This window comes from Mus pahari, chromosome 15, assembly GCF_900095145.1.
Source record: "Mus pahari chromosome 15, PAHARI_EIJ_v1.1, whole genome shotgun sequence".
Lineage (NCBI taxonomy): Eukaryota > Metazoa > Chordata > Mammalia > Rodentia > Muridae > Mus > Mus pahari.
In genome coordinates this window covers 55,336,638-55,408,726 of record NC_034604.1, presented here as the reverse complement: position 1 = coordinate 55,408,726, position 72,089 = coordinate 55,336,638, and the positions used below count along the sequence as shown (strand labels likewise).

Below are 72,089 nucleotides of genomic sequence, written 5' to 3'. Positions count from 1 at the left end.
TGGCCTCGAACTCAGAAATCCGTCTGCCTCTGCCTCCCGAGTGCTGGGATTAAATGTTTGTGCCACCACCGCCCAACCAGGCTGCTGCTTTAACTCCACACATGTCATATTGGCAGTCAAGGATTGTTTAAGAAGGGACCCTATGAGCTCCCTTCTAGGCTCAAAGATACAAAATATAAGGCATGTAGGGCACCTGATTGCTCCAAATGTCCAGAGAAGGAGCGGATAATGTTCTAAGATCTCAGTCCCCTCGTAATCCAAGACCAGACCAGTCTTGAAAACAGATCAACCCAAGATGAGCTCACTCCCTGCCCTCGTAGCTTTGAAAGTTTTAAATTGGCATACACTAATTATAATGTTATTTATTTATATTATTATTTATATTATATAAATTATAATATATAATAATTTCATTGTAATGAAATCAGTCACCCCCATTACTCTTCCTTGTCCCTTTTACAGTTCTTCTGTTCCCTTCTTTCCAATTAGCCTTGCTCCTACTTTTATGCCTCCCTCCTACCCCCAATCTAATGACATTAGCGTTGCTTCTAATGGACGACTTGCCAGTGTCTATACCACTGCCGGGGGTGGGGGAGAGGAGTTCTTTGCAAGCATTAACTGCTTATGACCTTCAGGGAAGGGCGGGGCTCTATGAACGCCTGTTCATACTTTAAAATATACACATAAAAAGATCAATCCTGTACTAAGGTTGACAGTCTTAAATGTCTACCAATGACAATTTCAGATTCTTCCTATCTTAAAATAATTTGTGTTTGTGTATCCTTGAGAGTGCCATGCCTGGCATACCTGTGGAGGTCAGAGGACAACTCTGTGTGGCCATCAACTCTCTCTACCATGTAGGTCCAAAGATTGGACTCAGGCTGCCAAGCCCAGCGGCAACCTTCTCTACCCACTGAGCCACCTTGCTGGCCCATGTTATTGTTTAAGTCAAAAAATCTTGCATTCTCTGCCCTCTCTGGCCCACACCCCCAACCCCCCAAGAAGGATGAACACATCCTTGGGTGACAGATACACTCATTTTGAGACCCTATGGCCTATAGATTTTTACCTGTCCCAACATCATTGGCTGAGCGCATGCTCCTTGTGAGCCTATCACAGAATTACACATTGGCTCTAGTATGCGCTCCTTTGAACATTGAGGACGGGCTCAGACATGGAAGAGTCGTGACCGCCGAGGAGCTCTCAATCTGAACAGTTCCAGAAATGTGATTCCAAATATAGTTAGGACAGAAGAGCTACTGTGGGAGCAAGGGAGCATGGGGATGCTTCCCAGAGACGTGCACGTTGGTAAAGTGCAAAGTATTTCTCTCTCTCTCTTTTTCTTTTTTTTTGGTTTTATTTGTTTTTCCGAGACAGGGTTTCTCTGTATAGCCCTGGCTGTCCTGGAACTCACTCTGTAGACCATGCTGGCCTCGAACTCAGAAATCCACCTGCCTCTGCCTCCCGAGTGCTGGGATTAAAGGCGTGCGCCACTATGCCCGGCACAGAGCATTTCTGAGAGGGGCCAGACGCACGGTGAATCCTGTGAGAAGAAAAGTGCACGCACGTGTTGTGTGAGGTACCGGCATACAAACTGGAGCTGGGGTCGATAGAGGCCAAGATGCAGGGCTGGGGAGACTCGTAAGAAGGAGTCAGAACCAGGGAGCCATGTGAGCAGCACCTATAGGAATAGGGCATGATGGTCCTCACCTGCAATCCTGACAGGAGGTAGATCCAAGAGGATCAGAAATTCAAGGTTACCTCCATCTATATAGTGAGTTCAAGGGCAGCCTGGGCTTCATGAGCTACGTGAGCCCATCTCAAGGAAACTTCAGAAATGATAAAGGCTAAATTAAGGGACGCAGTGTGGATGGATGTGGTGGACGCGAAAATAATAGAGGCCATAACTAAAGAGGCAGACACCCATTCCCTTTGTAGACACGGTAAGTGCACAAATGCATAGCTGTGGAAAAACATGGGTTTTGACCTTCAGGCACAAAACCCTCAAAACTAAGCTCTCCAAAACTGAGGCACACAGTGACCAGTGTCACAAACCACCTGAAGCCAAGGGTGGGCTGGAGGACCAAGGAGGAAGCAAAGGGAGATTTCAAGTCACAGCCATGTCTTGTGGGAAGAGACACCAAGGCACTGAACAGCGGGTGTGTAAGACTGCCTACAGACCCAGCCTTGGAGAAAGAAAAGGTTCAAGCTGCCAAATTTAGGTCTGCAGCACTCGTCTTCTGAATGTACACTTTAAAAGCCAGACTCCCAGAATCTGGATAAATGTTGTTACAACTGCCTTCAACAACTGTGGCCCTGCCCTTAGCCCTGCACCTGGGAGGCTGAGGCAGGTAGATGTCTTCAAGTTCAAGGTCAGTCCATTCCAGGCCGAGCAGGGCCACACAGTGAGACCTTGTTTTAACCAAATAAAACAAACAAACACACAAACAAATGCCATTTACAGTTAGGGAGATAGCTCAGTGCAGTTCCTGACTCTAGAAAGAGGGTTTTGTTGATTAATGGTGGCGCCACTTCAGATTTTAAGATTATATACAGGGAAAAAAGCTTTTCTCTCATGCTTGGCAGAGTCCAAGTCCAGAGAGCCAATGGCACAAAGCTGCCGAAAAGCAAACTCTATTCTAAGTGGGTGTTCACTGGCATGCCTGTTCTAGAATTTTGAGTACAAGAAAGAGCTACAGCAGAAATTCTTTCCTTTCTCATTCCTACGCCACCAACAGAGAGACATGGCCGCTCACGCCCCCTGCCTCCCCAAACAGCTGTTTGTCATTTATGGGAAAACTGCAACACTAAACCCTCAGTAGATTTTTTTTTTCTGGCTGTGTTTGTACATCTCCTAGCAACGGAGGGAGTCACACAGCTTGTTTTCCTATGTGACAAGCCCTGAAAGAGAGGCAAAGAGCCAGTACAAAAGCCATGAGTTTACCAGGCCTGGGCTCTCTCCCTTCCTGGAAAGAAGACCTAACTCAGATCTTGAGGATACAGATAGAAACTGCCTCTCGAATGCTTCCAACTTTCTCTGCAAAGCCTATGACACGGAACGTTAGAACCAAACACCAAGGGCGGTCACTGTCAAAACAGGCTGGCTGTCATACCCCCTGAGCTGAAATAACTGTTTGCTAGTCTGTTTCTACTGGCTTTTCCTGCCTCATCCACTCAGGAGGCTCAACACATGGCTCGTGTTAAGGAGAAATCCACTTTGCCCTTGTCCACGGCAGTAATTCGCAATAGGTAGTGCTGCTAACCAAACAATAAAGTCTTCTCTTTGACCTCTCCGTATTGTCCTGTAAAACCCACTGGGTTTAACTTTCTCCAGTAAGTTCATTATCCTGTCCTTGTGTCCCTGGAACTCTGTTCAGCTGGTCAGTTCTAGATCCAAGTTTTCAGTGTAGCAAGTAACCTTGCTCTGCATGTTACCACCAAAGCCACATCTCTGCCCCACACTGTCCCCTCAGGTGTCACAGAATTCATGGAACTGTCACTTTCATAGAAACGATAGGTAATGGATAGACGGGGTGATGCTCAGTAGGTAAAGTTTTTGCTGTAAGTACGAGGACTTGAATTCTAATCCTTAGCATCCACGCAAGTCAGGGGGTGTGCACATGTAAGCCCAGAACTGGGGTTAGAAAAAGGTGGCTACCCAGAGCACACTGATTGGGCTAGCTCAGGTTGACCAAGCTAAATCTATAGGTAGGTTGACTACTTATTGATGGGCTGGCAAGTTCCAGCACAGTGGGTAAAGGTGCTTGCTGCCAAGCCTGAGCCTGAACACATATAGCAGAAGGAGAGAACCAGTTCACACAAATGTATGCATAAGCTGTCCTCATAAATGTGTATGTATGTATGAAATGATAGCTACGATGACCACAGTGGATTTTATTAACATTTGAGCAAGTCCTTAACCTGACTTCATTCCATTCACGACCAGCAAAATGGAGACCATATATATATATATATATATATATATATATATATATATATATATATACCTAGGTCTTGTCATCTCAGACATACTAGGCCATGCATCAGGTCCTAATTTGTCCTGTCTTTCTTTGTTTGTTTTTGAGACAGGGTGTAGCCCTGGCTGTCCTGGAATTGGCTCTGTAGACCAGGCTGGCCTTGAACCCAGAGATCAACCTGCCTCTGCATCCCAGTGCTGGGATTAAAGGCCTGCACCACCACACCTGGCTTACTCTGCTTTCTACTTAGCATCTCTTTTTGCCAGGATTTTCAAACTTGACTGAGCATGGTGTGTGTGAAATTGTTATGGGTCTAGGCCAAGGCTTGAGAATGTGCCTCTCTACAGGCAAATAGAGTTCAATCCCAGCCTGGGGATAAAAGAAGAAGACTGTAGAAGAAGAAGAGGAAGAAGAAGAGTGGGGAGGAGGAGGAGGAGGAGGAGGAGGAGGAGGAGGAGGAGGAGGAGGAGGAGGAGGAGGAGGAGGAGGAGGAGGAGGAGGAGGAGGAAGAGGAAGAGGAAGAGGAAGAGGAAGAGCTCTGTCTATAGTTCCCTTCTACCTCTTTCATAGTCAATGGTCCTGGGCTATGGATGTAGCATAGTAGTAGTAGTATTTGCATACTGATGAGACCCTGGTTTCAACCCCACCCCCCAGCAGCCTGGCATAAAGTGCATGCACATGTACATGTATAGGATGTATATACATATTCATATGCATTTGTATGTGTTCCACGTTTTGTTTACTCTTTTCTCAGCATTTTGATCTGTTTATTCATTCCATTACCATTTCAAACATAGTACTCAGAAACGAAACAACAGCAGCAGCAGCAGCAGCAGCAGCAGCAACAACAACAACAACAACAACGAAAAGCAAAAGAAAGGCAAGGAGTCCAATTTTTAAAAGAAGGAAAGATTTAGCTGTGTATGTCTGGATCTACATATGTGCACATGCCCACAGAGGCAGGAGGACATGAGATGTCCTGGAACTGGAGTCAAGGTGGTTGGTGTTCGCGCGCACGTGTGCACACACACACACACACACACACACACACACACACATAATGTGGGTTCTAGGAACTGAGCCCAAGACCCCAGGAAGGACAGCAAGTGCCCTTAACACTGGGCCATCTCTCCAGTGCTCAGAATCCAATGTCTTCATAGTAAGTTGAGTGTCTTCCCCGGTGGCAGTGTGCATCTACATGTGGCTTTACGAGACCCTTTGGCAGTAGTTTACCGTATGGGATTTCCTTCCCTGTGGATACAGTGCCTCTTCCTCACTGTAAGGGTTCGAAACAGTAGAAATGCCAAGGCTGAGCATCACAACGCTTCCCATAGCACGGATGAGTTCTGGGTTTGCATCCCAATACTGCTACAACAACCTAGGTGGACAGCGGCACCCAGAAGACATTTAGATGTATTTACCCCAGCAGGCCATTTTATCAGCCTAAAAATAGGAACCTTCCTTCAGAACAGCATGGTACTTTCCCAGTCATGACGAGTTTTTTCAGGTTTAAACAAGAGTTGACAGTACACATATGACTTGATTAGGGGGCCAGAGTGGCTCAAGCGTGAACGTGTTTTCCAGCTACCACTGATCACTCCTCTATCCATGTCCATCCGCCAGATGGCTTCTCCTACTGCCAGGTTCATGTCGCTGTGTCAGTCTCATCGTGCACCCACACCCCGATATTAACACAAACATTTATACACTGTTAGAAACTGAAGAAAAACAAACCAACCAACCCCACAACAAAACCAAAACCATGGCTATTGGCTTGGGAACATGACTAACTGAGGGTCTCTCCTACCATTTCACAGGTCTGTTTGAACTTCTGTCAAAATGTACATACTGTGTGCACCCAAGGGCACTTCCTTCATGTGACACACAGCAACCTCCAGCATCACCTCCTGGCTTTGCAGAGGGAATGGCTGTTAATGCTGGCTAAGATTACTCAAGAGGCTGTTTTTGTGCATGTAAAGAAGCATCCTCCTGTGGCCTCCACCTGCTTCAGCACTGTTATGTTTCACCATATATTCACTGAATATAGTCCCATAGGAAACATTGTGTCTGAATTTCTAGGGAAGACTAACAATGCTGGGCTCTGAAACTCTTCCTATTTAGTAAACAGTGAGAAAAAACCCACATAATTTGTTACTGTTTGTATAGTTTGGAGATTTTTCACTTTTGTAACCAGGTTAACAGACTAAACTAAGATGCAACCATGGTGTGCATACGAACTTGTGGTCTCAGCCACTCAGGAGGTTGAATCCAGGAGTTGAAAGGCAGTCTGGGCAGAGCAGCAAGGCAAAATTTGCATTCAGTCCTAAACCATACAAAGCAGCAGCTACTTTCATGGTCTCCATGTTGCAGATTAAAACTACCCAAGCCAGAGGACAAATCAGCCAGTTTTACTAAGTCCAGACTATATTTCCACTCTAAGTAGATGTGCATGTTAGCCAAGCAAATCAGCTTTGCAATGAAACCCCACCCGTCTCCTCCTGATTCTAACTAGCTTACAGAAAACAGTAACCCTGCTGTGTCATTATCAGGTGGTATACACTGGAGCCAATGGCTGGTGGGCTCACACCCACAGAGACTTTTTGTTTTTTTGTTTTTTGTTTTGTTTTGTTTTGTTTTTTCCTTGTTTTTTTGAGACAGGGTTTCTCTGTATAGCCCTGGCTGTCCTGGAACTCATTCTGTAGACCAGGCTGGCCTCAGAAATCCACCTGCCTCTGCCTCCCGAGTGCTGGGATTAAAGGTGTGGGCCACCATGCCTGGCCCTACAGAGACTGTTACAATTGTTTTCCTTCCCTGAGCCAGTAATGTTTCAGACTTGATATTGTAATGTAGGAAAAAGGCTACATTGTAGAGGAGGAGCTTTTGAGCCCCACTACCCATTTAGGATTGACAGTGAGTTAGCTACAGCAAAGATGGAGGGATCACACAGAATCTCTAAGCCAGTAGTTCTCAACCTTCCTAGTGCTGTGACACTTTAATAAAGTTCCTCATGTTGTGGTGACCCCCAAACCATAAAAATGTTTTCATTGCTACATCATAACTATAATTTTTGCTACTGTTATGAATCATAATGTATAATCTGATATGCAGGATGTGTTTTCATTGTTACAATTTGAAAATAACTAAAACAGGAATTAATCAGAAAATATTATGTAATTATTTATCAAATAATATTTATTTCTAATTACAAATAAATGAAATTTTGTCCTGAAGCATGGTGTAACATGGGTAAGAGTCTTAACAGGAAAATGGTAAACTACATAGACAACATTTCGTGACAGTATGCATAAAAATCCAATATTAGTGTGAAGGTTGAAATTTCTTCTTTCTCACCCAATCAGAAATTGCCGGGCAGTCATTGCAAGAGAGCACAATCAAGATCATTTCCTACAACAACTCTTGTTTCTGTATATAGACTTGATAACCAACAAGCTGGAAAACTGTTCCACAAAGATGCATTGTTAGAAATGGAAATAAAGGTACAACACTGTCTCAGACAAAACAGGGCATTGACTGCAAACACCTGATCCAGAGTTTTGTAACTGACATTGTAGAGAAATCAGTTCTCCCTGCACCTCTGTTAATAACTTCATTTAACTCTTTCTTTGCTGCCTCAGAAACATCTTCAACTTTGGCTGTGAATGAGCTTCTGGCAGTACAAGTGGGTGTCAGGTAGATCTGGACAATACAATGAACTTCTTCAAGCATGTGCAAATTCTTTCACAGAAATTATCATCATAACCCTTTTGTCTGGTTCAATGTCATGTTTCCGATCATAACTTAAACAGCGTTTCGGGCTCTGGCAACAGTAAACCCTCAGAAAGGTGTGAGGTTCCATAGCTCTGGTAATTCTGAGTGCCACTGAATATGAAGCTTCCACAGATGCTACCATTCATTTGTGGTACTTGTCACCAGTGTCAAGTCTGACTTTCTTTAGTCCATCAGCTTTGCTTCTAAAATATCCTTGGTAAAGTTTGGATGTTTGCTATCAAAATGGCATTTAGTTTCTTTCTTCCTTCCTCCCTCCCTCCCTCCCTCCCTCTCTCTTTCTTTCTTTCTGATTTTTTTTTTTATTTTTATTTTTTATTTTTTATTAGATATTTTCTTCATTTACATTTCAAATGCTATCCTCAAAGCTCCCCATACCTTCCCCCTGCCCTGCTCCCCAACCCACCCACTCCCACTTCCTGGCCCTGGCATTCCCCTGTACTGGGGCATATGATCTTCACAAGACCAAGGGCCTCTCCTCCCATTGATGGCCAACTAGGCCATCCTCTGCTACATATGCAACTAGAGAAACAGCTCTGGGAGCAGGAGTGGGGTGGAGTGGTTTACTGGCTAGTTAATATTGTTGTTCCTCCTATAGGGTTGCTGACCCCTTTAGCTCCTTGGGTACTTTCTCTAGCTCCTTCATTAGGGGCACTGTGTTCCATCCAATAGATGACTGTGAGCATCCACTTCTGTATTTGCCAGACAGGCAGTTTAGTTCTTCAGCTTCATAGATTTGGCTGATAGAACTGCACAACAAATAATATGTTGCAGTTTCCCAACTCCTGCTGTAATAATTGAGGTAAAACTGAGAGAACTTAAGTTAGTCAAAGGCAGGCTGACTCCATGACAGGCTGCAAACTGGCAGTTTGGGAGACTAGGCCTTAGTTTTTTTCTCAGAAATGAGGCCCCAGATCCAGGATCCAGAATGATAGAATCAGTCAGACCCCTAGAGATAGAGCTAATCAATGTAAAAGGGCACACACCCCTCCCTGGAATTTTCCTGACAATAAAAGCTGATTCTGTGCATCCAATCAGAGGTCTCCATTCCCAAACAGAGAGACCCGTGCAGGCAGGAAGCACCACTAAACAAACACTTTTTGCTTTAGCATACTATTTGAATCTAGGCTATCATTCTTTGGTAATTCTTGGATCCTAAAATTTGGGGGCTCGTCCGGGAATCTAGGGAGACTCAACTCCCACCCTTTAAATCCATTAAATCATGGATGATCTGAGTATTTTGGGGTAATTTCTTTCCCCACTGATTGGTAAGTTGGGAGAGCTCCATTGTGTCTGTATCTCTGTTTTTCTGTTGTCAATCTGGAGGCTAAGGGGGACAGAGCAGACATGTATTCTGTCACCAGGCCTGGGACCAAGGAAGATGCTCCTGAAAACCCATCTGGGAGAACTTGTTAATTCTAATCTGATTTTTGAATCTGCTATAGGTCTGTGAACCTCCTGTGTAAAGGAAGAAAGACAGTCTGCCTGTGAAAGACTACCTTTAACTATGGGTCTTTAATCCTACATTCACAGAGAGGAAGACCATCTGAGACAGCCTTTCTGCTTTACGTAAACTTTGCTGGAAACACTTTTCTATGTTTGTCTGTGATTTTTGTTCTCGTGTAGAAGTTATTTTTGGTTCCTTAGATGGGACAGGCAGAGAGCACTGCACTTGGCTTGGTCCCGAGTCATTTCAAGGACTTCTGCTGAGTTAGGTCTGGTTGTTCTTCCTGGCAAACTAACGATCTTTTGCAGGAATGAATGCAAAGTAGGATTGTCTGAGGAGGGAGCTTTCCATCGCCCCCCCATCCCCCAAACTCTATTGGTTGCCCTTGGGGCACTGGTCTGTTCATGTCTGATTGTTATATCTATAGTTTCATTTTGTTAATTAATTGTTGCTCTGTGTTTCATATTCAGGGGTGGAGGAGGGGATGGTTAAAGAAAAATAGCCTTCCTTCAATACATGAATTCACAAAATAAAGTTTGCAATGCAAGTCTGAGGCATACCCAGCCTATTGTCATGGCTCCAGCCTTTCCTAGCCGAGTGCTGTGTGCTTCCACATTTTCTGCTCCATTGCTCTGCCAGCTTGAATGGATAGACTTCTAAACTGGGTGTCTGAGGGCGCATTTAACCTGACTGAGATGTCTTCTTCAGACTCCCTGGGAATGCTTGTCTGCCGCAACCCCCGCACTCCGACCGACCGGCAGAGATGGGGAAAAATGCCAAGAAAGGTTTCAAACAGCTCCTGTCTTTATCTCTGGCTTATCCAGTTCCCCTTTTGGTTTCCCCTCCGTCCTCTGATCTCATCCCTCCCCCCTCTCCTGGATCCAATCAGCATTCAGCACGCTCTGAACACGAGCTGTGCACGCATGCAGGGCACACAGTGATAAGCTAGTGACTCATCAGGCAGACAGCACAGGATCGTTCAAGTATGTAGGCTCAGGTTCTTGGTAAGTAGGGATAATGGGGTTTGGCAATGAGCCAGGGTGCCACCCTCTTGGCTCTTGCGGCCACTCCCACTCCCCACACGCCTTAGTTTGGACTGATTGTTTCATACTAAAAAAGATGGGCCAAACTTACCTGCTCACTGTTTATCCTTAACTGAGTCTTTTTGGTTTATTTGAGACACGGTTTCTCTGTATAGCCCTGGATGTCCTGGAACTCACTCTGTAGACCAGGCTGGCCTCGAACTCAGAAATCGACCTGCCTCTGCCTCCCAAGTGATGGGATTAAAGGCTTGCGCTACCATTGCCCGGCTCCTTAACTGAGTCTTAACACAGGGATTTCTAAACTGGTGCTGCTTTCAAAAGCCTTCCACCTGCAGCTAGAAGCTGAACATTGCTGGACAAACCCCACCTCCTGAAATGAATCAAGTTGGCTCGAGGCAAGAGCCTGCTTGATCAAGTATAAGCTGCTCTTAAAGCTTATCAGTTTCTCTGGTAAGAAAGCGGATGGCTAATCCTGCTACAGAACTTCTGTGCCCATGAGAACTAGATCCAACACGTAGCAAGATGTTCCTACCTTGAAATTATAGCTAAAAGAAGGAAAAAGGTTTTGTCTGATTTAAATATATAAATATATATGGCCACTGCATGTTTATTTGACTGGTCTTAAAAATATATAAGCTTACTATGTTTTGTATGTCTTGTTTATAAACTATTAATTCATAATTTGTAATACATAGTAGTCTATAATATCAGTAACAGAAAGTTGGTTTAAAACAACTCAGGATTAAAGCTATACTGGGCAACAACACATGGCATGAGTCAACTAAGACTTTAAAGATATTTTTTTAAAGATTTATTATTATACATAAGTACACTGTAGCTGACTTCAGCCACACCAGAAGAGGGTGTCAGATCTCATAATGGGTGGTTATGAGCCACCATGTGGTTGCTGGGATTTGAACTCAGGACCTTCGGAAGAGCAGTTGGTGCTCTTACCCGCTGAGTCATCTCACCAGCCCTAAAGATATTTTTAAATTGGAATAATATGTTGTTCTAGAAACCAGACTTAATTAAAAAAGAGGATTTAAAATTTTTTCTTTAATGAGGTATTAAAACTGCACCTTCATTTGATGGTATACAAGAACTTTTCTCGTTGGCAGTCAAACTCTGTAACATGAAAATAATATACTTGATATTGATTTTACAAATACTGGATTGTTTAAACTGTTTAAAAATAAAATTGGTTTTGTCTTCTAAAATTATGACTACACTGTTAAAACTTGGTTTTGTCTTCTAAAAACTATGGTTATGCTCTATAACTTCATTCTTTTAAAAGGATACTTAGTCAGGCAGTGGTGGCGTACACCTTTAATCCTAGCACTTGGGAGGCAGAGGCAGGTAGATTTCTGAGTTCGAGGCCAGCCTGGTCTACAGAGTGAGTTCCAGGACAGCCAGGGCTACACAAAGAAACCCTGCCTTGAAAAACCAAAAAATAAAAATTAAAAAGTATACTTTATTTTGATATTGCAAAGGAAAATTTTAAAAGTTATACATATAAAACTATAGGACGTTCTAAATTTTATTAAGTAATCAAAATGTCTTTGTTGGTGTGATGGTTACAATTTTAAAAAGTTTTATTTATTGTACACAGGTTATAAACCTATGAGGGGAGGAAATTTTGATGAAAAAAGCTCAGGTAGTCCTTATAATGATAGCTAGAAATCTAATGACAAAAACTGCCACAGACTACCCCCTTTCTCTGGGGTCTCCTATCTGCATGTGAACGGGTCTCTTGGTTGCAGGCGAGCAAGGATTTGGCGAATGACACTCATCTTTAGAGTACTTCTGAGATTTGTAGCTACGAGGAAGCGGGACATTCTGGAACTTCTGCTGAAAAATAAAAATAGGAGGGGGGAGATGCCACGCCCACCTCAGTAGTGACTTGCATTCAAGGTTCGAAAACCTGAAAGCAGTCCCTAGGCACAAAGAGTTTCAAAAGAAGCTCAGCCTCCTGGAGTCTTGGCATATCATAACCCTATTCCCACGTTATTGTGGTGTATGCTCTCTTTGAGTATTATAAACAGAGCCAGTATCCCAGGGCAATCTTAGCACAGCATACTTTTAGAATCTTTATTTCATCCAAGTTACTTTCATATGCAAGTATTCACCAAGGCCTAGGAAATAGGGGGGTTGTATTGCATTATTCATGAGAGGGTCTGCTAGAGCAGAACCCCCTGGTGCTAGCTCTCACAAGACTCAAAGGAGTAGCACAAATTGTGACTAGGGTGTGAAATCCTTACCTGTCTTTAGCTGACCTTAGGCAGAACTGCTTTATCTTAACTGTAAACATTACCTGGCTCCTGTAAGTCCCTTTGAAGTCATTCCTCTGTTTTGTGTCAAGTAACTTCAATGTACTTTGCCTGCTGTGACATTCTACCCCTTTGTTTTCTGTACTATCTATATAACACTGGTGTTCACTTTATGAGAATACATCCAGATTTTACACACAGTCTGTTTGTCATTAGCCAAATCCTCGCTCGCCTGGAACCAAGAGACCCGTTCACGCGCAGATAGGAGACCCAAGAGAAAGGGGGTAGTCTGCGGCAAAGAACAGTGGATATGGCACAAAAGGTTTTAAAATAAAACAGAAGCAAATTATAGTTCTTGCAGGATTAAAAACAAAGAGCTGTCAGCAAATCTGGAGGTTATTTTAAGACATTTATTCCAAATGCAGTAGAAAACTGTAAAATTCTTCCACAGGAAAAACGATAATCCATAGTCAGAAACCTTATTGCAGCTTAAACAGGAAACCCTTCTTGTTCAGGGTGTCATAGTCACAGTTTGCAAAAAATACAGCTACTGATTAATGTAATATATATATATATATATATATATATATATATATATATATATATATATATATTTCCCCCGAGGCTTTTATTTGTTGTAGCTTTGTCTTTTTAATTAAACAATTTAATTTCAATTAATTTAATTAATTATCAAATTTTTTAAATTTGATCATTTAAAAACTATATTGAAAAGTTAAAACACTTAAAAGGTTAAAGAAAAAAATCACTGGTTCTTGGAATCTACCCCCCTTCCTCTCAATTTGCCTGGGCTCTTGCAAGGTTCCAACAACCCAAAGAGCTGATAAGAATTCTCTCAATCCTAACTTTTTAACCTTTTCCTGTCCGGACACTGGTTTCAGCCTAAACTAAATCAAACAGTAAACTGTTGTGTTATGTAAGCCTCCTTATGGAGTATGTTCTCAAGTTAAAAAGTTATATTTTAAAATACTAGAAGATCTTCAATTCAAAACTATAACTTTTAAGGCTCAAACCTAACAAGGATGGCCAGTAATGCTAAGTACTGATGCAGTTAATTATAAGTTAAAGCCTTATTTAGTCTTCCATTTTATGACTGCAAGATAGTTTAGAACTAAAACAGACAAAGATTGTTTAACTAAGATATACTAGGTAAATATTGGCCCTCAAACCTGTCAGAGATCTGAATATGGCATTTAATGTTTAAACTAGAGATGCAGGAGCATGGGGCATCTGGTAATGGAATATGAATTAGTCTCTGTCATTTTAATTTATTCAAGTTCTCTGCTTGCAACAGCGGCAACTTGTAGCTTAACAGCTAGACAGCAGGAACTAGCTCCTTATGTCTAGGTAATCCACTACTGTGCTAGTACATTGGCTAACTTATTAGTTAAAACTATTAGTTCTCTTGCTTAAAAAGGCAGACACGTTTGATTTACTAACAGGCTTCAAATTAAAATGCAAAAAGGTTTCAGATGTTGCTTTTTACTGTTTAAATTTGCTTTGTAATAACTGTCCTCAGTAGTCACTACTCATGGCTCTGATAAATGTTTGGATGGAAAGAAAAAGGCTCAAAGTTTATCCAATTTCTGAGTGTTCTATGGTGTATAAAGTTCTGGGGATTTAAAAGGTTAGGTAAGTTCTGAGTGTCAGAAAATTATCTAAGTGTGTGTAAATACAAGTTGTAGAGGTATAAGAAAGTCATTTATCTGAAATTAGAAAATATTGCAGATTTCTTTCCTTCATCTGTGCTATTATACTAAGATTTCAAAATCTCAAAATTTTAATATTGATCAATGTAGTTGTGATAAGGGAATGGAACCCTGGCAGTTTACAATTTAGTCACAAGCTCAAGATTTTAAATTCTCTTTGGCTGTCCTCTGAATATAGACTTAAAGATGCTTCTTATCCTGCTAAGAGTACCTCTGTTCAATCTGTATATCTAGCCCTCTAGACTGAGAAAAGAATGTTCTGTGCCTTTTGACCCAAACCTATAGTTTTACTAGGTCTTGAATCTATTTCTGTTGTCTTACAGATACCTGTTAACTTTTTCTAAAATATGAATTTGACACAATGGTAAATACTAATGTACATCCTTTTGTAAACTGAAGTTCACATAAGCTCCAGGGAATCAAGACTCCTAAAACTTGGATCTGCTTGCCACAGATCGAATGGACTCCAGATAAGTCCTTATCCATATCCTTAAAAATAGAAAATTTCCCTTGGCCTTGGGATTTCTTAACTTCCATCCCTAGTCTACAAAACAGATTTTCACTTGGCTGACATACAGGGACCACCTGAGGACTGCAAGCTACCAACATCTGTCTTGCTGAAAGCTGGTAACTAACCAGCCTAATCAATATGATGGCTCCTTGTCTTTCAGCTGGGCCATCTAATCAGATGCTTCTGATAAATGCCCTGTTGCCCAGCCTTTGACTAGCATTTCAGCCTTCCTGGGCTCCCAAAGACAACATCCTCATGTCAGCAGGAAGCACTTACAGAAGAAAAAGTTGGCATCCATTACCCCACCTTACAGACTGAAATGCTAAGTCAAAGAGGCCCACCTTTGGCAATAACTTATAGTTCTTAGGTTCCAATGGACTCCTTGGCCAATGGCTTGGACCTTGGGAAAAAAGAGCTGACAAACCAATGATTTGAGACTGAGAGGACCTAGTTAGTCAAACCCAGGCTGACTCCAGGACAGGCTGCCAACTGGCAATTTGGGATATTAGGCCCAAGTTTCCATTCTAGAAATGAGGACCTGGATTCAGGAACCCGTGGTCAGCCAACCATAGCTGTGGGCAACCAATCTGAGGACAACTTGTCATCTGGCCTGAAGTAAGAATAGGTAGCTAGAATGAGTAAGTAACCCCTGGCAAGTCTCCAGAGCTTAACCAATTGTAGAATCAGTCAGATCCCTAGAGATGGAGCTAAGCAATCAAGGTAAAAGGGCACACACCCATCCCTGGAATTCGACTGACAATAACTGGTCCTGTGAGTCCACTAGAGGTCTTTATCCCCAAATGGGGAGACGGACCGCTGCATGCAGGAAATTCAGATGAATAAACGTTCTCTCCTTTTGCATACTATTCCAAGTCCAGGGTTTCATTCTTTGGTGATTCTTGGATCAAAAAACAAAAAACATACTTAAAAAAAAAAATTCACTACTTTTTTCCTTCTTAATGTTCTCTATACAATCCATTGTCACGGAATGGTTTTCTAATGAAAATAATGTATAACAATAGCTCTAATAATACAAAAGATAGTTGGGTGCTGATGGCATATATAATCCCAGCACTTGGGAGGCAGATCTCTGTGAGTTCAAGCCTGGTCCATAGATCAAGTTCCAGGACAGACAAGGCTACATAGAGAAATTGTTTCTTGAAATACAAAAGGAAAAAAGAAAACCCAAAACAACAAAAACACAAAATAGATGGCATAATTCAGTCAAAACAGTTCATTAAAAGTTTCCTATGATTTACGACTTTTTTGTTTTTGAGACAGGGTTTCTCTGTGTAGCTCTGGCTGTACTGGAACTCTGTAGATCAGGCTGGCCTTGAATTCAGAAATCTGCCTGCACCACATGCCCATTTTTTGTTCTTAACATAATTGTTACTATCACAATGAGGTGGTATTCACATCAACCACAGCTGACTATAAAAAGACCGATTAGCATTCAGATTAAGTTCTCAGGGCACTCTTTTTGGAAATTATTAATTTTGCATTTACCCAGTAGTTATAATTCATTGTCATTTTTATCTCCAATATGGCTAAATATAGTAGCTGCTCTAAACATGGGTGACTGGTCTGCTTAAGTACATTATGGCACCAACCCTGCTACATACGCTCGTACTGATGCTCAAGGTGCATGTATAGGGTTGGCTGGAAGATGTCACTAAGCCCAGAACTCTTATGTAGGTGTATTTACATGTGGGCAGACCCACCTGGAGAGGGATGAGAGTGGGGTCTCACCTAAAACCATTAGAAATGTTTTTTGATGGTCTTAGGTGATTCCTGTGGACTCCTTTGGGGGGGGGGCGGCCAAAACCCACAGGCTGAGAATCACCATCACAGAGACCAGGTATGTGCCAAGGTGAGAATTCACAAAGCCCAGAGTTTGATATGGCCCTTCCCTGCTCTTTCACCTGCAGTTATGATGCAGCTGGGGCCCCTTTCAGACAACATACATACTTGGGTTACTATGAGGGGCCATGCATATCTTCTGGCCTTGAACATGTGGGTACGTGAGCGGCTGAGTTTGTGGGGACAAGAAAGCAAGGCCCCCAAGTCTACATTTAAGCTTCCTAATGGGACAGGCCTCTAATTCCAGCACTTGGGAGGCAGAACAGGCAGACCTGAGTTGGAGGCCAGCTTGGTCTACAGAGTTTCAGAACAGCCAGGGCTTCACAAAGAAATTCTGTTTTGGAAAATAAAATGTTAGTTTCCATTTTATTCCAGAGCTTCTATAGTGTATCCTCTATGTGGAGCCCCAGTTTAATTTCCAATCCCTCCACCAATTTCTGATTTGTGGGGTTGAGGTGAGGAAAAGCTAACTTGGGATGAGAGATTGAAGACAGGGCCATTCCTGTTTCTCTTTCCTTGTCTTTTAATGTTCTAGAACACCTGTCACCTGGTAATGTGTTTGGTGACCTGTTGACACGTGTGCGTGCACACATGTGTACATTAATCGCAGGTGCCCAAAAAGGCATCAAGAGCCTCCAAAGCTGAAGTTACACACTGCAGTGAGCCGCTTGCCATGGGTGCGGAGATCCTCTTGGGTCCTCTGCAAGAGCAGTACTTGCTCTTGGCTGCTGAGCCACCTCTCTAGCCCAACCAGGTCAGCTGGATTGATTGAGTTGCTCTTTCCAGTGACCTTGATCACCCTTTAAGACCCATTAAGGACACACTCCAAGGTCTTAGGGTCAGGACTTACACTCTAACAAAAGTAGAAAGACAAGTTCTCAATCACAAGCAGAACCCCTACTGCAGGCTTATAATTCTGTGCTGGGCAAGAGAGAAAAAAGAGTGGCTAGCTCTCTTTGCCACTGAGAAAGGAAATGGCAGCTACAGAGGGAGTAAGTGACAAGCTGGATCTTGAAAGGCTTGAAGCTGTTTCCAGGGTGGACCTGCCTGGAGTTAAATAAAGGAGTTATGTCTCACTTCCTAAGATAAGGTATATAGGTGACGCCCTTTCCAAGGGTCAAATTCATAGGTCGAGAACCACTGCTCTAGGCAATTATTGGCTGCTGGGAGTCTTTGTTCCAGCACTGCTTACACATTCTGGTAACTGGGACATACACACAGAGGGACATTAAAGGGGACTGACTGGGAATATGGGAAGAAAATGAGGGTAATAGGTTTTCCACAATTATATGTATTTGTATGAAATGTCAATGAAATCCGCTATCATGTAATATATGCTAATAGAAGGCTTGCACTTTTGTAACCAAGACATTCTGCTCCATGACAGGCTCTAAAAGTACTGTATTCTAAAGTAAAAGGGAAAAGAATCCTTTCAGTTTATACCCTACTTTGTATCAGACTAATATATACCTGGGAATACAGAATTGTTCTAATTGTATAAATTTTTATATTCACAAGCAAAGATTAACTCCACTTCATGTAACAGAATCCATAGTATTACATACGAACCACACGAACTGTATCTTAAATCTACCCAATACTAATTTATCAAAAGCAATGGGGATGGGGGACAAGAAACAACCATATATCCTAGGAGCTGGAAAGCTCACTCATCTGAAATTGCAAAGTCACAAAGCAGGCTGACCTTTTATTTTCTTTCACTACCAACAGCCAAGGGAGCTAGCTGATAACAAGGTGCAAACTGGAATGAAACCACCTTGGCTTAATGGTGCTACTAGGAAACACTGATTTAAGCGGCACCGTCCCAGGGTCAGAAGTGGTGCCTACCTTTAACCCAAAGGAGCTCTGTGAGCTCGAGGCTTGGGGCTAGGTTTGTAGTTGTGACACGTGATCCTGAGCACCTCTCTACTTCGGTTCATTTAGTGAATTACAAAATGAACAAGCAAGGGTCCGTCCTTTCATAAAGAAGATCAACTTGAAAGACGGGCGAGGTGTCGCACACCTTCAGTCCTAGGACTCCGCAGGCAGACAGCCAGAGTTCCAGGCTAACCTGGGCCACACAAAGAAACCTTTCCAGAAAACCAACCAAGCAACAAACAAAACAAAAATCTGAACCCTTGCCAACAGGTGACATAGTCCTATAATCCCAGCACAGGGATGGAAGCGCAGGAGTTCTTCAAGGTCACCCTCCACGACATGATGAATTTTAGGCCAGCCCAGGCTACAAGAGATTATTGCTTGAAAAACCTCAAAGCCAGTGTTGTAACTGGAGAACTTGCAAACATTTCACACTGCACACACACTGTCATAGTTCTTTGACCTCAAGGCCTTCCGCTTCAGTCCCACCCTCTCTACACTTCAGAGTGGCTTTCTGTGTTAAGAGACAGAGTCAACTCTTGACTCAAGAACAAGCAGGCAAACACTAACAGAGCACACTAACCCTACAAGCCCTTAGCTCAGAACCTACACCAAAACATCTCCCTGACATCCATGAAAGCAGATGGTGGTGGCTTCAGTGTTGGGAAAGCAGGCCCTGCCTGCACCAAAAACCAGATAGAAGAGTCAGATGTCAGTCTAATGCAGTTCATGTCTAGTATAGCAGGGGAGAATTCTCGGGCCAGGTGAGACCAGCCTGGAAAATCCAAATCAAATAGAAGCTAGGTGGTGGCGGCACTCCTTTCATCATTTGTCAGGAGACAAATGGAACTCAAAAGTTTGAGGCCAGCCTGGTTTACAGTAAGTTCCAGAACAACCAAGCCAGAATTTTGGAAAAAAACAAAACACCCCACACTTCTCCCAAAATCATGTGAGACTGAAGGTTGGGAAAGGCTGAGGGTTTGGAAAAACTCAACAGTTCAATGAACCATGGGTAGCCAGTCTCACTTATCTCATTGACTGTTGATTTACAAAGACTAAATACTACTTAAAAACACTAATATTTCGCAAGGTATCTGGAACTTCTAGCCTCTCCATTTAAGTCCCCTGAATTCTAGGATTGCAGGCGTACATAAAAGGATCTTCCTGGGTGGGATAAAGGTATATGCTGTGTTCCTGCCCCCTTTAAATTTGTTGGCTTCCAAAATAGAACTTTATCCCATTTCTGTAAAGATTAAATCATTTACATTTTAGTGAACCACCAGTGATGTTAACTGGCAGACCCTGCCGTTCTGGAACATGCAAGTGGCCCCTTTCTGACAGATGCAATGTCATTCTGAAATCTCTCTGGCACCAAAGGATGGTCCAAAACTTCCTTCTCTTTTTCTGTTAGTTCTAAAGTGAGAAAAGACATGTTTTTCCCATGTAGTCCTAGCTGAGCCACAACTTCCAGACAGAGCTCTACCTCCTGGACTGCTGGATTCAAAGGCACGGGCCACCTTCACTTTAGGCCTGCAACTACTATCAACCATTTTCCTTATTTCACTTTTCAGTATTCTGAAATGTTGACCAGCCCATTAGTGGTACAATACTTGTCCGAAAGGAACAAGGCTCCAGGTTTCATGCCTAGTTGCTATGAAACAATCCTAAACAGCAAATCCACTGAAACGTGTACTAATCATACTTGACACTATTCCAAATAGAAGAAAAAAAAAAAAAGGCATTAAATAGTTTTGATACTAGTAATGTGTCTCAATGACTGGGAACCAAGTGCTGTAACAGCAAAGCAGTGGTACTTTAAAGCAACACAGGCTGAGAATGTAGTGTAATGGTTCTTGGATCACCCCACTGACCCCCAGAACAGGCCACCACATCTGGTTTAAGTTTCTGATCTTTGCTATGTCATACAGATTATCCTCACATCTTGGACATAGCCTTATTCATCACTATATAAGTCAATTTGGCCACGGAAAGACTAAACGCAACACAGCCAAGACTAGTCGGGAGGCCCACTTTTAATACACCCACACTGATGCTGTAAAATTAAAGATGTTTTGATGGCCGTTTTTGCAATCTTCATGGCTCATTCTAGTTGAGTTACAATAAACTATTTTTTATTATTCCCAGCAATCTCCAGGGAAAACAGCCTATTGGCTTAGACTACACCGTCTCTGCGGTTCATGAGTTATAACAATTCATCTTGTGTTACAGTACACTCTGAAATAGTTACAGTATGATAGACTTAAAGCAGAGAAACCACAGCAAAGGTAAGCCTTGTGTGTCCACTTGTGGGTCCTAAGAGCATAGTCACAACCACATGGGAGAGACAAGCAGCCTCTCCCTTCATAGACAGTCTTTTTATTTTCTTATTTTACCTTTCCAAAACAGAGACATTCAACAGTAGTTAGAATGGCCATCTCCCAACAGTTAAAAAGCTGCATCACCCAATGGGTGAACAAAGAAAAGAGTGATAAGCTAAAGTTCAGCTGAGCCAGCCACTGTGGGGCCTTCAGCGGTGAGGGCTTCCAATCTCAAGTGATGTCTTCAACATATACCATCATTTTAGTGGAAAAACACAATTGATTTGGTGAAATGAGATTCATTTCCAGACAGGATTAGTAACTGCATTCACTGAGTTTCACGCTCTTCTTTGTGAACTGTGAAGAAAATGAATGGTAGCTAGAAGATCAACGGATTCCAACTCCAGCTGCAGATGGGACGACAATACCAGGACAGAAACATTTCTAGATTCGGATTCACAAAGCTAACAGCAGTTTCAAACCTGCAACTTAAAGACATACCAACAACACCACAACCTTTTCAAATGGCAAAAATACAAAAAAGTGTTACAAAAATATTTCAGAAAAAGTGCATAGTCTAAGTGCATAGTAAATAAAAGCACTGAAAAATATCTTGCTAGAGAGAGGGAGTTCAACTCGGAAAGCTATTACCAAAGCCGAACAATTTTATTTTACACAAACTATACTCAAAATAGCTTTATGAGACCGATTTCCGGCTAAAAGTATCAAAGGGTTTATTAGTCAAGAAACAAATACCTTAACTGACAACAAGCCTGGCGAGAAAAGAAACATGAAGCTGCCACCTCACCATCAGCTCCACCTCAGAAGATCACTTCAGCTTTACAGTAATTAATATATCTCTTGGTGACAGAATGTGGCAATCATGAAGTTAATTATTGCTGTTTCAAAAAAAAAAAAAATGGAGTGGGGGGGAAGAGGGAGGAAAGAAAAGGAAAACTGCTACAAATCAATCCTGACACAATCTTACCAAACACAGGTCAATTTACAATTCAAGATTATACACAATACCTAGTTACACAATAGGCTCCTGGCAGCATTTTCAGACAAATTTTCTTTTTAATTTATCTTGACATGCTGTAAATGAATAAATTATACCATTTAAAGAATTACTGTAAGTTTTCCCTTCTCTTTGATCAGAGAAAAAAACTGAAGAGCAACCATTAAAGACTGGGGGAAGCGTGCACAGGTACTTAAGAGAGGTGGGGCTTGAGGATCGACAATCACTTCACACTGTATGACAATCTTACAGCCATTTCACAGGGATTTTGAAGAAAAATATTTTGTAATATAGTTAAACCCTTTAACACTTTCACTGTCATCAGTTCATCTGCTAGTCAGTGGCAGCAGAAGTCAATGCCAAAGTTCCCACAGCTATAGCACGGGGATAGTGTGCCTATGAGCTATAAACAAAAAGCGAAAGAATGCCCCCCCCAAAAAACCCCAAACCAAAACCTTTTGTAGCAAAGGAATATCATATAACAAATGGCTTAAAGTAGTCTATCAAAAACGTAGGGAAAGCTGGGCACGGTGGCTCATTTTTTCAGTCCCAGCACTGAGAGAGGCAGAGTCAGGAGGACCTCTGAGAGTTCTAGACCAGCCTGGTCTATAAAGTTCCAGGCCAGATAGAGCTACAAAATGAGACTCTGTCTCAAAATATAAAACAACAACAACACAACCCTGGGGATGGATATATATATATGAGTGCATATATATATATATATATATATATACACACACACATATATATATGTACACACACACACACTTCATAGTGAGTCAGCCAAGGCATTTTGTTGTTTAAAAAAAATTTCACTTCCTTACAGAAACAGTTTTTAGTTTTTAATGAACTTGTAAACAAAAAGCTCCCATTTCAAAATAAAAACAAAATCCCAGATCATATAGATGTTTACAGTGATTACATTTATCTAAGCAACACACATACATGTTCAGTTGTAAGACGGTAACTAAATTTCCGTGACAAATATGCTTTTTTTTTAATAGCAAGAACATTATAGAGTTAATGCAGAGTCCTAAAGAGAATCTAGTAGTCGCTATGGTTTTTTTCTTAAGTCTTCACTTTAGATGCTGTTATTTCTAGCACAGGTAAGCAGGCAGAGTCTTTCAAATGCTCAAACACTGGAATCTTTGGTTGCTACCGTATCAGCTGGCTTGCAAACAAGAAGCCAGCCATTTAAAGAATGTTTTAAGTTAACAACTTGCAAACCCCAGGGATGGAAAACCCTAAGAACACACAATTGTGAACATTTACAACCATCACAACTGTGGCCGAAGACTGTTCATGCCGTTCTTCTGAAATGAGATCTCAAAGCAGTATAGTTCAAAATAAAAGATTAAAAAAAAAAAAAAAAAAATTGGCATATGCACAATTTCTCCACCAATTTGTGTGTCAACCATTTAGTTAACTTTTCCACTTGAAAAAAAAAAATGCAATAGAAAACCGGACACCATGTTTCACTACCTCAGTTAATATTCACAAGTACAGCGGCTACAGCTCAGGATCAGCAGGGCTACCCAGAGCCAGTTTATACCGAAATTAAGTTCTTTACACCAAGTAAATGGTTGTCCACAACCACTGGCTAGTGTACATATGAACTAAAATGTCTAGATATGGGGAGAAACAAACGCTGCTCCAATCGTCTGCTCTGCTGCTTCTCTTCCGCAATTCATGCTTAGAAACCTATTAAAAAATTAAAACAGAAAAAAGATGTTACAAGTTTTAAACATTGTTTTTTTTTGTTTTTACAAGTACTCCCCAAATTAGGTACAAGTAGGATAATAATCACTTGGAAGTGCTGTTGTTTTTATCTGGAAAATCACCAACCTAAACTTTTCACAAGGCAGTACATGCATCTCTGATTAAAGCCACTCCCCACCCTCACTGTGAATAACCCAGGAAGCAGTCTACAGTCAATCACAGACTCGGCATCCAACTCTAAGCTATATTAGAGTTGTTATATTCACACGAGGATGACCAGTTCTTCTTCTTTGGTACAAAGAACACACTATATTTCAAAAACCCAACAAGCAATGAAAAACAGACATTACTGCAGCACTAGAATAGGATTCTAACTAGAGTAAACACATGAATTTCTGTGTGCACCATCTAATAAGAGATTACATAATAGAAAGCGTTAATGAATTCATTAAACATTAACTTTTTATACCACTAAGAAATGATTTCTATATAAAACCCACATGCTAAACTTACTACTTCGCTACTTCCATTGTTGCATTAAAAAGATCAAGTTTCATGACTAACTCCCAAACTAGAAATGCTTTATGTACTTCCTGAATTGTCCTGATACACAGTTCTCTCTCCTCATGAGTAGGGAACCCAGGGATGCTACTTTCAAAGGCTGTTTTTTTTTTTTTTTTAAAAAAACTTAAGACAGAATAAACAGTCTACCTCTTAGTAACACGAACACTCCATAAAGACCATTGTCTATTCCTTTCCAAACCTGAGGTGACCTAACTACATTTCATACCATTTCTTGACTTTTTTTTTTTTAAACAAAAACAACAAGCAAACTGCTAGTACGACAAACCCCACGCTTCCGTCAGTACTATAGTGCTCCCTCTTTCCCCTTCAAGCACTGATAGGATTTTTCCTTTGGGCTCCATGGGATATTTTCCTACGACTTTTTATTAAAAATGTTTTCAAGAATAAAATTGTAAAGACATTATTAAACATTTATAATCATCTTTTTGGTTTTTTTTTTAAATAAATGTATTTTCACCTGTTACTAGGAACTTCTCATTTGGGAGGAAGCCCAGCCATCCTCGTGTACTGATAAGCACACCACCCTAAGCTCTGATGGCAGAGATTGTTTTACCCCGCTTCCCAGAGTAGTTCCTATGAAAGAACTGGCACATAACCAACCCCGATCCCATAATCCTAAAATGGCATAAAGCAAACATTAAATAAAGATGAAATAGCTCTGGTAAATTTAAAAAACAAAACAATAAAAAACCAAAAATGCTCTGTGTTCTTTTATGTGTAAGATGCTAAAATCAAGTATCTTTCCAGATGGCTCACTACCTTGTATTTATGCAGGGCCTTGCACTAAACCTAGAGTTCACAATCTGGCCAGCTTGCTTTGTAGGATACTATCTCTACATTCCCAGGGCAAGGATTACACTTGGCCTATATATCCATCCTTTCTTAAGGGTCTGAATGCTGGTTTTCATGGTCTGCTAGTGCTTTATCTATTGAACTAGCTCCCCAGCCACACAGTAAGGCATACTTTAAAAGGCTATTACACCTGTGATCTAATTCTGATTTCACAGGCTAAGAAGCTATTAAAACCAAGGAACTATGGACTAAACAAAAATGACCTTAACCCCATTAGGATATGGCTTTAAGTATTAAAGTTATTTATAAATACTGTAAACAAAGGTGATTGATTTCCCAGCTACTACACTTAGGGTTTCCCCCTTGATAATAATTTGCTGTCATCATGTAACTGTATTTTAGTAATTTGATTGCCACATTGAATATCCCTTCACGCAAGCAGATTTGAAGGGGAAAACCACTACAAACTATAAGCCAAAATACAAGGCAACTTAGTTTCTTTAATAATAGGGAAGCTCTAGGACAGAAGTCTATCTCTGTGGACCTGCTAGTTCAGTCTGTGGTCAACAATTGTTTAGGGACTGGCTGAAGGTTAGTCTAACAACATTCCTGGTAGAACACAGCAGTCAATCCAGATGTAGTTCTTCAGCTAGACAGGCCAACGGCAGATGTTCTTCTACCCAGGCATCCTTTCTCCAAAGAGCTGTCAGTACTCAAGAAGGAAAAACATCTTAGCAGGCTAACATTCAATCTTCAACTACTAACAAGCACTCTCTTCCAGTGTGCTTTAGTCTTTTGCTTGATTTTAAGATCTTGTAGTCTGGGTGGCAGCTCTGGTTCCAGAGTACATCTTCACTGTGACCTCAGTAAGAAAGAAGGCATCAGCATCTCTGTTCCTAAGGAGGGGAGAATGAAGACTATTACCGACATTGGAGGATTAGTGATGACCTAGGAATTAAGTCATATTAAGTTTCTTTTCAAGTCTTTGAATAGGAAAAAGTGCTTACTCTTATGTAACATACTTTATCCCCTAAAAAAGAAATCTGTAAGAAATATAGCTTTACTTATGAATCAATTTCATTTCAAACACCCATTTTTTTTTTTTTTTAAAGAGAACCAGAATCCATTAAAAATAGACACTGTTATGTTTTGAGACAGTTCCACCTGCTTCTACATCTGTATTGATGGGACTATAAGAAAGGGCCATCGTGTGGTAATAAGGTTTATATATTGTGGTGGATGTTTGAAATTTAGGCTCTTCCACTGTATAGTATGAATGAAACAGTCTGAAGTTATTTTCAATTCAAAAATCACCATACAATGTCACTTACATTAACTAATTTTTCCTACAACATTCTTATATGGTCTTCCATATAAGAATTAAGCTGCCAGTATGTACAAACCCACTATATCCTACCAAACCATCAAACAACGATCCTAGCAACTCATCTACAAACAACTAAAACCATGAAAGATTATTTTTTAATCACAAACTGGTAATTTATGTCTAATAAGTTCAAATCATCCTTGAATTGTACCAACAGATTAGCAGTCTCAATTACTATCTTCTCTACTCAGATTTCATTTTCTAACAGGTTTCTACAGTAGTTAAGCTTAAAATACCTGTTATGAATGAATCCTTCCCAACTGGCAGATGGTTCAGCAACACTGTTACGGTCTTCTGACAGTCACCATTCACATAGAAGCTGACATGTTGAAGAGGAGTTAACAGGCCCAGCAAGCCTGAGAGAGATCTCTTGGACTTTCATCTTTATTTCTTCTTGGACTGTGTTACTCTCCAGCTTTACTGTCCACAATGAAAAAGGCTGACAAAAACCCCAGAATTCAGCAAGAAGATTCAGTTCCCTGGTCTTCTTTGAACTGTGTATTCAAGGTAGATCATTCTTTCCAGATATCTCAAGGTCTTCCCTTCCCTGTTTTGGGTTAAGTTGCTGAATTATCAGCTGTGTTCCTGACAGCAGTTGATGAAGCCAGAAAAAGGTTAAACTACATGGAACTAGGAGGTGAAGGAAGCCCACTGGTGGGGGAACACTGATACAGGTAGGTTAAGGTGAGGGAACGACACTTCGAATCTTAGAAGGCCATCACAATCTTTTATATTGTAACAAAGGTGTTTAATACTTATGTCTGAGACAGTGAGCAGTTAAAAGACAGTAGGAGAGTAGAAGCCCATGAGTATCTGTCTTCTAAACAATCTAGCTAAATTTCTCTCCCATGCTGTCTGTAACTGAAGTGATCTTAAACTTTCTTTGTATGTATTGTTCTTCTGATATGAGATATCACTAGGGAGCCCAGGCTGCCCTCAGACTTGCAATTCTATTGTTTCAGACACTTCTGCATTGGAAAAACAATCCAAGAGACATTGGGAAAAAAAACCATTGTTTCTTGGTCTTGACTGGCTATGAGATGCAATAACTGAAAGGTCTAGAAGTAATCAGACCACTTATTACAAAACAAGTACATATTAACTACATAAACAAGATTTTAAAGTAGAAGAACCCTTGTACTCTCTCAGTGAATGGCTAGAACTTTCTCTAATTTCTATGAAAGAAACATTAAAAAAAAAAAACAAACCAAAAACCTAAACCAAAAAACAACTTGTCTAGAAAAATCAAAAACCAAGCCAAAACACCTCCTCGACAAACTCAAAAGATTATAAAAAACTTGTCAGTAAATTTCAGCGTTGAGAGGATCTTTGCAGAAGACAGTCTCTAAGATAGAAACCTATTTGCTGAAGATTTATGAAACTGAATTCACTGATATGCAAGCTTAAGTGAGCATGCACCTGAGCACTCGAAGGACCTTCTACATGGTTTGTCTTTAAAATAGTCTTACTACGTAGCCTGGCTGTCCTCAAATTCAGAGATCCAAACTCCTGTCTCCTGAGAGCTGAGATTAAAGATATGTGCCACAACTCTCTGCCACTTTCCATAATTTTTGAGCAGAGAGAAATAATATGGTATTACCATTACTGGATGATTCCATGACATCAAAAGCCTACCAGAAATAGCCTATAGTTCTATGTACACCTTACTACCTAAAAGTTTCAAGTCACCATTAACCTACATAATGAGAGGCAGAAGGTCTAAGACCAGTTTTCTCATGCTTATTTCAAGCCACCCTTAGGGTAGAAGCATTTTCTTTTCTTTTCTTTTTTCTTTTTGGATTTTTTGAGACAGGGTTTCTCTGTATAGCCCTGGCTGTCTTGGAATTCACTTTGTAGACCAGGCTGGCCTCAAACTCAGAAATCTGCCTGCCTCTGCCTCCCGAGTGCTGGGACTAAAGGCGTGCGCCACCACGCCAGGCTTAGAAGCATTTTCTTAACTTACCCTTTCGAATCAGGTCTTCCACTGTGGACCTGGAACTCATTGACTGGGCTGACTCAGGCTAGCCAGCAAGGCCCACAGCTTTGCTTAAGAGTATACTTCATTACAGCCTGCTGGCTGCTGTTTTGAGACAGGGTCTTGCTCAGAGAGATGGACTTGCTAGGATTCAGGGCATGTGCTGCACACGGATGCCCAGCCCACTCTGGCCCTTTCCTTTTTCCTTTCTTTTCCCCTTCCTTCCATTTTACTTTTCCCAAAACAGATTTTCTCTGTGTAGCTTTTGCTATTGGAGCTTGCTGGCATTTAAAATGCTGGTTCTAGGGATTAACTCAGTCCCCATTTCTTATAAGGCAGACACTTACCATCTTATCTCTCCTGTCCAAGAATGACATATTTTAGTAGCAAGCAGTATTGTACTTAAGGCAAATAAATAAATAAATAGATAGATAGATAGAACTTCTCTAGGTAACCCACTGCATTCACCTACTGTTGAGAAGGAACTCTGCCTATTGCCATCAATTCCTGAAATCAAGTGATCCTCTTGCCTCTGCCTTCCAGTATCTGAGACTATAAGCAATTATGTCACCAAACCTGGACTTTATAAATGTACCTTTAAAAACAGTCAATACTAACGAATCGTTTATTGATAAATCTCTTATTTCAGAACATTATAAGACCATGTATATGTAATAATTTGCACGACCACTGTGTCTAATGATGTTTAACTGTTTTAAGATTTCAAGTTTTTTATGAATAAGTTACAATACAAAAGTAGGCTTAAACTTAAGTTTAATCACTTTTCTTTTTCAAGGAAACATACTAACTCAGTGGCTCCAACTTCTCGTCTTTAATACCTGGATAAAGTAGGACAAAAATTCTGCTTGTTTATTAAGAAACACATAGGAAACTGGAACAATAAAACTAGGTAAAAATTAAGATACTTCTTTCTGAAGGCTGCTGAATGCCTGAAGAAACTGTTCTAAGCCCGATGAGAACTCACATCTAGCTTCACTTCCAAGTCCCAATTTAGGTGCAGAGGCAGAGCAGCCTAAACATACTGCTCTGCTCTTTAGCTTAGGCCTCATCATCTAAACTCCGTCTACATCAAATCTCCAGCTCAGTCCTTCCCAAATACAGACTCAGAAAAAGGAAGGCCCTCAACTTTAAAGTCAGTAACTGAACTCCTGGGATCAGGATGACATCAGTTCAAAGACAAGGTCTTACTTAGCCCTGGCTATCCTGGAACTCACTTTGTAGACCAGGCCAGCCTCGAACTAAGAGACTAAATACAACACTAAAATATAGAACAAATACTAATATTTGAAAACCATGTTCAGACTAGAGCAGTCTTTCAGAAATTGAGTAATTAGACCCTTACCTGCCCACCACTTCACAAAGCAGGCAGGTTTCAGTAGGTAAGCCCCAGAGAGGGAGTCGGTAACACAGAAGGAAGCAGGAGTTGAACTCTAAGGCACCAGGAATAAGGAATGATGCTGTGCTCTGACAGTTCTACTCCTCAGAAGCACTCCAAGTGCCAGAGAGAGACAGAGATGGACTAGCAGTTTAATGGCATTTGCCTCAATTATCTTCAACTGACAGTCTAACTGCAGGCTTCAGGCTCCACACTGAACCCTAGTGCCAGAAGTTCCTTAGCATTTAAATCAAGTGCTCCCTTTAGGAAAGATCATTCTGAAATAGGGATATCACAGCTCATTAGCAGACAGAGAATTTGATTTTGGAGGCTATACTGAGCTTTGCAATTATCAAGTTACTCTGCAACTGAGAAGATAGACATGCTGAAGGCAATGCCAAGACTCACCTCTGGAAATTAGATCATGTTCACTTTTCCCATTAAATGCCAAAGCATTAACATGCAAACAAAAAATTTAGAATATCTTAACCTGTTAGTCTGAAAGTAAGTCAAAATACCATAGCTAACCAGATTTTTATTAAAAAAATCAACAAGTGTTAGGTCTAGGATTTTGGATTGATTGGCAATACCACATTCCCAACACCAAATGTTTATTTTGGAAAAGGGTTAATGAATGAGTAAAAAAGATGCAGTTGTTAAAATGACCCAAAATCCCAAGAGAAATGATATAATATACACATATATGTATATACAAATACATATACATATATATGAACAAGGACATTTGGGTTTAAAGTTAGTAGTCAAATTTTCCAAGGACGTCTTTTTTTTTTTTTAAATACGAAGCCAAATTTTATGTTTTAAAACCACCTCCTTGATCTAACACTGTTAGAACTGAATGAATTATCCAATTTGCATTTAATTTCCCTGTAACGTCACTTGGTTCTTGGCTACTAACCTTTCATGTTACTCTTGGTTTTGTCAGTTTGCTTGCCTGTGGGGGTTTGGGCCTGCTGACCCTGCCCACTGGAAGAGGCTGCCTGCTGGGCTGCTTTCTGCTTTAACATCGTCCAATCAAATGTGTAGTCATATTGGTGGTTCAGGGTCCTGAAAGAGAGATGTTGTGTTAACCTTTGAATAATAATACTGTCCAGTTAAATATCCGACACAGTTTTCAAGACAGCTGAGGGCACTTCTCCTATTATACAGATAGCCCCAGCTGGTCTGGAACTCTGCAAAGATCAGACTCCCCTCAAGCTCAGAGACCTGCTTGCTTGTTTCTTGACTGTTGAGATTAAAGGCAAGCACTCCTGTGCCCAACAACCCAGGGCATTTCTTTACATTGAGAGTTTTTCTTTTAAGCTCGGTAACTTTTAATATTTTTCCTTCCTGTAAGTAACTTTTTAAAAACTGCTCAGTAAGCTGGGCAGTGGTGGTGCATGCCTTTAATCCCAGCACTAGGGAGGCAGAGGCAGGAGGATTTCTGAGTTCAAGGCCAGCCTGGTCTACAGAGTGAGTTCCAGGACTACACAGAGAAACCCTGTCCTGAAAAACCAAAAAAACCCCAAACTACTCAGTAAATAACTACTTCTCACATGTCACAACTAAGGGGAAAAACTTAGATGTATTAGATTTAAAAAATAATAACTTTTCAAACAGAAATCGCCTTTTAAAGTCTCTCCAAAGTAGCTCAGAATAGTAGCTTGTCTTTAACCTCTACACTCAAGTAGTTTGAGGTCAGTGCATAATGAGACCAAAAAAAAAAAAAGGCTAGCACAGAGTGCACACTTACTCCTAGCCCTTGGAAGGCAGAGGCAGGTAGGTGAGTTTGAGGCTACCTAGTCTACAAACCAAGTTCCAAGTCAGCCAGGACTGTTACACAGAGAAATCCCATCTCAAAAACCCAACCCATCCCCCAACACCATTTCTCCAAAGGGGGCATGTTGGAATGAAAAAAACAGTAAGCAAGTAGAGGCAGCTCCTAGGGGAACCCGCACAGAACTGGCAGCTGGTAAGGCAAACAGGGTCCTGGAACATCACTTCTGAGACTAATGACCTACTTGTTGGTTCCTTCAAAGAATCCGAGTCTAAAGAATCTAAAGTCTAAAGTCTAGTCTTAATTAGCTATATGATGCAATGGATGACCCTGAACACCTAATGCTTCCACCTTTATCGCTTAAGTGCTGGAGTTTCAGGTGTACCTCTGTCAGATTCTTTAACACCCCACCCCCAACTGCCTCAAGACAAGCTTTCTCTGTGTGACCCTGGCTATCTTATAAGTCAGAGATCCACTTGCCTCTGCCTCCCGAGAAGTGAATGCTACCATGTTCAGCTTTTTAATTCTTTTTATTTGGTACCGAATGGGGTTCTGTACCACTGAAACTATTAAAAAATTAAAAAAAAAAAAATCACTTACTTAAAAATTTTTACTTTGAAATTAACATTATTTCCTTCTTTCCTCTCTCCAACCACACCCACATACTCCTTTTCTTTTTTTTTTATTTCAAATTTTTATTAGGTATTTACTTCATTTACATTTCAAATGCTATCCCCAAAGTCCCCTATACCCTCCCCCCACTGCTCCCCTACCCACCCACTCCCACTTCTTGGCCCTGGTGTTCCCCTGTACTGGCTCCTTTTCTTTTTCTTTTTCTTTTTTTTTTTGAGACAGGGTTTCTCTGTATAGCCCTGGCTGTCCTCAAACTCAGAAATCCACTTGCCTCTGAGTGCTGGGATTAAAGGTGTGCACCACCAAGCCCGGCTTGGGTCCTTTTCTTAAAAAATAAAAGTAAAACAAAAACCAAATACCAACCCTGATCTTGTTTTTGATCAATTGTTGTTATCCCTCAGCCCGACCCAGGAGTGTGTGTGACATTCCTTGTCAGACTCACTGCTGTCTTCTCTGGCACTCACGATTCCCTAGTTTAAGCAGTCACATTGGTGAGACTATGGATGTAGCTTCTGATATCCCTAGGATATACTAAGATATTTGATCTTCCCGTCTATTCCCCTTGCTTTTATATGCACACACACACCCTACACTCTGGGTTATCTGCATGAGCAGTCTGCCCTCTTTACTGGTGAGCCATTTTTTTTTTAGCTTCTGCAGCCACTTATATCTTAACAACTGACCTGAAAAGGATGCGGAATAGCTGCCTCAGATACATGTAATCCGGAGCTTCCTCAAAGCGCAGCCCACGACAGTAATTTAAGTACATGGCAAATTCTGCAGGAAATCCCTATCAATTCAACATTTAAAACAGAGTGAAAAGCAAAACAATCAAGTTAGAGAAAAAAATTCAAGTTTCAAACTATAAGCAAAAAGAAATATAAAAATAAGTTGTTTCCATACTTTGTAGGAAGTTATGTCTCGTTTTTCTCATCAATTTAAGCTAAACTTCACCATCTACTCACTCCAGAATATTCAAGATGCCATTCTGGTTAGTCTTTTTTATTTTTTGTTAACTTGGAAAAAGCCAGAGTCATTTGGGAAGAAGCCTGTGGGACATTTTCTTGATTGATAACTGATGTGTGAGCATCCTTCTCACAGGGGCCGATGCCACTCTAGGGGAGCAAGCACCAAAGAAAGCAGGAGTCCTCCACTGGCTTCTGCTTCAGTTCTTACCCCAGGTTCCTGTCTTAAATTCCTGCTGACTTCCCTCAGTGATAAGAGCTGAAACAAACCCCTTCTTCCTTGAGTTGCTTTTGGAATAGTGTTTCATCACAGCAATAGAAACTCCAAGACATTGCAAAAGGAACAACCTTTTCTAAGAGCACTGTGCTTCCAAACAATTCAGAATTCGAGGGCAATACAAAGACAAATGACTTCTGTCATACTAGAAAAATAACTACGGTGATTTCCCCTACCTAAGATCAGATGCCTTCCTGCTAGTGTCAGGTTTGCTTTTTTTTTTTTTTTTTTTTTTTTTTAATATCATGACTACTATTGCTCACTTTCTGTAATGTCTGTGAATGGATGTGCGTGTCATATGGCTCTTGCACAGGGGACAGAGAATAACTTGTGGGAATTGGTTCTTTCCTTCCACCACTTGTCCCAAAGATCAAACTCAGGTAATCAGATTTGATGGCAGGTATCTTTAATCACTGTGCCACCTTGCTGCCCTTTCTAAAAATTAAGTTTTATTTTTAAAAGATGTATACATACATATGTACGTATGTATGTATGAATGGGTGTATATATGCACTGTGCTTGCCTCATGTATACTTGGTGACCAGAGAGGCCAAAAACAGAAGAGTGTCTGAAGCTTGACTGCTAACCAAATAGCAACTACTATTTTTGTCTGCTTTCTGTTTGTTTTTTTGGTTTTGGGTTTTTTTGGAGATAAGATCTCTCTCCATAGTCTGGGCAGTCCTACTTTATTTAACCTGACCCTGACTATAGAATGCTGGCATTAAAGGCACAAGTGCAACAGCACACCTAGCACCTCTTAAACCACCTGAGCCATATCTCCAGCCCATATCATTTCTTTTATTTAGTCTTACTACTTTAGCTCTGGATGCATAGAACTTGCTGTGTATATAGACCAAGACTGTCTCTGCCTCTCAAGTGCTACAATTAAAGGTGTACACCACCACATTTGGCTCACATTAACTTTCTTTACACATTCATCATGCACTTACCTTACACAACACCTCAACAGGAGTGGACATCTTCTTTTCACTAATCTTTTCATATTTCTGTTTCTTTGTTGCAGCCTATAAGAAAAGGAAGAATGCAAAGATAAATTGATTTAATACTTAGAAGAAGTACAGCAACTAAACTCCCTGAGCAGAGACATATACTAGAGATTCAGTATGTGAGAACTAAGTAAAGAAATGCATGGAATCAAGTTCATATTGGATAATGTGATGCATGAAAGAACTGGGCATTTTACTGTTTTCCTTTAAAGGTTCAAAATAGCTATTAAATCCTATACTACTGATTTACTTACATACACTCAACATCAAAATCCCACCTTTGAGTGCACCTTGGTAAGGCTAGTGGTCACTAATGACTACCAGCACAAGGAAACAAACAATTGCTTTTAACTAATTTCCTACTAAAATGGTTAAGTTTAGGTTAAAGGCTTTGGCTGTACCTCAGATTTGGAAAACACCTTCCTGTTATTTTCTTCCTTTTCTTCTCTCCCCTTACAAAGGTCTCTTCCCTCTAAATGGAGGGGGCTCCTTATGTTGCCTACTAGGCCTATGCCAACTCCCAAATTCTGGGATCGCCTGCCTCATTTTTTCCTTCAGTTACCCTCAATAATTAGAGTCTACTGTCTACTTACCTTCAGTCCTTGCCACGGCAGACTGGTTCTATTAAAATACATCAAAACATATCCTAAAGATTCCATGTCATCTCGGCGACTAGAAAAGAGAACATTATTTTATAAACCAGATTATGGGAAAACATGAAAGCCAAGCACTGTACACAAAAGAAAAGAAATGCTCATAAATGAAGATAAAGATCTATTTGGTGTCTTACAAAATTGGGCAGTTAAAGTAATAATGTTCAAAATAGATTGTTAACTATTCAGGGATAACTACTGAAGACTGTCATAGAACTTGAAAGTATGTTTTTAAAAAGAATGCCAATATAGCTAGACGACTCTCTAAAAGTTAACAAATGAAAAACAAGTAAGAAGATATGTCTTAATTTTGCAACTCCTGAAGACCAGAGATATACAGAGAAACCCTGTATCAAAAAAAAAAAAAAAAAAAACAACCAAAAAACTGAAAGCTGGGCAGTGGTGGCACACTCCTTTAATCCCAGCACTTGGGTGGCAGAGACAGAGGCAGGCAGAGTTCAAGGCCAGCCTGGTCTACAGAGTGAGTTCCAGGACATCCAGGGTTATACAGAGAAACCCTGTCTTGAAAACAAACAAACAAACAAGGCATGTTAAGCCTCAAAAGAAATTATCAAAATACTTATGTTTCCAACTTCCATTCCTTTTTCATTCCTTCCCTTTTTAGATAGGGTTTCATAATGTAGAACCTTGCTGAATCTATTCCTTGTCCTGTAGCCCAGAAAGGAGGACCTTGAATCATTAACAAACATCCTGCTTCAGTCTCCTAGTGCTAAGACTGCAGGTATATGCCATTATACTAGACATTTAACTTTCTATGACAAAGCCCCGATGAACTGAACTGGCTTCTGTGCAATAGCTAATAGCAAGGGTAAGACAGTAAGCAATGCCTTAGATCCTCAGCCAAGGACCCCAAGACACTAAGAAACGTAAACACAAACTCAAGAAAAGCCATCAATAGTCTGCCTTGGCTTTGGCTTTGGTAAGACTCACCTCTGCTCAATACCAAGATGTGCATTAATGCTGGCATATCGGGCAGTGCCAGTGAGGTTTTTATCTTCTCTGTATGGTATGTGTTGCCTTGTCCTGTTGTCTCTGTACTTTTTGGCCAAACCAAAATCAATAAGGAATAACTTTAAAAGAGAAATAAAGAAACATTAGGTTTCTAACCTTGTTCTCTTACTCATTAGTATTTTCAAATATCAAAATGTAGTCTAAATAGAACAGATTATAGATTTAACATCCCAATAAGCCTTTACTATTCTTCACCAGTAAGTAACAACCACCCCTCCATTCAGTATATCTAGTAATTTATCCTTATGTGTGTAACTTCATCTGCCCAATTCTTATACCCATAGTAGCCTGTCTTCTCACAGTAAGAATATATATAACCCACAGCAGAGTTGTCAAGGATGCTCATGAAACTTGACAGCCCATTTTTATGGATAAAACAAGCATGCTTCAAATCTATGCACAGCTTTCTAGGTATCTTCTCATCCACAGAGAGCACTCTTCAGTATGTCAATAGAAAGCTAATTATTTCAATGACATAATCCTCAAAGTCTGATACTGTTAATAAAACATTTTTTAAAATAAAAAAGCATGCATTACATTGTTTCACAAGATATCTGAAAAATATAAAATGTTAATCCAAAATTTAAAAGCATAGCATTTAAGGTAGCTTACAAATTATCTGCTTAAATAAACTAACCCAAATCACATTAGCATTTTAGAAAAAAATGTTTAGTTGTATATAATCTACATGGCAAAGTACTAACAGCACATTTTATTAAGTAATTCAAATTTGGCTTACAAAACTGAAGTTTTTAAAGGGAAACCTACTTTTTGATGAAAAGGTAAAACTCATTTCTGTTTACCAATGTATTTCAAGTTTTAACTTCTATAAATGCCCTACTTACCATACTATGCTATAATAAAATTCTATCTCCAACATTATCAAGCTAGACATTTCTATGTGCACATAGAAAACATGTAAAAGTGTCTCTTTTCTAATTATAGCTACACATTATTCTTCTTTTTGTTAAAGTATTGGGTCTTTTCTGCCAGTGTGGAATCTATGATGCTCTAGGAAATGTGTTAACTTAATCTTTTAAAACATGTAAGCAAATTATCTACTTGGGTTAATATCAGCCAGGGGTAACAGCACATGCCTTTATTCCCAGCATTTGAGTGGCAAGGACAGGCAGATCTCTTCCTTCAAGGAGAGCCTGCTCTACAAGGAGGGTTCCAGGTTAGCCAGTGCTACATAGTGAGATACCCCCATCCCCAACCAAAGTAAAACCTGTTTCTGCCAGCTATTATGAACTATACTTTCATTTGGTCTACTATAATACCAGACTACTGAAAGATATATTGTAAGCCTAATATTAAACTCTCTAAGCAATCAAGTTATTTAGGAATATGGGAAAGCACTTTAATACATACAGCTCACACTGATCTTAATATGAAAACCAGCATCAGTATACTAATAGTAAATAAGCACAGTTCTGCAGATGTACACTGAAAACAGAAAAACTAGCAAAGGATATTCAGCTTCATGGTATTTAAAACAAGTCTTGTTACTCCCTTCAGTTTCAGAGAAGGGGAAGTGAGCTAATGTAGATGTAATGTGTCTGACAGCTGGTACACAATAAGCAGATACTGTGTAAACAACCAAAGACTGATTCAAGAAACTCATCACTCAAAAGTTATATCTTCTTCAAAAATGAGGAAACAGTATTAAAAACAAAAAAATATAAAGTAAACAAAAAACCCCAGAGCAAATACTACCTTCTTAAATGCCCGATCTTTATACGAAACTACATAAAGGGAGAGAACCCAGTAAGGAAAGTCAGTATCAGTTAAGCATAAGAACTGTACCTGCAAAGACGCAGGCGATCTTCATTGGTGGGACAAGTTACTCCATGAGCTTATAGTAATTAACTGCAACCTAACTAGCTTGTATAGTATTTACTAACAAATATTAAAGCATTTAGATTATCAAGCAGTCATGCTACAAAATGTAAGCAAAATACACAGATGGGCGGGTAAGTAAAAAATCAGGCTATTAAGTTTCTACAAACTGTTTCCTCTTATAATAAATGCAGTAAGTCATGTGCTCTTACCCCTAACCAAGATTAAGCCGCAGCAGTGAGGTGTTTGGGGGTTATTTATTGAGAAGCAGTCTTGGTTATGCAACTAACTCCCTAGGCTATCTGGAACTCACTATGCAACTAGTCCTGGCCTGGAACTTTCGGTGATTCTCCTCCTGCTGGATTATAGGCACGTGCCACAACTCAGTCCAATAGTGGCATTTCTTCTTTACATAAGGTTGAATATACGAAAACTTTTCAACAGTAGGAGGCTAGCCCCTCAACAGTACTGAACACGCCAAAAATCAAAAACACAGGGGTAGTTGAGAAAATCAGTGAGAGGTAATGCAGATGACTAAACCAGTGCACAGCACCGCACAGTCCTTCACTTTTTGGTTATTTATGTCAATGTAATCTTTTCAGAGAATATAGTATCAAAACTAAAGACTTGTTGGTTCCAGAAGCACCAAAATTCACATTCCTTAAGTAAACGCTCCTTTGTCTCTATAAAAACTCAGAACAGAGCTGGGTGGTGGTGGTGTATGTACACCTTTAATCCCAGCACTAAGAAGGTAGATGCAGGTAGATCTGTGTTCTCCAGGCCAGCCTGGTCTCCACACATAGAAGCCCTGTCTTGAAAACCAAACAAATAATTCATTCTGGCATAGTGGCACAGTGGCACAGGTAGGCAGGTAGGATGGCTCTCAATCTGAGGCCAGCTCACGTATATATTAAGTTCTAGGCCAACTGGGTTACAGAGACCTGGTCTCAAAACAAAAACAAAAAATAATCACATGGGGGGAAGACTACAACTTCTAGAGAAGTAAATAAAATGTCAAGTAAATTAGCTTCCTGGGTTGTTTAGCCTGCCCAAATCTAAATCAGGTCATATATTCAGTCACTGTGTTACTAATGGTCAGTGACCACTCAGTTTCTTTACTCATAAACCTGACCTATACTTACTGGAGGCTCTCCGGGAAGGAGAGGACAGTACAGCAGAGCGTTCACTACAGCACAGTGAGACTCAATTTGTGTGTTAAGTTCTCAGACTCCAAACCTAGTCTACCTAGCTTTTATTTAAGGTTCCAACACTAAACTTAACAGCATTTCCTCATATCAATGTTAGCAATCTAAAACAACGACAATATCCTATTTTCATTCAGGCTTGATCTAAGCTTTAAAAGTTTTAAGCAAAAGCCATGAAAATATCTTAGTAATGTTACATGTTTGCCAAGTATGTCTGAATAATGCCAACATAAGAGATGCTTGAGCAAGATCTATATTCCCCAGAATTAAATAAAAGTAATTAAAACAATAAGAAAGAAAAGCACATGAATTTGGGGTTGAGGTTGGAATAGGAGACAGTTTCAGACCTGGTTTAATCCTGAGAAAGATGGGTCCTGAGAAGGACTAACAGTCATGCTTCTTTTCCTCTTCCCCACTGGAGATTCTAAACACTGAACAGACAATAGAGGTGGCAGTGCATCAAACAGTATTGCGTACATTGCAACAATGGCCGGCGCAGACAGGCAACACCGAGGCATTAGAGAAAGAACAGGGTAGCCAAATGCCATCCTTCTTCCACCAAGCACTGTAGCTTCTCAGTTTTCCAAATAAAAACCACATGCTCAAGAACACTGAATTCTAGAATACTTAAGTTTTTAATGCCACTATGATTGTGTCACTGCCTGAAACAGGGATATCAATGGTGACATTTGGCTCTTTAATTTTTAAATAAAAAATGGGGAATTTGGATCTGCAATCTTTAAAACCACAATCTGCCCTTCCCCCCAAAAGAATGTATGGGGGAAAAATCTTCAGTAAGGAAGAGGTAGAAGGCATTTAGTCACCTTAAAATTTATTTTTAAAACCATGCAGGGCCGATTACTGGAATAGTTGAGCAAATTCACTAAGATTGGAGTGGCTACTCCAATATCAAATTCAGAACAATTTCCAAGTAAGAAATTTAACTTCAAAAACCAAACTCGGAAGCTGCCCCTACCCCATCAAGCCTATCCCTTGTATATACAAATCTACTGGTACAAGCTGACTGAAGGAGCCAGTCTTACACAATGGGCACTTTCAAACTACAGTAGTACAGAAAACACCAAAACAACTACAGAAACAAGACACTGAAGTAAGTGTCCAAGAGGAACATTTCTATTTGAATCTTAAATGAAGCACTTCACTTCCATCCTATGGTCTCTCTCAAAACTGCTACAGGTAAGCAGTGCTACAAATCATCTTCCTGTCTGTACTGAGGACAGATTCTAAAAATGGACTTCCCAATACAACTATCTATGTGGCTAAACGCACTGTTCCTAAGACGGGGGAAAGAATGCGAGGAGTTACTATCTAGGCCACTGTTAAAGGCAAAAGCCATGTACTCACTGCTCTGCCACTATGCAGAACAGGGGTCACGTGGGCACATCGGGTGTTTAAGGACAAGGAAACAGGAAGGAGAGGGTTGGGAAATGGCGGCCAAAGGAAGAGTCAAACTACCAAAACTGCAGGAGAAAAAAAAATTAAGACTGGTATTTTTTTTCCAACCAATTACCAGGTTTTTATGGTAATAACTAGGAACCTGGATGCTTCAAAGAGAGAAGGTACTTTTTTATATGCAATTTGGGGATGCGAGATAAATTATAAGGCTGAAAAGCCCTTCAATATATGAAATTAAGTGAAAAATCTAATTTCCTAAAACTTGGTCAGACCAACATTAATATCTCTAGCATTAACAAGTAACACCAGTTCTAATAATGGCTCCAAGTTGGCATTCATACAGGCAAACAAAGGTAAACATTTACAGCTGGACCTAAAACACCACATTCCCTACCTGGTTACCAAATGGGAAGTTTCCTTCCAAAAAACAAACAAACAAACAAACAAAAAAAACCTCCCTCCTCCCAGTTTGTCCTGAAGTTGAGAATTTCTGAGATCATCAGATCGGAACATGCTTCGTGCATTGCCAATGCTGCCTGTCTGCCCGAGCTCAACATTGAATGAATAAAGAAAGCAATTCACTCAATAAAACTAAGCATTGCAGACAAAAATTTCAATATAATTAGTTTCTAACTGCAATCATGCGTCATAACCTAACCACCCCATATGTGGAACAATCATCAGGAACCCCAATAAGCACTCATTTTGCTACACAAATGTTCAATTCACTAGTCAGCATTTTCCTGTAAAAGCATGGAGTAGGGGTGGAGATCTCACCCAACCTGAAACCCAAGTAATAAACTGTAAGCTACTTTTGAAGCAGGCCCAAGAGTTATTCTTTTACATACAACAATCCAAGGACTGAAGAACTCTCAGTACCAACCACCCTCAGCCATAGTGATGATGGGTCGGTGGCTGCCACACTGGCACAAGTGCATATATTACAAAACCCACACTTTAGAGACTAAGGTTAAAAATCTGACTTGTTTCATTCAGGAAGGATTATATGTAAGTGTTTTCACTATTTAAGTGAATGAAAACTAGATACAATTGTCTAAGTTAAGTATAGTTGAATTAAAGCTCATTAAAAAGCCCTTGGAATTTTATTATTTTCATATAAATAAACTAACCTTGGTTGGATCAATTGTAGAGCAACATATTTCAAGTTACTAAGTTAATAGAGTTAACTGATTTATCCTTCTAGCACAATCTCTTAAGCAAATTACAGCATATTCAATTTACTATGGCTTTTTAAAGTTTATCAAAGCAATTTAAATCAACATCGTACTCTTTGTTCTTTCATGCAAAGAGCATTTAACTAACCTTATTACAGTGACGCCCAATACCCATTAGGAAGTTATCTGGTTTAATGTCTCTGTGTATAAAATTCTTTGTATGCACATATTCAATTCTACTGATCATCTGAAAAAGAAAAGAGGTAGAAGAGGAAATGAGATAAAAGCAAGCAGTGTGCGTTTCTCAAGCACTCCAGCAGGTCAGATCACTTAAGAGTCTGTATGCCGGCATGAGAACATTAAGGCAAACAGCAAAGACCCCCATTTATTATTTCAAGCCTGCTGGCTATTCAGGTCTAAACTGGTAATAGCTTTTGGCCTGTTTTGAGTAGAAATGATTAAATACATGGGCTCCTAGATGTGGTGGCAACTCACTCTTAGTCCCAGCCCTCAGAAGGCAAAAGCAGGTGCACCTCTCTGGGCCCTACAAGAAACAACTGCCAAGTACTACATTGCAAGAAGGCCTTTGCTTCAGTCCTTTCCTGTTCTTTCCCCATTACTAGTGTTAACTCTTCTATCACAAAACCCTGACTTAACTTGTTTTCGTACCTTTCTCTTCTTGATTTTAGGCTCCTAGAAAGGGCTGCTTGATCTACTTTCGTTTTCCCAGTGGTAAACCTAAGGAGTCTGAAGTTAGCTGGGCTACCAAGAGGCAAACTTAGGGATCTGTTTTAATGCTATTAGTACTTTCAGACTTTTTTACCTTAAGCATCAATTTGTCTAAACTCATTTAGTAATTTGGGTGCCTTATCAGTTGTTGTTTAAGGGGGGGGGGGAGGGAATTCTTTGCTGTTCTTTATCATAAACAGGATCTTTTACAAAGCCCAGGCTGGATAGGGAAGCCCTCTTCAGTCACCCGCATGCTGGTGTTTTCAAAGAGTCTGTGCCACCACATACAAAACAAAAACAACAAAAAAACTAAACAAAATAAAACCTAAAAACAACTCAGTTCTATGAAATATTGGCATTTTATAAACAACCTTTCTCATCTGTTTGTTTTGTCAAAAGTTCACATACCTGGTCAGCTAACATAAGTACAGTCTTCATAGTGAACCTTCTTGAACAGAAATTGAAGAGGTCTTCAAGGCTGGGTCCCAGGAGATCCATGACTAGCACATTATAGTCTTTTTCTTGACCATACCACCTAACAATACAAGAAAAGCCAATACAAAACATTAATTATCACTTAATATCATAAAATTTAAATTGTTTTAAGGTTAAGGCTTAAAGCAATTTCTTAGGCATGGTAGCTCACACCTGAGAAACTAAGGAGAATTGGTGAGTTAAGAAGATCCTGTCTCACTCAAAGCCAGATGATTTATATTGTTTATTTAAGGTAACCTTTCCTCTAGTCACAAAACAAAACGGAATAATCAACTATACTGTTACACAAAAACACCAACTGTCACCAGCACAGCCAATTTTGTAGCCTTCTGCAGCCTTTCCCCTGACCTGGGACAAATGCTCTGAAATGAAGAAATAACTCCATCAGTCACCCCACACTTCAGAGAGGTTTACCATTCGCTCATGTCTCCCTTTACACCAAATTGCACTTAGCTGTTTATCCTTTGCAAAGAAATCCCAGTTTTGCTCAGTTTATATTATAAAAGTAGTACTGGCACACAGGGTCAGACTTGCCTGCTTGAGAGGAACTATTTACCTATCCAGTGTTATAATGTACATTAAGTGAACTCCCCCCAATAACTCAAGTGCGATTACTGTTAATTTTACTTGTCCCAAGGACTACCCCAAGTTTTTTCACATTTTAATGTCTGCAAACACAGGTTCTTCTCTGAAATAATATGGAACCACCTTGGCTATATACAGCAAGTCTTTGTCTACAGAAAAAAATAAAATTGCTATAAATGACATAAAAGCCTAACCTGGGTTAGTTTCTTTGCTAATACCAATAGGTAGTAAAGCCAAGATTTTTTGAAAAATAAAATCTGTGAATGTTGGCTGTAACAGCAGCCTTCAGGAGCCTGAGGGAGAGCTTGAGTCCAGCCTATGCTCCAGGGTAAGCTAAGATCCTTTCTCAAAGGACCAGCAAAAGCATTACTTACAGGTATAGGTATTTTAATGCTATTTCTTCTTTTACAGTTTTGCTCTACTATGCTACACTGTTGATAAATAGCATCAGTATTAACACAAGAATACAAAGATTTCACTATAAAATATTCCCAGGAAGAAAAGCCTGTGGTTTGGGAACTCAGGCCCTGCTAGGGAAGCTGTTATATTGATGACTGGAGACTATATGCAGATCAGAATGCTGGTATTTCTGTTTTTGAAGTTGTTTATTTCAATTAATGGTCTCAGATACTCAATACTATCATTGCTTCAATACCACCCATCAGAACTGTAGTGTATTTCAAAAGTGATATTCAAGAGATTTAGGAAATACTGATAAAGCTCATATCAATTGGTTCTAATATCAGACCACTGTTGTATTGCTGACTAGAGACTGCATGCAGATCAGAATGCCTTCTAAATATTCTTATATCCACACACCAGTGCTGCCGTCAGCTGCAGTCAGGCTTCTTTTGGAAGTGGGTTATGTGCTAACTGTGGAGACTCTAACTGGTCAAAGTGCTGACATTAACTGTTGAAAATGGGTCTTAAATAGGACTTCTATATCTCGTTCTCCAAGGCCCAGGGAGTATCCCCAAATAATGTCAGAGCTGGAGAAAGAGGTAGAAGGGCATGTGGAACATTCTCTTCTGGCTTTGTACTTACTCTTGACTTCTCTCATCAGCATAAAGCCTGTAGCACCACGCGAGCTACTGCATATTTATCAGTCTGATGTTTATAGTTAGCTAACAAGACAAAGCCGAATAATATCTTCTTTCACAATTATCTTTGTTTACTATGCGATATGCATGGTCAAATAAGGTGTGTCAGAAAAAGAATTACAAGATCCAAACTTCATATGATGACTTAAATACTAAGTTCCAAAAAATAAAAAAATAAAATAAGACTGATCCTTACATTGTACGATAAAGGGAGTTGTTGCAGGATAATTGATCACACTGTGAACACCAAGATTGTTATTTACTGAAAAGCCTGTCTCTAGCTGTATTGTGGCTGAGCCCTTAGCACAACATCTTTAATTCTTCTAGCTGGAATACAGACACACCCTTAGCGTATACCTTTAATCCCAAACAATGAAGGTAAAGTTCGTTTGTAGAATGAAGGACCCATGTTTGAAAATGATGTGGCAGGCAAAGTGACACATTTAAAAAAAAAAAAAAAAAAGGTTTGACAGAATAGGATATGCCCAACTCTCAAGAGAAGAGAGGAAAGGGGAGCTCCATGAGGGGCAGGGGAACCAGGCATTTTTACTGGGAGGGCTTTACAGAAAGCTCAAAAAAGAGCGAAAAGAACAAAGTAGACACAGATAAGGAGAGAATAAGTCAGAGAATGAGAAGGAGCCAGAAGATCAGAACAGATTGATAGAGTTAGTTTGAGGCCAAGCAGAGCAATTCGGGGGGGGGGGGGGGGGGAAACGACAAGAAAGAGAAGCCAGACTGATTCAGTCAGCTTGCAGATCAGCCAGCCAGAGATCAGAAAGAACTAATGCGTGAGCTCTCAGAGGCTGAAATCATTCTAGGCCTAGATGAAATTGTATAGCGGCTAGAGAGGCTTCCACGACTAGGTCTAGGTTAAGCAGACAGAGGCTCAGCCTTCAGAGAACAAGGTCTACTTGAGAATAAGTTACTTTTACTGAGGTGAAAGCATGAATAGTCACAATAAACTGCACGTAACCAGTATGGTTCCTATACAAAAAGGAACCAGTTACTTTACATCTTCTTCTTCACTAGTTAATTCACTAAAAAAAACATTTTATATCCATTATTCTACTTATGTTTTTCTTGGTTAAAGCAATGCATTCTTATTAGACTACTTAAAGTTTGACAAAAATCACAACGAATAAATTTTTTGGCAGTTCATGTTGTGAATCCTTTAAACACTGCTAACAGTGGTAGTACTATGGGGCAAAGTGTAGACAACTGAAGGTCAAGAGATTCACCTATTAAAATACACCTACCTACTCAATGGAAGTGGAAAATACAGCTGTCATCTGCATATCAATCACAATTTGTTAATAGTCTTGCTGTTTTGGTTTGGTGCTGTAGATCAAATCCAGGGGCTCCCAGAGGCCCAGCAAGCACTTTACCACTGCTATACGTCTAAGCCCCTGATCATTAGTTTCCTAATAGGCAACTAACCATACACATACAGCAAATAAAACTGTTGGTGTCCTGTTGGTGTCCTGCGGCCAGCAAGGAAATAGAGAGTAAGTGCTAATGGGTTCAGGGTACCTTTAAGGAGTGCAATGAAAATACCCTAAAACTGGATTAGGGTAATGACTGTTACAACTCTACATGACAAAAATTAAGTCATACACATTAAACGGGCCAAGCTTTTCATTAGCAAACTGTCATTTAAAGTTATTTCTAATATTTCTTCTATACTCTAACTAGAAGTTATAGAAATCTTGCCGGGCGTGGTGGCGCAGGGCCTTTAAACCCAGCACTTGGGAGGCAGAAGCAGGTGGATTTCTGAGTTCAAGGCCAGCCTGGTCTACAAAGTGAGTTCCAGGATAGCCAGGGCTATACAGAGAAACCCTGTCTCGAAAAACAAAACAAAACAAAAGTTATAGAAATCTTAAGGACAGTTAGAGTATTTGTGCATATATGTATGTGTGTATGGATGACTGTGAGCTGCCACCTTGGTGCTTGGAATAGAGCTCCAATTCTCTCAAAGAGCAACAAATGCTCATACCCAAGAAGATGGTGAACCATCTCTCCACCCATGCCATATGGCTAATTATTATTATACATGGTTAGGGTCTGAGAAAGGCTCACTTCACTGGATTCAAATAGACAACCTTAATGATATCTGTCCCTTGAATCTGACTGCTGGCAAGTTTTATGTCAGCTTTTACATATGACAGAGTCATATGGAATAGGGAATCTCAATCTGTAAAGTGCTCCCACTAGTTTGGCTGTGGGCAAGCCTGTGGTGCAAGCCCTTGAGGTCCCACCTGGTGGTCCTAGATGCTGCTGTAAAGCAGTCTGAGCAAGCGAGCAAGCAGCAACCCTCCATGGCTTGACTCAGTTTTTGCCTCCAAGTTCCTACCCTGACTTCCCTCGGTTGTACTATGGAATTCTAAGCTAAACTCCCAAAGTTGCTTTTGGTCATGGTGTTTTGTCATAGAAACAGACACCTCTAATTAAGACACTGACCAATGAAAGCAACCGAGTGCTTCTAGCTTCTAGTTTGAAGCTTATTCTTTCTTATATATTATCCTCTTGAAATTAAGAAAACTCTCATGCCCTCACATATTCAATCTCATTTTGAGAATTAAACATGGCTGTCCTAATTTCCAGAGGAAGTCAAAGTAACTGGTGCCACCTGCTTTGACTCATAACACATACTCAAAAAAACAAAAATTGACTTTTCATTGAAGTGTGCCTATTTTAAACTTGCTGTTACACAGTGGGAACTCATCGGGAAAAAAAAAGCTTTTTATATACAACTTACTTGAATATGCTATATAAGCATGCTTATAAGTTTAAGTATATTAACTTAACCAAGACAGTTTCAACCACTAGACTTATTTGAAGGTAATAATATTCATTTCTGAATTAAAATTGCAGAAGTTCAAAACTGGAACACTGATTCCACCAAGTACCATTTGGTATTAGGAATAATTTAAACCCAGTGTCAACAGCCCCCACACAAAACCAATTCCAGACAATAAATAAGAAAAAGCATCAAGAACAGACAAAGGAAGACAGGCGTGGTGGCACAGGCACACACCTTTAATTCCAACACTGGGGTGCTAAGGCTGCTGGATCTTGAGTTCTAGGCCATCAACATAGTAACCCCCATCTCAAACTAACAAAAATAATAAATGTGAAGAAAAGAGAAAGTAGAGAATGCATAAATCCAGAAGGTTCTTGTTACATTTTTACTAAGTACTAAGTATAACACTTTTTTTTTTTTTTGGTTTTTCGAGACAGGGTTTCTCTGTTTAGCCCTGGCTGTCCTGGAACTCACTCTGTAGACCAGGCTGGCCTCAAACTCAGAAATCCGCCTGTCTCTGCCTCCCAAGTGCTGGGATTAAAGGCGTGCGCCACCATGCCCGGCTGTATGACACACTTTTAATGAAACTATTTCCAAGCTTTTCAAGTTCAGATAAAGGAGGGCAGGACAACAATGTCACTTGTAAATTTCTCCACTGTACATTTACAGGCAATACAAATCAAACATGGGGCAATTTATACTACCTATACTTCAGTCACTGTAACCATTTTCTTAAAAAAATAAACAAGCATAAAAACAGCACATACCACACAAATTCCCAAAACAGCAACCTCTACTTGGTACTGACTTAGACATTTTAAATGGCTAAGATAGTAATTAAACTTATAATAGGCTAAAGAACATTAAAAAGGCAAGGTCTCACATGTGGCCCAGGTTGGCCTAGAATTCTGAAATTACATGTATGCTCTACCACACACATGGTTCTGGGACATTAAATTTCAGTGACACAGCAGTTTCTTTACATCAGTATTCAAGGCAAAAGAGCATTAGCCCAGTGCATTAGCCAGTCTTAGTCCAATGTAAGTATTAGAACTAGAGAACATTTCAATTAGAAGCTAAGCAACTTAACCATACTTGCATCAATTACTTCTAGAATTCAATATGTTCAGTGTTTATTCCTACAGCTGGACTGAGAAAGCAAACAGACACATACAATGAAGTCACAGTAAGAGCTTCTTTATACTTGAAGGCTATGCTGAGCCTAGCAATGAGACTGAGTTCAAGCATTATAGGAATGCACACAAAACACAATGTTTTTAATTCAGTTTTAGGTATCTCCTTCACCAAACAACAAAAATCACCAAATCATTTGGATGTATGAGGTTAACAGTATAGCACTCTAAGCACAAAGAATCCATTATAATATTTCAGAGACAGTTTCTCTGGGTAGCCCTGGCTGGCCTAGAACTGGCTCTGTAGATCAGGCAGGCCTCAAACTTGAGACCCATCTAACACAGCTTCCCTCCCAAATGCTGGGATTAAAGGCATGAGCCAACTCTAAGGTCAAGGTCTTACTGATATTGTTTAGGAACAATAGGGATAAATTAGCTGAGCAGATAGGCAATAGTTATTAAAATCCTACATAGTGTAGTATGGTTGTTCCTGTATTTTCCACATCCTAATCACCCTATAAGGCTTTAAATATCTATGTCATATACTATGTTATTTTTACATGAAACTACCAACTTATAGGATTCTTGTGATGATTAAAAGAGGTAATACATAAAACACGTGGACAATGTGTCTCTTGTTTTTCATTTTATTTATTTTTCCAAAATATTTCTATGTATCACAAGTGGACTGATCACAGAGGAGGAGTTGGATTCTCTGGAGATAGAGTTAGTCATTAGCCACCCTTAATAGGTGTGGGAATATAACTTAGATCTCCTGTAAGAGCAGTACACATTCTTAACTACTAAGCTCTTTCCTGTTTGTTTGGTTAGATTATTATTGCTATTATTATTATTATTGAGAGCAACATAGTTCAGGCTGTTCTTGAACCTCCTGCCTTAAAAATTATAGAATTCTAGATTCAAATCCAGTTGGCTTTTGCCTTTTCAATTTTCATTTAACGCTTCTCAACTAATTCTTCTGTATGGCACTTTCAAAGTCCTTATTAAAACAGCTGCAATACGTTTCCACTCACTGGTCACCGAGACCAGGGAATGGCAATATTCTAGGCCTTTAGAACAGGAGAATCAAATTGGTCCCAGAACTTGGGAGGCAGAGGCAGGCAGATTTCTGAGTTCGAGGCCAGCCTGGTCCACAGAGTGAGTTCCAGGACAGCCAGGGCTACAGAGAGAAACCCTGTCTCGAAAACAAACAAACAAACAAACAAACGAGAATCAAACTGAAGTTATCAACTGAGTATTCAAGCAGAAGCATTGCAAGCACACAATTGTTTTGTCAGGTCACTCTTACAGAGTACCTAAGGCGAGAAGCAGACGAGCAACCTGAAGGCTTTGTTGTTGTTTGTGCTTTGTTTTGGTCAGTCTTTCATCAAATTAGAAAAAAAATGACACACAACTATGATATAAAATTACCCTAAAAAATAGTCACAGATTGTAGTTTATAAAAGATAAGCAATGCATGTACATAATTCTATCTCCATAAGGGCATACATTTGTCAACACTAATTCAACCACACATTAGCATCTTTGCATTTCATTATATAGAAATATATCTAAGCCTTAAACCAAAGTAGATATTTTTATTCCCGGTAGGTACAAAAGATACTCAAGTAACTTAATAACCCACTTTAAAGACTGAATTAGTGAAAAGTAGTGGGGAACACCTTTAATCCCAACACTCTGGAGGAGGAAGGATATCTGGGTCAACCTGGTCTACAAGGCTGAGTTCCTGGTTAGACAAGTTACATGGTGGGACCCTGACTCAAAAAGATGAAACAAATTCTAGACTTTTCTCTATACATTTTTTTTTCTTATTTGTAGAACTCTAAGCCAGATTTTGTGGTTTTATTATTATTATTATTTAATTATGTGTGGATGGAAACAGAAGAACTGTAGATAGTGAATGAGAGTATGTCTCTCTCAGTATCAAATAAAGGCGTGGAGTGTAGAGCAGGCATGATATGACCTTGACATGGAGGTGATAATGGCTCTCAGGAGAACAAGGAGCCAGGAACTCAAAATTTAATTTGTATCAGATGTTCTTTTTAAATTTGGGACAGTAGATATTCTCTCAGGTTTTGTCAGCTCAAAAACACCATCCCACAAATTAATACAAACCATTTCTAGTACACTTGAATTTAGATACACTTTGAAAGAAGTCACTTCCTAACATTTTCAACAGTTGTTTTCCTCTATAACATTACAACCTTATTCACAACATACATACTTGAAAGCAGAAGTCTAAGACTGCAACTGTTTAAACGCCTTGTAGCAGTGAATGTATTCACTAATGCTTCCTACATGCAAACGCAGGAAGATGTGGTTTTAAAGCACAAGAAAAATTATGTTCCCAGATCCAAAGCACCTTCTTAGACACAGTTTTCCTACAGAAGAAATATTTTACCATGTCTCTCTAAAGAGTTAATCTAAAAGTGACCAGAAGCAGATGCATTTATTAGTCTTGCAGGTAGTTTCATAAAAAACTATTTAATGGTTAGACTCTGACATAGCACCAAACTCTGAAAAAGAAAATGTTTGTTAACTATCACCCGGAAGCAGGTCTTAAAAACTCATGAACTGAAAGATCTGCAATTAAGCAATCAAAAACACTTTAAATAGGAAATCTTTAATCACACCAAAAAAAGCTGGGAAGAACATAAAAACATAAAAAGCTGGGAAGAAATGAGTTCTTTACCCAGAAGAATACATCTCCCATTTGTTCCTTGGGAGTAAAAAAAAGTGTGTCACTATGTGAATATATGTGCAAAAGCCTGGACAGGAGAACATCAGACTCCCGAGCTGGAGTTAGAGACAGCAGTGAGCAACCCCATCACCCCGGGAGGTGCTGGGACCTCGATGCAGAACCTTAAATGCTCTTAACTGCCTCCTAAACATTTCTTTCTATTCAGTACTCTCCCACCCTCAACAAAACTAAAAACATAAATTAGTAATTTTAATTGTATTGATGAGGAAGCTGATGAGCCTTAAGGAGGTTAAGAGACTGACTCTAGACCACCCTAGCTTCAAGAGTCTTGAGCAGATATAGAGCTCAATTATCCAATCCCTAACCAGTTCCACTTAGGTAAGAACTCTTCTTGTTTATTAAAACTGTTCTTCCTTTAGAGAAAGTGAATTGACTTGAGAACAACAAATAGAAAAGGAACATAAAAGTGACAGTAATTCTAGATGAGCTTCCAGTGATCCCCAAGCCAAAGAAATTAGTTTCTTGTACCATACAACTGGATGTCATACTCTTGAAGGCTAGACTTCTAAGGGCAAAAAGTACAGAGGAAGAGGGAGGCTACCACCTTCGTAGGCCACAACTAAGTCTCTTTTAGGATATACCAGATTATCTTAAAATCATCTTATAAACAGATTATGTGTACATACACAAACCAAAGTATGAAAGGGGGATGGGTACAATGAGGTAAGAATTTATATTTTTAAAAATTTTAAATTATATCAACTAATGGATAAAACAGACTGCTCTATTTAGCAGCCAACTTAGTATTTAATATATATGTATATGTATGTGTGTCTATCTACCTATTATGCATAAGTGACATAGAAATACAGAGGAATATACAAAAAGAATGGGAAAATCCTACTTCTCTTTAAAACCAATGAACTGGTCAGTTAGGGTGGCCAGCACTAGAGGGAAAGACAAAACAATCTGAGTTTGAAGCCAGCCAGAACAATGAGACTCTTGTCTCAAAAATAATTAAAAACAAAAACAAAACCCAACCCACCATTTGTTTCTATGTACCCATTCCTGCCATTGCTGAATACCCCAGTCCACTCTCCAGCCCTCTCTAATTACTGCTCTGTTTTAGGAACCACTCCCAGAAGCCAGCTAGTCTCGGATGCCCTCCCCAACCAGTCCACCAAGGTTTCTTCCTGAATCAGTCTCCTTTCCCAGGAAGCCTTAATTTAAAAGGCTGGTTAATCTATTTAGCCACACCCACAGAAAGCTTACAAGGCCTTAACTCTCCCTGCACTCACCATTTCACATATAGTAGGCACCTACTAGTCTGCTCCCAAGTCAATGTGTTCATCTGCTTAGTATACTACCCACTGCCCTTAAGGATCTGTATCTGCAGGGTCCTTAAATAAGCTACAAAACACATTAGCATTTGTTTAGCATTGAAAAGGCAATGACTGGTTTTTTTGTTTTATTTTGTGTGTGTGTGTGTGTGTGTGTGTGAAATTTATAACTCTCCCAACTAAGGGTAATATGAAAAGAATCAAACACAAATGACCTGCTACAGGCTGACTGTATTTCTAAGAAATCCCAGGAAAAACAATAGTGATGAAAGCAGATCAGCAGGGACCGAGGGCCTTATTTCCCTCCATGATCGTAAATATTAGTAGGGACAAAAAAATGATCAAAAACTCAAACTTGGATCTCCTCCAATTTCACTTTCATCTTTGCCACATAAATCTGGATTATTTTCAAAGAGCTCATTTACAAATGACCGGTGGTGTTATTTATCTCCCAACATCTTTATTAAAATGTTTCTTTTTTAAAAAATGTTTTTTAAACAGTATTTAGGTTGAAGACAATTCTTTTAAGATTGGTGGGGTGGGGGCGGGGGAGCCAGGGATGGCTTAATGCTTTGTTCCAAGCACAGAGGAAGCAGAGGCAGGGTGATCTCTGAGTCCCTGGCCCAGGGTAGGGGTTGGTCTACACAGCCCATTCTAGGTGGAGCGGAGGGAGGGAGGAGAGAGGGAAGAGAGAATACATCATGTAGCCGACCAGTTAATTCTCAACTACGACTGTTTGCAAATGTTATCTTTGAGTACTGCTAGGAAACAGGTGAGATGTAAAACTATAATTTTTAAAAAGGTTAATTTCAAAAGCAAAATTTAAATTTAAAATTATTCTAATAATATTTAAAAATCTTTGGAAGAGCACTTTCTATCCTGATTATTTCTATTTACCATTCATTCCCTTCTAGTTCCCTTTAAATGTTACCAACAAAATAACTCAACAGGTTGAAACTATTTATCAAACTGTTGTCAAGTGAGGCTTTCTTTTATACAGCTGACCACAAGATTTCAACAGTTGGTGCTGTTCAAAACTGCCTTTGCCATTACACATAAAGTTTGTAGGCACTGAAACACAGCAAACATTACCATTCACAAAAGCAAAAGGCGACGAGCACTTTGGAAAGGATTTCACATGAGTACAATTTCACAAGTTTATGTCGCATCTGCCGCAGAGATCACATACTGTCATGTCATCCATCTCCTCCCCAGAATCTCATGGCCTTATGAAACTCAATTCTTGGCTTTTCAGGGTTAACCCACTTTAGGCTGCTAAAGGAAGCTTATTTTGTGATTCCAAGCTGAGAAGAAGGCAGGAATATGGGGGTTGAGTCACGTCGCTCCGCCATTTTCTAAGCGGAGGAGGAAGACATGTTGGAACAAAAACACAACAAAAGAGCAGCCATTTCCCAAACCAGCTCCGAGAGCAACCCCAATAGACTAAACTCAGTTACATCCACACCTTCAAAACCACTTCAGGGGACAAACGTATGAACACCAAAGTATCTCCTTAAAAGTAGCAAGAAGCCAACCCTTCCGCGTAGGGACCAAAGACGACCTGCAGAGTTAACTGCAAATGAAAGCCCTGGGAAGCGGAAAAATGACAGAAGCTAAACGCAGCAGTGCAACAAACAAATTTTCAACTAAGTTGGAGAGATAAAAATTACCCAACGATTACGGTTAACTGTGGAATCTGGAGGACCCAGCACCAAGACCGATTCATCGGCTCCAATTACCAGCCTCAACCCCTTTCACCATCTCGCAACTCCCTCTGTGTTCGACTACGTGCTCAAAGGTGCTTACCGTATGTGAGGGATGCCAACCCCACCTTGAAGAATCTTATACAGTTTGCTCTCGTACAGCAACTGGGGATGCCTGGCCTTCTGGGATTCTAGTTTCACTGCCACTTCCTGCAGAGGAAAGGGGACGGTGGTATCAAAATCCCTACAGATATTCAAACTCACTTGGGAAACGAGAAGAAATGTTACCAATGCTTGCTTCTAGCCGCCACTACAAGGACGTGAAAAGATGGGGAAGCCACCTTAGTAATTACAAAACACAAGCAACCTCAAAGGCTTTTGGGGGGGGGGCGCAAAGGCGAACCCCCCCCCAATGTCCTCTAAAGGAGTCGTGCAGAAAACAGCCAACCTTGGATTGTTAAGGCAAGACTTTTTAAAGGAAACTGTTCTAACTGGAACAAGAACCCCAGGTTAAATTTAGGAAATACAAAGAAAACCACGGCGATCATACGACTTCGCCCTTCTTATCTTAACAGTTAAAATGAGATACTTTGAACAAGGTGGGAAACCTCAGAGTTTATCCTGACTTTCTATCGGGTTTTTCCTTTTTATGGAAATAGTGGGGGAGGCTGCTAAGCCAGGAAAACTGGCTCGCTCTGGACTCCCCAGTGCGTGCGTGCGTGCGTGCTGTGGGAAGAGGCTCGGAGTACTTGGGGGGGGGTTGGGGTGAAAAAAAAAAAAAGCCCAGCGTTAACGTTCCCCCCACCCCCGAACCGGGTGATTACCTCGCCATTGGTGATGTTGATCGCTAGATAAATGTCCCCGAAAGAGCCAGATCCGATCTTCCGCACCAGTTTGTATTTCCCACCGACGATAAATTCGGCCTTGGAGCCGCTGCTGCTCGCCATCCTGAGACGCGAAGATGGAGGCGGGGGGCCGAGCCCCGACACCCCAGGAAGAGGATGGAAGCCTCCGGGGCTGTTCCACCCGCGGCAGAAGTGAGAAGCGCGGCGGGGCAAGCTAAACCCAAGGCTCGGTCGGCGTCACGGGGCGCACGGGCGGCAGGGAGAAGCCGGATCGCCGCCGCCGCCGCCGCCGCTCGCTGAAGAGGGCCCAGGCCGCAGTTCGTTTCGCGAAGGGTGGTCGCGGCTGCTGAAGCTCGGCCGCTTTGCTCTAATCGGGCGGCCGCCGCTGTGTCGTTCGTGGTCGCGGCGACGTCGCGGGCTGGGGAAGGGGCGCGGCGAACGAGGGCGGGCGGTCCCGCTGCCACCACTGCCGCCGGCTCCGGCCCGGAGGGAACCCGTCACTCCGCCGAGGCCGCCATCTTGTTACTCTAGCTCCAGCCAACACAAAATGCCCCCGGTCCCCGGGAGCCGCTTCTTCACGGCGCGGAGCACTCTGGGAAAGGCAGCTCGGGCGCTCTCTCCGGAGGGTGGGCTGACAAGGGGAGGGCGGAACCGGATCCGCGACAGGCGCAGCCCACGCGCCCGGCGTCACCCAGTCCCGCCCAGCTGCGCCTGCGCGCTGCGAGGCCGGGGGGGCGGGGACTGCGCAGGCCCGGTGGCGGCCTGTCCTTTTTTCCCCCCGCCCCACCCTACCCCTCCCGCCCGGGCTCACTTCCTTTTCCGGGCGGCCGCGGCTCTGCGCTTGCTACCTGTTAGTCACTTCGGACCCCGAGGGCAGTGTCTTGCTGTGCGTCAGGAGAGCGCGTTAGGGAGTCACCTTCTTTTTTTTTTTTTTTCAAAGGTGACCAATGAAAGCTTCTGGCCTCCTTGGGCGTCGAGTGATCTTCCTTTCCGCGTTTGAAGCGGTTTATAGCCTTTGATCCTTTTTTTTTTTTTTTTCCAGGTCACTCTGGGGCCGTCCCCTTTTCCAGTACTGTGGGGTCGGAATAGGTGGTGGCCTAGGATGGAAAGAGAAAAGCTGCCCTGGGCGAGCTAGGTTAGGGAAGTGGCTGGTTTTAGCGTTGCCTACTGCCTACTGATGACTAGTAATTAAAGTCCAGGGCTCCTGAAGGGTTGCTAACTCCCCTCCTCCCCATTTTTTAAGGGCGCCTAAAGAACCTCGCCCGATGTCTGTTCGTATCCCTTTGAATAAACTGGATCGGAAAGGAACAATTCTGATAGAAACTTCATAACATTACGCAATGAATAGAAAAACTTGACAACAAGAAAATTGCGCATAGTAAAACGTGTTAGACCCATCCCCAAAGAAAGAGTTTCGTCTTGGTTCATGTTGAGACGTACAATATTAATGCAAACGGTACGAATAAGTATTACAAAATAAAACCGACGTTGTTTAAAACTTAAGGTAATTTTTTATTTAAAACTGATGAAACAGGACTTGACCATATTTTCAGGTACAAAATTTTTACTGAAAATTGAATGTGAAAATTAAGGTTTACAAAAGCTCCCTTGGGTGTTATGAAACAGGAATATAGCCTGAGTTGTAAAAAATTTAAGTCAACCCTAAAATAAACATTAAAATGAAAAAAAGATGTATTTTTATTTCATGTGTGTGTGTGTGCGCGCGCGTGCATGGGTTTTTTTGTGCACCACATATATGGATGCAAGAGGGAACTGGATTGCATGAACTGGAGTCACAGGTGCTTGAGAGCCATCTGATGTGGGTGATCTCCGGGTGCTCTAAACCACTGAACCATCACTCCAGATCAAGGAAAGATGAAAAAAAAAAAAAAAACCCACTTTGAAAACTGGTACAACAGTTAGACACTGTCTGTCTAGGGCTTAGCAAGGAGTTCCGAAGGATGAGCAAACTAGGATTGGCCATAGCATACATGAGAGTCACACACACAAGGCATCTTAGGTGGAGGGTTATAAATGCTCAGTTGGTGTGGTAGGGAGAACTAAATTGGATTTAGATAGGTACAAATCTAGCAAAACATTCCACAAAATTATAGAAGAGTAGTGCGTGTTTCTCATCTACTAATGTAATTTCACACATCTTATTGAGACTTTTTTTTTTTGCTTTTCAAGACAGGGTTTCTCTGTGTAGCTTTGGCTGTCCTGGAACTCACTTTGTAGACCAGGCTGGCCTCGAACTCGGAAATCTGCCTGTCTCTGCTTCCCAAGTGCTGGGATTAAAGGTGTGCGCCACCACTGCCCAGCAAGAGAGAAGTTTTGAAAAAGAGTAGAACACAAATTTGAACAATCGTGTCCAGGTAATTGCATCTGTATTTGTGGGTAAATCTAGATTTTAAGCAGCTACAGTTGGTTTTTATGTTTGTTTGTTTGTTTTTTTGTTTTTGTTTTTTGTTTTTTGCTTTTTTTAAAGTCAGTGTTCCTCAGGAAAAGCTCCCTGGTTGGTAATCAGAGTGTGTTTTGGGTAAAATTAGAGCAAACCCAAGAAGTTGAGGTGCATTCAAAAAACAGAAGCTGGCTTGTCCATCTCTAGGATCACAAACCAACAAACCAGTAGAAAACTGCAACACCTTTAGAACAAATACAACAAGTCCTGCCCCAGGTGCGGAGGATCACCCCCCCACACACACACACACACACAGGATAGTCGGTATCAGATGCAGGAATCAATGGAGGGATTGAAAACCCCAGAAGACTGGATACATGCTTTGGGTCAGAATCATCATCTACTCAACCTGTTTCTCAGCATTTGACACTAACAGCAGTTTTATCTTTCTTTCCCTCCCTCCCTCCCTCCCTCCCTCTTTCCCTCCCTCTCTCCCTCCCTCCCTTCTTCCATCCTTTCTTTCTCTCTTTTCTTGGTCTCTGCTCTCCCCCACTACATTGTTCAGAGGATTTTGTTAATGTAGATTATGACATGGTGTCTTCTATATACGACAGTAAGTTACTGCCACGAAATCTTAACAACACGGTCACTTAAACAAGACCCAGCTCAGTGACTACTTTACTTTAGGGTTTTACTGCTTTGAACAGACACCATGACCAAGGCAACTCTTATGAGGAAAACATTTAACTGGGGATGGTTTACAGACTCAGAGGTTCAGTTCATTATCATCAAGGCATGGCAGAGTCCAGGCAGGCATGATGCAGGACTTCTACATCTTGTTCCGCCGAAAGCAAACCGGAAAAGATTGGCTTCCTGACAGCTAGGATAAGGGTCTTATAGACCAGACCCACAGTGACACCACTCCAACAAGGCTACCCCTCCAAACAGTGCCACTCCCTGGGCAAGCATACACAAACCATCACAATGATAACACTAGTTAATACCCAACATGGATGTGGGGAATCTCAAGTGCCCACCTCTAGATGAAGGCAAGTAATGGCTGCTACGGGAGGGAGGGTCAGTCTTCTCTGGGGTGGAGCTCCCTGACAGGTTATCCAATCCCAAATGTTCAGCCATGTATAAGTGACCTCTATTATACATATGCCTGAGTGTGTATGTGTGTATATAGAATACGGTTGTGAGGGAGTGAGGGACAACAGGGGTGGATCTATAAGGAGAGAAGGCTGGAAATGATGTAAATGCAGGGCACAGTACACAGTTTAAAAAAAAAATTATATTGAAGAAACCCGTTAACTCTTAGGACTATTTTATAGTTCTGTGAGCTCCTTACTCCCTGTTGGGCTCTGAACTTGGTAAGAACGTCTAATAGAGCTTCTTACGCATATCTCAGTGGGCAAATGATATAGATTTAAGACCTCTCTACTTACCCATTAGCCCCTTTAGCTTATATAAAACTCACATTTCAATATTTTAAAGACTTTAAAATTTCAAGTATATGTGTGTGCACATATGTTCAATTTTCTTTCTCTCTTTCTTTCTTTTTTTTTTGGTTTTAGTTTTTCGAGACAGGGTTTCTCTGTATAGACCCTGGCTGTTCTGGAACTCACTCTGTAGACCAGGCTGCTGGCATTGAAATCTGCCTGCCTCTGCCTCCTAAATACAAGGATTAAAGGCATGCGCCACCACTGCCCGGCCAGTATTACTCTTAACGACTATGGAAATATGTAGTGATGGAATGCCGAACCAATTCCAACTGAATATTCTGTTGTTTTCCAGACTTTCCTAGTCTAAACAAACAATGCTATAATGAATATTACTGTAGCTAAAGCCTAGGGGCTAGAGGTGGTAGCTCATACCTTTAGTCCCAGCACTTGGGAGGCAGAGGCAGATGGATGTCTGATTTCAGGGCCAACCTGGTCTACAGAGTAAGTTGCACGACAGCCAGGGCTATACAGAAAAAAACTCAACCCAACCCAACCCAAACCCCAAACAAACAATAAATGGTCCTCAGACAGGCACTACAGTAGCAGAATAGTAATTAGAAGGGATTGGAAGGCACGTTCCTTTTCAGGATATTTAAGAAAGACAGCAAGTACAACTTAGTTTTCAGAATAGCTATTTCTGAGGATAGGAGAGGGACACAAGGTTAAATAATCTCTAAAAGCCTTCCTCCCTTTTTGCGTAAAAAAAAAAAAAGCTTAATTTAGAGCAAAAGGAGAAATGACTTATACCACCCAACACAATAAAGTAATGAAATTCAATAGTGAAGATCCAGCCAAGCCTCTCCCGTTTTTCTCTGGATCACTCTGAAACAATACTGGAGGCGTTGACTTGTTTGTCTGAAATGAACATTCCGCAGTAGAATGCACAAAAGCTGGAAATACATCCTGACTGTTAACAAGAAGGCGCACATCACTACGTCCTTGCTGACCACCCGACTTAAGCATCAGGTAGTAAAAGACAATGTGCCTTCACGGATTGGCCTTCTCTCTCATTCTCCCACAATTCTGGTTAGATCAACCGGATAATATTTATATTATCGAATTATATTTTTAATTGTTTTATTTAATTTTATTTATTTTATTTATTGCTGTACTGCCGGGCAGTTTGCGGGTGTTCAAGTTAGCTATTTTTACTAGGAAGACGCGTCCTTAAATTCTGGAGTTTCTGCATCTTCTCTGTGCCTTTCTTTGGTCCTTCCCGGCCTCTCCCTCTGCATTGTTCACTAGCAAGGGCCTGAAGCTGTGCTCCTGTGACTCACGGTTCACTTTAGTAATCCACTTTTCTTTGTCAGACTAAATTGGGAGTCTCATGAGTTACCATTCCTGAGGAGTGCTGGTCCTAAAGCCACATCCTGTTAACTCTCAACTTGCCAGGCTGAGGCCTGGAGGCATGGATGGTTATCACAGGAAATGGAATAACTTGCTCCATTTGGGCCAGCTAAGACTTGCTGCAGGGCAGTGATCAGAGCCAGAGTGGCCATGTGCATGTCTTGGTGGTGATGGTTTGGATTGTAGGGTCCTAATCCACCAAGACAAAATATCCGATTATATTGAAATAAACCTATCTATCATCTATGGATCCAGGGTTTTTCAAGATGGAACTCACTCTGTAGAGTAGTCTGAACTCAGAGCTCAGCCTGCTTCTGCCTCCCTCCCACCTGAGATTAAAGGCTTGTCGCTCTGCATTTGTTGAAGCAGGATATGGGGGAGCACTTTTTGTCTCAGCCATAAACCTCCCAGAAATATGTGCTGCTGCAGTTATTATTAGACAATTCAACAAACCAAAGGTGGCCTTCTCTAACCTCTTAGAGGGAGGGGATAGGCTGCCAGCTAAAAGACGAATGTCACGATTATTGTTTGATATCTGGAATGAGAAAGGTCAGCAATTAGGACATTTCCACGACTCACTTTTCATGGAGACAGCTCCTGTTGACAGGGTATTTATAAGGTGCTCAAGTGTGTCACAGGGAACAGAAATAAGAATTCCCAAGCTATTCTAAAGGTTTCTGAACCTATCTTCTACTCGACGAGATAATATTGGATTTTTACATGACATTTAGCTGGATTGATGTTTTTCCATGCTAAGGCAACCATAACTTACTTCACTCATTTTACAATATTTACAAAAATATATACAATGCTACCATTATATATGAATTTTTAAAAGTAAAGTCTCACATTGTAGTAAATGTGAATTTACTATATAAATTACTATATAATACTGACCTGGAATTTACTATATATTTCAGGCTGGCCTCAAAGTCATAGAGATCCTCCTGCTTCTACCTTTGGAGTGCTGGGATTAAAGTATCTGAAATTACATCCCATCTACAATATTATTCATATACACATTAGCATATGCCATAAATATTGCATAGGAAAAAATTGTCATTGTTTAAAATATTTTGATAGGACAGCTGAGGCTCATCTACTTAAACAGGTTTTTTTTTCTTCATGTTGAAGAACAGGCTTTTTATTACTTAAGTCCCTCCATTTCAGGATTGCAAAATATATCAAAAAAGGAAACTGTAAATGCATATCATAATTAAAAGAAGCTACAAAACCAGGCATCTCCTTAAAAGAGTCTAGAATACACAACCAAAGAGTCTTCAAGAAGCCTGTCTTGGTTTTCAATATTTATACAATGCTGCCATCTTGTGGCCATTTACTATAGTCAGTCTTTTATGACTGTCATACTGTGACTTAGATTGCCTAGCCGCATCTGAAGTCAAATATTAAATGCACAGAACCAGGCATTTGCCAGTCACAGAGAAGAAAATAACCAGTGAGGAAATATACAGTGTTGAACTCACTCTGAAAAAAAAAACAACTATGATGTTTATAGAACATGGAGGGCGAGAAAAGACCATGTCAGAGAACAATTAAACATTATGTGCAGAACAACACATGCTGCAAAGAATCCTTTCTTCCTCTTATATAATGACATCATAATGTGTCATACTCACTGTGTAATGCATCCTGTCTCTCTGTAGACAGTGATCGATGAGAATGACTGTCAGGTCTATTTGTATTTTGTGACGAAATGAGCAAGGGACATAGAGGACAAATTCAGAGTCGTAGCTGAGCAGGTTTTCCAGATTCCCAGGTCAGTCAGTACTCTCTCTATCCACAACATCACATCTATTCCTGAATAACAGAAGCCTATTGGTGACTAAGAGAAATTAAAATGTATTTAACCTTCTCGGTGGCCACTAAGAGGGGCAGCCATTAGGCATGTGTACTGGCATTATTTGCTGGGTACCACTCTGGTCCAGTCACTATACCAGGTGATAAAGCTCTAACACCCCCATATTGAGGAGGTTTCCAGTCTAGATTTAGATGATCTGAGTAAGAAATGCCATTTTGTCTATGGTCTTAGAATTAGTATAAACTCAGTAAATCCCACAAAATACTATGAGATGGTTATGTGATCTCTCCATTTGGGCATTCTGAAGTTTATATTTTTCTTATACATTATTTCATTTTTTTGTCAATCAACTCTGGGAAAGACATATAGATGTATCAGAGTGTGGTACTACATGCTTTTCAGGAAGCAGAGGCAGGTGTCTCTCTCTTTGAGTTTGAAGCCAGCCTGGTCTATTTAGTGAGTCCTGGACTAGTTAAGGTTACATAGTGAGACCCTGTCTTAAAATAAAACAAAACAAAACAAAAACAAAAACAAAAAAACAAAGAAAAGATATATAGGTTTTACACTCCATTTACCCAAGAAATGAAGTCCCAGAAATACTAGTGAATACATCCAAAGTCACAAAGAGGGGCCAGTTTGTGAGATTTTCAAATTCATTTTCCTTTTGTCTCATGTCAAGGGCCACTTTACTGACTACAAGATGCCAACAGGACTACTACTTGCTGAGAACTGCATAGCATTCTACTTCTAGCTTTATGAATATATGCATATATATGTATATACATAAGCTTCTAATCATGTATACCTGTATGCTGCATCCTTAAATATTTCTGTATATTTCCCAATTGCAATGGCATCTTTTTATAACCCTAGTTTCTTTCTATCTCTTTTCCTTTTCTTTTTCTTTTTCTTTTCTTTCTTTCTTTCTTTCTTTCTTTCTTTCTTTCTTTCTTTCTTTCTTTCTTTTTTTTTTAGTATAGAATAGTTTATTCAGGGCATGGGGAGGGGAGTTAAAAGTGTAGTAGAGGTAGGGAAAGGGAGAGAGGGAGAGGGAGAGGGAGAGGGAGAGGGAGAGGGAGAGGGAGAGGGAGAGGGAGAGAGTAGAGAAGCAGAGGCTGGCCCTGAACATGTGGAGAGAGGGGGAAGGGAAGAGCCCAAGAGGGTAAGAGAGAGAAGCAAGAGGCAAAAGAGATAACCCTAGTTTCTTAATTTTTTTTTAATTTATGTGTGTGTGTGTCTGTCTGTGTGTCTAAGTACATATATGTCACATGTATGCAGGTGCCCAAGAAGGCCAGAGGGAAGGAAGCATCAGAGACCGTGGACTGAAGTTAAAGGCACTTGTGAATTACCTGATTGGATGATGGGGCCTGATCGAAGTCCTCTGGAAGAGCAGAAAGCTCTCTGAACCCACGAGCCATTCTCCAACCATACATTTTTAAAAATCAAGAAATGTCATGTTGACACAGTACTGCTGTTTGATGCTCAGTCTGTATTCAAGCTCCTTCAGTTGTCCCAATAGAGCCACTTTCCCACACTCCAGGATCCAAGTCAGCATCAAGAACTGCCTTGCATTATTTTCCGTCCTATCCATTTTCTTCAATCTGGATTCTTTAGCCTTTGTTTATGGGTATATTTTCTTTGTTCTGTTTTCTTTTTGATATGCAGTCTTCTGTGACTGATTCAGGACTCACTCTCTTTACCAAGGCGTGCTTGGCCTTACAGCAATTCTCTTATACCTGCCTTTTAAGTGTCAGGATTACGGGTGTGTGCCTGCACACCTGGCTTCTTTGTTTCTCTGAATTAACACTTCTGAAGATGGCAGGCCAGTTATTTTGCAAAATGGCCTTTAATTTGCATTTATTTTACAGTTCCTCCTAAGTACATCCAGGTTATAAACCTGGAGCAGGAACAAGTTTGCAGCAACTCTGTGTTTCCTTTGTGTCCTATCCCTGTCACATGCTGCCAGCACACCTCAGTGTTCTTGAGATTAGATTTTGGTTAAAGTGGTGCCTGCAGTTATTTCCCTGCAAAGACAACATTTTGCTTTTGTAACTTGTAAGTGGGGTAATCCTCCTTCCCCACCTCCACCTGCTCTCTAAGAGGTGAGCCCTCAGTAGGGAGGACTGAGTGTAGAGCCCTCAGTACCGAGGACTGAGTGTAGAGCCTTATGCTTTAGGCACACATGTGCCCACTGTGCTTTTTACTTTTTTTCTTTGAAACAGGGTTTTACTAACTTGCTCAGGCTGGCTTTGTTTTATTTATTTATTTATTTATTTATTTATTTATTTATTTATTTATTACTTTTTTGTTGTTGTTGTTTTGTTTTGTTTTTCGAGACAGGGTTTCTCTGTATAGCCTTGGCTGTCCTGGAACTCACTCTGTAGACCAGGCTGGCCTTGAACTCAGAAATCTGCCTGCCTCTGTCTCCCGAGTGCTGGGATTAAAGACTTGCGCCACCACGCCCGGCTTACTTTTTTTAAAAAAGAGATTTATTTATTATTATACATAAGTACACTGTAGCTGACTTCAGACACACCAGAAGAGGGTATCAGATCTCATTACAGGTAGTTGTGAGTCGCCATGTGGTTGCTAGGATTTGAACTCATGACCTTCGGAAGAGCAGTCAGTGCTCATACCCACTGAGCCAGCCCATATTTTTTTACTTTTTTGAGACAGGGTTTCTCTGTGTAGCCCTGGCTGTCCTTGAACTCACTCTGTAGCCCAGGCTGGCCTTGAATTAGTGCTCCTCCTGCTTCAGCCTCTCCAGTGACTGAGATTAAGGCCTCTGGCACCATACCCAGCTTGGCAAGATATTTTGACCCCCTTTCACATCAAACTTTTACTACAGCACATCCTTCAAGAATTTTTCTTTTCTTTTCTTTTCTTTTCTTTTCTTTTCTTTTCTTTTCTTTTCTTTTCTCTTCTTTTCTTTTCCTTTTTCTTTAAATACTTTTTTTAAAAAAAGATTTATTTATTTCATGTATATTGAGAACACTGAAGCTGTCTTCAGACACATCAGAAGAGGGCATCAGATCCCCATTACAGATGGTTGTGAGCCACCATGTGGTTGCTGAGAATTGAACTCAGGACCTCTGGAAGAGCAGTCAGTGCTCTTAACCGCTGAGCCATCTCTCCGGCCCCTAAGGATTTTTCCAACAGACGATTCATGTATGTTGGGGGCGCTTTTAGATGTAAGGAACAGCTTTCCCAGTCTTTATTTATTTCTTCATTCATCCTGTTATTTATATCAGTACAGGCTTGTGGATTATTATTGTTTTAAATGCTTATTTTTATTTACATGTGCATGTGCTTGTCTGGGTGAGTGTGTGCTATGTGTGCGAGATTTCTAAGGACTGAAGGCAGTGTTAGATCGGCTGGAGCTGGAGTTACAGGCCACTGTAAAAGGCCTGACACGGGTACTGGGAACCGAACCTGTGTTCTCGGGAAGAACAGCAAGAGCTCTTATCTACTGAGCCGTCTTGTCGGGGGTCCTAGATTATTATTTTACTTGATTTATCATTAACTGTTGATATTTACTTTGATAAATTAACTTAGAATTGGCCAGGAAACCCTTGCAAGTTAACTCTTTTTATCATTCTAGTATAGTCTTCCACACATACCCTTCTTCCCATCCCGGAAACAGAGCTCTGTATAATAGCCCTGGCTGTTCTGGACCTTGCTTTGTAGATCAGGATGGCCTCTGACTCACCGAGATCCACCCACCTCCACCTCTCAAGTCGCGGGATTAAAGGTGTGCGCCGCCACCACCATCCGCCAGTGAGGATTTTCTTAATTACTGTTTGTTGTAGGAGGACCCCGCCCCGCTGTGGGCAGTGCCATTCCTAAGCAGATGGGCTTAGGCTATAAAGGAAAGGGAGAAGCAATTTAACAAGTAGAGTTCTGTTAGGTTATGGGGTGTCCTGGACTCGGGCTACTCCGGAGGCAGGACGCAGGAAGTTTTGACTGAGCTTACCCTGTGAGGCTATGTGAAACCGCGGGACACCGCTTGGGGGCGTTGGGGAGCACACTCTGAGGTTCGGGAGGGCGGGGGGGGGGGGACTGCCGGAGCTGCACGGAGGGAGGCCGGCCGGGCAGTCTGGTTCCCAGACTCTTGGGCACTCAGGCGCTGCTGGGGAGGCCCGGAAGAGCTGAGAATGGAGTGGGGGGCCGCAGGCTGGATCTAACCCAGGGATGAAGGGGAAAGAGGGGAGAGCTCCGGCTGGGTCCCACGGGGAGGAGAGTCCTTTGCTTGCTCAGCGGGCAGCTTGGCTTGGTGGAGGCAGTAGCTGGGAGCGCTGAGGGGCCTCTGTGGGATACTAGGCAACCCACTCTTTAGGGGGAGACTTGCTCCATTGCTCCCCATGGCGGATCCCGATGAACAGAGAAAGACCATGGTTTTAAGGCATTTATTGTCATGGCAGCGAGTGTTGATGAGTAAACCGTACCCTACTTTCTCAGGGAGGGCCTGAGGTTAAATACCTTTTGCAGGGAGGAGTGTCTGGGAAGGAGAGTTTATTGGCCTTTAGGTACTTCATTAAAATGGAGATCTGTCTTGAGGCAACCATAGGTCATGTCCTCTACCTGTGGAGGGGCTCGGGGCATTGGCCTTAACTGACTGATGGTCACAGACCTATGGAGAGCTGTGGCCTCTTGTCGTGAGTCTGGTGTCCAGGAGCGTAGCTCAACCTAGAAACCAGGCTGCCTCTCACGGTCCTACAGAGTTCTTCCACGATTCAGTTTCTGTCTCCAGATTCCTGCCTTGAGTTCCTGCCATAGTTTACCTTCAGTGACAGACTGTAAAACGTAGGACAAGTTGAACAATCCCCTGCCCCACGTTGTTTTTGACCACTGTTTTATTGCAGGAATAGGACAACAAACTAAAACAAGTTGTTCTAGGCTTACCAGCCCCTTCTTCCAAGAGACCTGGCTCCTTTAATGAGGAATGCTATTTAGAAGCCAAGATCTGGGCGCTGGGTGTGCTCAAAACTCCTGGTTTGTCTCTATTTGTATGAATTTAAGCAATAGATAGATATATATTTTTTCTTTTCTTTATTTATTTATTATATGTAAGTACACTGTAGCTGTCTTCAGACTCTCCAGAAGAGGGAGTCAGATCTTGTTACGGATGGTTATGAGCCACCATGTGGTTGCTGGGATTTGAACTCCGGACCTTCAGAAGAGCAGTTGGGTGCTCTTACTCACTGAGCCATCTCATCAGCCCATTTTTTCTTTTCTTCTTTCTTCCTCTTCTTCAATTTGTATACTCCTAACTCCAGGACCCTGTTTTTTTCTTAACAGCCAGAAATTTGGTTCCTCTTCATCTCTAAGTTATCTTTCAACATCAGCCCAATGATTAAAGGTCCAGAAGGTAGCCTCAGAAACCTACTGATTAGAATTTAGCATTTATTAAAATTTTTAGGGGCTGGAGAGATGACTCAGCAGTTTAGAGCACAGACTGCTCTTACAGAGGTTCTGAGTTCAGTTCCCAACAACCACATGGTGGTTCACAACCATCTGTAATAGGATCCGATGCCCTCTTCTGGTATGTCTGAAAACAGCTATGTGTACCCATATAAATATAATAAATAAATACATAAATAAAATAAAAATAAAAATTGTAAGAAGACTTACTCACTATATTTGATGTGTGGGAGTATTTTGCCTACATGTATGTCTGTGGATCACGTGCATGCCTGGTGCCTGAGTAGTCCGAAAGAGGACATCAGGTGCCCTGGAACTATTACAGATGATTGTGAGCTACTATGTGGGTACCAGGAATAGACTGGGATCCTCTGGAAGAGCAGCCAGTGCTCTTAATCTTTGCAGCCATCTCTCTAGCCCCTCAAATTGAATTCTTTATGTAAAATAAATAAGAATATCAAACTTATCACCATAAAAATGCACTTTTGTCAAGAGTGAAGGATATGAGGTTTAAATTATTAAAATTTACACCGTCTAACTTTTGACTGTGGTTATGGTGTGACCATCTAGCCTCCTGTTCCTGCTGCTGTGCCTTCCTTCCCATGACAGTGTGTACCTCCTGAAACCAGAAGTCAGAATAGACCCTCCCTCCCTTCCTGTCTTTAGAATAAAATGTATACCAAAGAATTGTTTTAAAGTAAATTTCTTTTTTTTTTTTAAANCTGTCTTCAGACATTCCAGAAGAGGGAGTCAGATCTTGTTAAGGATGGTTGTGAGCCACCATGTGGTTGCTGGGATTTGAACTCTGTACCTTTGGAAGAGCAGTCGGGTGCTCTTACCTGCTGAGCCACCTCACCAGCCCTTAAAGTAAATTTCTTTATGATTTGTTCATTAACATGTGTTCAGTTTTATAACACTATTTTATATATCTGTATGTTGGAGACCAGGCTGAGAAAAACCAGGCCTTTTACAGCCTGCATCTGAGAGCCATATAGTTCTTTGTTGAGAGCCGAGTTGCCACCTCCTTCCCAGGGCTGCTCAATACCCTCCCTGCCAAGACTGTTCTATCTCCCTCCTTCCCAGGCTACTGTTCTAAGCTGACACCTGGGAGGATCCGGGACTCTGAGATTAGCTGCCTGGTATTCCGGAGCAGTGATGCCAAGACTCTGAGAAAAATCATAAGAAGTTTCAAGTCTGCAGTCAGCATCCCCCCCATTGTCCTTCTCTCTGTTTCTTGTGATTGTTTTCTCAACCCCTCCCCATTCCCCCTCACAGTGTTTATAACCAAACATTCAAGCCGGCAATAAACAAAGCCTTGACAACTCTTTGCTTGGCTTCCCTCTTCTTTCCCTCCCATTTCACCTCAGGTTCGTGATCCCCCTTGACCCACGGAATAACTTGTCCTGCGGGCTGGGAAATCTGTATATCTGGGAGTTTAGGACAAAAGGGTCACAAATGGAAAAGGCTTGAGAAGTCCTGCTCAAGGAGATGTCAGGCTTTGGGGCACACCATTGAAAGTCACTCTAGAGGCAGAAGGAGGCTGATCTCTACCGGTCCAAGGCCAGCCTGGTCTCTGAAAAGAAGTTTCAGCACAGACAAAGTCCCCAAAAGAACAAAGACTGACCTCTACCAACCTGGAAACACTTGTATCAGGAGACAGCTTGGACTACAAGTTTTAACACTTCCCCAAGCCCTGAGCCTACTGGCATACACGGAAGACTTCATTCTCACAGAATCTCCACAGTTGCGTAAACCAAACTGTTGAAATTAATCTTTCATCCTCCCTTCCTCCCTCCCCAGCTTTGTCTTTCTTGTGTCTATACATAGATTGGCTGTCACCATCTAGAGAACCCTGATGAATACGTTCTTTTTACTTCTTGAAGGTCACTGAGAACATGTTTTCTCCTTAGAAACATTCTCACTAATGTGATGCTTGGGCTTGATAATTTGACAGTATCCCCAATCACCTAGGAGACACACCTCTAGGTATATCTGTGAGAGTATTTCTAAAGATGAATAAGTGACAGGGAAGACCCACCTCCGTGTGACTGGCACCCTACAAGGTGTGGCCCCGATATAAAGAAGCTGAAGGGACTTCCGAGACCTCCAGCAAAAAGCACAGAAGCAAATCCATCTTTAAATGGATGTGCTATATCCATGCCCAGGCTCAAGTATATCCTGAAGGCATGGATGAGTTATATGAAGACGTGGCCCAAATGGCAATGGATCCTTTTCCTGCTACAGCCTCTTCCACCCCCAAGCATATGCCTATGTATATGTGATTTTGTATATGATTATCGAGAAAGGGAAGACTGGGCCTGGTTTGTGGGTGGACTCTGCGGAACACTGTAAAGGTACTGCCTGGAAATGAGTATCTGCAGGATCACAGCATGTGCAGTGATTTGATGTGAAATGGTCCCCCACTATAAGTGTTCATGTTTGGGGACACAGACAGACAGACACACAGACACAGACACAGACACAGACACACACACACACACACACACACACACACACACACACACACACATCCTCCTGGTGATGCTGTTTGGGAAGGCTATGGAACCTTTAGGAGGTGAGGCCTTGTCGGCAAACACTAGAGAGTTACTGGAAACCTTGAGGCTTTATAGCCTGGCCCCGCTTCCTGCTCATACTTTGGTTACTGAGTGCAGGCGTATTTTTTTAACCAATCATCTTTCTGCTCTGCCACCTCACCTTCCCTGCCTGCTGCCATGTCTTTTCTACCACCATGGATTGTACCTCTCTGAAACAGTAAGCCTAAACAAACCCTTTCTCCTGTAAGCTGCTTCTGTTGGGATCTTTTAATCGTACCAGTTAGTAAGTAACTAAGACAATACGAAACCAACACTTTTGTGTTTATTAGGGGGCAAATGGAGCCCCAAGAACACTGACCTCCTTTATGGATCAATCCAATGATGAGTTCATAGGAGAGTGGGGTGTCAGGAGGTCGGGGCTAGTTGGAGGGGTGAATCTCTGCTCTTTCCTTTTCCTCTCCCTCCTGAGTTCTTGGAGGTGAGAAGCTTTTCTTTACCATGAACTTCCTCCATGACACTTCTGCCTTGCCACAGACCTAAGGACAATGCCCCTGGACAGTCACTGACTTAAACCTATGAGACCATGAACAAATAAAATTTCTTATCCTAAGCTATTTTGTCACAGCAACAAAAAAGTAATACACTGTTCATCTTAGACTATGATGAGAAAGAGAGAGACATACAGATATAGATATAGATAGATAGATAGATAGACAGATAGATGATAGATAGACGCAAAGAGAGACAGCCAATTCATAAAAGCATTTAGTCAACTGTAGTGAATTACAGTGAAGATGTCAGTCAACACTTGGTCTCAGGATGACAGCTGGGTCAGCTACGAGAGTGTTCATCACCAAATCCAGAGCTTGCTGATGGGATAGCCCACTGCCAGTGTTAAAGCAGAAGCATCCTTCCCGGGGTGTGGTTTCTTCATGGATCTGATCATCTAGCCCAGTGGTTCTCAACCTACCTAATGCTACAACCCTTCAATACAGTTCCTCATGTTGTGGTGACCTCCAACCATAAAACTATGTCATTGCTACTTCATAACTGTAATTTTGGTAGTTATGAATCATAATGCAAATATCTGACATACGGGATATCTGCATGACCCCCAAAGGGGTTGCCACCCACAGGGTGAAAAACCACGCATCTAGCCTCCGTGGGTGACTGCCCACGTTTCTAGCTTGGTTCTTGACCCTTTCCTTTTGTCCCTTTTATTTAAGATTTATTAGGGTTTTATTTAAGATTTATCACACACCACACACACACACACACACACACACCTGCCTGTATGCCTGTGTGCCATGCGTGTGCAGATACATGTGGAGGCCAGAGGAAGGCAGCAGATCCACCTGGAGCTGGAGTTACAGAATGTTGTAAGCTGCCCATTGTGGGTGCTAGAAATTAAACTCGGGTCCTTTGGAAGAGGAGCGTGCACTTTTAACTGCTGAGCCATGTTTCTATATCTCTGTTGATTCAGTGAGCCCCCCTCCCCCCCAAGGATCTTTCAATGCACTCTGTGCTTCAGTTAACCAGTACCAGTTTTTGTTACTGCTGAAGACCCTAGCAGTCTTGTTAGTCCGTCATGTCTAGACACATTTAACCCCAGGGAGTTCCATCTTGCAGCTTATAGTACGTGTCTCTAAAGAATACCACGGTTGATTTCATAACTGGTTTGGGAGTTTTCTCTGAGTTCCCCTTAAGTCTTTCTTGTATGCCTCAGGAAAAAGGAGAAATGGCAGAGAAAAGGGTAGCTGTCTTTTGATTCTCAAAATATCTGCTATCCCATTTCAAATCAGCACCCTCTCTTCCTCTCTCTCTCCCCCCTCTCACTTTCACAATTTTTTTTTTAAAGATTTATTTATTTATTTTATGTACACGAGTATACCATTGCTCTCTTCAGACACACCGGAAGAGCAGT

General features: G+C 41.1%; 1 protein-coding gene across 4 annotated transcripts; it reads right to left on the bottom strand.

Moving 5' to 3' along the window:
• Nucleotides 1–22,652: 22,652 nt before the first annotated feature.
• Csnk1a1 (casein kinase 1 alpha 1) lies at nucleotides 22,653–55,755 on the bottom strand. Of its 4 annotated transcripts, none has more exons than XM_021214949.2 (11): nucleotides 55,097–55,755; nucleotides 54,376–54,482; nucleotides 42,803–42,929; nucleotides 41,814–41,912; nucleotides 39,422–39,505; nucleotides 35,950–36,089; nucleotides 34,939–35,017; nucleotides 34,289–34,363; nucleotides 32,780–32,886; nucleotides 30,606–30,754; nucleotides 22,653–23,533 (listed from the first exon to the last, which is right to left on the bottom strand). In XM_021214949.2, the coding sequence occupies exons 1-11, from the start codon at nucleotides 55,217–55,219 to the stop codon at nucleotides 23,526–23,528; spliced, it is 1,098 nt and encodes a 365-aa protein (XP_021070608.1). In that variant the 5' UTR covers nucleotides 55,220–55,755; the 3' UTR covers nucleotides 22,653–23,525. The 4 variants fall into 4 exon arrangements, with proteins under 4 accessions (XP_021070608.1, XP_029403007.1, XP_021070609.1 ...); XM_029547147.1 differs by having other exon boundaries at nucleotides 30,642–30,754; XM_021214950.2 differs by lacking the exon at nucleotides 39,422–39,505 and having other exon boundaries at nucleotides 55,097–55,752.
• Between the last annotated feature and the right edge of the window lie 16,334 nt (nucleotides 55,756–72,089).

Excerpts from the sequence above, each read along its gene's own strand:
- Csnk1a1 (XM_021214949.2), bottom strand. The coding sequence starts at position 55,219 with ATGGCGAGCAGCAGCGGCTCCAAGGCCGAATTTATCGTCGGTGGGAAA. Across the intron at positions 39,506-41,813 it reads TTGGGCGTCACTGTAATAAG|TGTTTAGAATCTCCAGTGGG; the intron begins GTTAGTTAAATG and ends TTGTCTGTTCAG. Across the intron at positions 32,887-34,288 it reads CTGTTGAGGTGTTGTGTAAG|GGATTTCCTGCAGAATTTGC; the intron begins GTAAGTGCATGA and ends TTGAATTGATAG.